The sequence below is a fragment of the Cannabis sativa genome, chromosome 7 (assembly GCF_029168945.1).
Source record: "Cannabis sativa cultivar Pink pepper isolate KNU-18-1 chromosome 7, ASM2916894v1, whole genome shotgun sequence".
In the NCBI taxonomy this organism is placed as follows: domain Eukaryota; kingdom Viridiplantae; phylum Streptophyta; class Magnoliopsida; order Rosales; family Cannabaceae; genus Cannabis; species Cannabis sativa.
Genome location: NC_083607.1, coordinates 38,363,173 through 38,435,261, shown reverse-complemented (window position 1 = coordinate 38,435,261; position 72,089 = coordinate 38,363,173). Strand labels below are relative to the sequence as shown.

Here is a 72,089-nt window from a genome sequence, read left to right as displayed (position 1 = left end):
TTCTTTGCATAAGGTATAATCTAGAGTTATCGTTTTAAGAATACAACGAAAAACTCATATCCACCCCTGAATGTACATCCATCTGCGAATGAGATGAACTACTTTCAGTGGATATAGGCATATTAACTCTTTGCAGAGATTGATCTTGTCAAATCCACTATGAACAAGATACAAATGCCATAGATTAAAAAATGTGGTAGTGTCTATGATGACATAGGTTTAGTTACATCAAAGAGTTCTTAGAATACTGCAAGTGGATCCTGGTCACAGAATACCTAACTCATATTCCATACAGTTTTAATCCAATAATAGAAGATGGATATTAAACACTTGAGAAAGTGTAACTGTATTGTATTCTGGAATTAGAAATATAAGAAAATTTCTATTTGGAATCTAAAATTAAAGTCAAAGACTTAAATTTATACCAAATATAATGAGTAATTCTTTCTTGGACCACCACTACTAATTTAAAGTCTAAGTCAGATTTGCCCATACAAGTAGGAGATTTCTAAGATTGAGGATTTATATCAATTAGGAATAGAATTTCGGGATTATAATCATATGCGTTATTTAATTTCTTAAGAGAAAATATGATGACATGAAATGATTTATAGACCATTCATCCAATGATATATTATTGAGCTAATTCGAAATGAATAAGCTAAGAGGAATTAGGATAATTTCGTTTATAAATAAGAATCCAACGATGCTTCGATTAGCGAAAGACAAAGTAATCTTATTTATGTAATCTTCTTGTTTCATATTGTAAAAATACTAGTCTAAGGTGTCATCAATTGATGAACAGCTAGATGTCGCATATACAATATTTATCTTTCGAGATCTAACACTATTATGTATGTCTAATGGTGAAAATCCATTAGGGATTTATCTCATTAGAAAAACAAACATGTTAGACCAACAATGAAGATTCGAAATTAAACTACAACTTAATAACAGAAAATAACATGGTTCAATATAAATTCATACACAATTCAGAAATTATAAGCATATAGCAAGTAGGAATGACAAGTGAAAATACTAAAGCATATAATCCTAAATAATTTCCAAGGTTTTTTAACAAACTGATACAGTGTCCCGTTTAGGCGAGAGTCAAAGCATCATCCATTGAATAGAGTTGTTAGCTCATCTAAAATGATAACCATTCTAGCAACCTTTTATTCGATCAAGATTTGAATTCAGCGTTGTCCCGTTTAGGCGAGAGTCAAGGCAATTCTATCTTATGAGCTTCCACCATTGTTTCATAATTTGCAAGTCAAGTATGGTCGCCACCATTAGGGTGATCCATACCATACAAAACACTTACAAACTACTTATCATGCGAGGTTAAACGGTGCGACATTGCTAATGAACGTTCCTCCATTAGGGAGGATTACTCACTAAAACAAACGCGGTGTAAAACCCACAATGGAGATCGAATATCTTAATAATAATCAAGCTCATTATTTAAAGTGTGTTGTATTTTCTTTGATTCTCTTTATTTATTCTATTTATTTTAAATATATATTTATTTAATTAAAATTTCCAATTTAGAATGAAAAATTCCAAATATAAATTTTAATTTAATATTTATAAATTTTACTTAGATGGATATGAAATAATATGAATTATTTCCATCTTAGTAATAATTTCCAATAAATATTTAGAAAAATATCAATTTAAGTTGTTACAAAATTAATTTAAATTAATTTACAACTCAAATTGATTTTCTATAAATATATATTGCATTTCGAAAAATTAAAGTATTTAAGAATACAATTTTCGAAATTGCATGTTAAAATAAATCCTGGAAAAATTATTCTAATTTAATGTTGGCCCAAAATTAATTAATAAAATTAATTTACAACAAAAAATATAATTTTCCTATTTAATTAAATATATATAAGAAAAATTTCAAATATTTAAGTATGATGATGAAAATCAACTTAAATATTAATTTTCTATTTAATTAAATACACTAGAAAAATACTTCAAGCAAAAATATGACCTATCTAGATTTTCCTTTGTCTAATTAATTCAATTTCTAATAATATACTTTAATTTAATTTATTTTAAATTAATCAATAAATGAAAAAATCATTAATTTAAGTTGATCCAAGAATTAATAAATAATTAAATTACAACTTAATCTATTTTTCAAATAAAATTTGAAATTCCAGCATTTAAGAAATGCAATTTTGAAATTTGATTAATAAAATAAAGAAAAAATATATTTTGAAAATTATTTAAATTTAGTTGAAAAAATAAATTTCAACTAAAAATAATTTTCTATTTAATTAAATGTCATGAAAAAGAAATATTTAAGTATGATGATAAAAATCAACTTAGATATTTAATTTTCAAATTAATTAAATGTATTAAATTCAAGAAATAAATAATTAAGTCTAGAGAAGGCTTAATTATTAATCTCTAGTTTAATACTAGGAAAAATATACTTAAAATAAATTGTACCAAAATCAATTATTTAAATAATTAATTTCACAATGTATAATATTTTCCTATTTAATATTAGAAATAATAAGTAGTCTAGAAATAACTATCTAGATAATATCTTATTTGACTAAGTATCTTTTCCACAAAATTTGAAAAAATATATAAATATTTTTCAAATTTAAATTTAATTAAATATCAAAAATTAAGTTGTAACCACTTAATTTGAAAATATTCCATTTTAAGTTAATATTCGAAAAGATATTAACTTAAAAAAAATATGTAAAGAATCTTAATAACCAATGCCTAAAATTCCTCAACTTAATTTTGAAATTTGAAATTCAAAAGATATTCAGATTTAAGTTGGTTAGTTGTAGATAACTAAATATCAACTTAAATAAGAATATTTAATGAAAAATTTAAATTAAGTTCCAGAAAGAATCTAGATGGTTATAATTCTATATTTAATTAAATACAAGAAAAATACATATAGTTTAACTTAGAATAAAAAAATTCTTTAAACTATAATTTTCTTAAATTAATTTCAAAATAAATGAAATTAATTATGTTGTTAATCAATTTTATTAGGTTAAACTAGTGTAATTAACCTAGTACAGTTGTTCAAATCAGGCAAATGGGCCTTCACAATTGGGGTGGTTTGTGTGAGGGGGTGCTGGGTTCAGTATGTCGTACCCACTTCTATGGCTCCCAACTCTCACACAAGGCGGCAAAACAGAATGCAAAAGTCAACACTGTTAGACCCATAACCCGCTTCGTCTGAAGCGGCATGAACATGTACATTCTTCGTCCTGCTCCTAAAACTCATGGCTGATCAGCTAATGCCTTACCCTTTCCTGCACAGTAGAGCACCCGTGAGATTCTTTACCATCCTGGGAAAGCCAATGTAGTGGTCGATGCCCTGAGCAGGAAGGGTCCCGAGTAGGTAACTAGTATGGTTTAGATTTCACCTCAGTTAGTAGAAGACATGGTTAGATCAAGCATCGAGTTTTTTGTAGGCAAACTTCATAACTTGACGCTGCAATCTGATCTATTAGAATGAATGCTCAATTAACTGATCCAGAGTTAGTGACAAATAGAGAAGAGGTTTCAGCTGGTCAAGCCAGAGATTTTATAGTGTCAGGTAGTGGGATGCTGTTATTCAAGACCATGGTTTGTGTTCCTAATAGTGAAGAACTTAGAAATGAAATTCTTGAAGAGGCTCATACAACTCCATATTCCCTGCATCCCAGCACCACCAAGATGTATCAAGATCTTAAACCCTACTTCTGGTAGAGCGGAATGAAAAAGAACGTGGTAGAATTCGTATCGTGATGCCTATCCTGTCAGTAGATCAAGGCTGAACATCAGAAACCGACAGGGTTATTGCAGCTTTTAACCCTACCTGAGTGGAACTGGGAAGATATCACAATGGATTTCGTGGTTGGGTTACCTAGAACCACGAGTTTGTTTGATTCAATTTGGGTTGTGGTAGACCGATTCACGAAGTCTGCACATTTTCTACCAGTTAAAACAACTTTTTCAGTGGATCAGTATGCGGATTTGTACGTTAAAGAGATAGTAAGGCTGCATGGTGTGCCAAAGTCCATAGTTTCAGATAGAGATCCAAAGTTTACTTCAAAATTTTGGTAGAGTTTTGTTAGGCTATTTTTAGCCTACATTTTCGGTCACTTTTTATAGTTGTTTTCCTTCTTTGTTATTCTTTTTGGAATAGAATTACGCTTGTTTTCTTTGATTTCAGGTTTCACACTTGGAATATATCAATTGATCGAATTTCAGAAAATAACAAGCTATAGAATAGAGAAAATTCTGCAAGAAAATAAAGCTGAAACTTCAAGCTTAAATTTGACTATGTTCTAATTCGATTTTGGAAAAAGTTAAAACATAAAAGTTTTAGGTTTCTTTTTCTTCTTTCCAACGCATCTTGAATCAACTCATTTGGAGTTCGTATGTGAAAGTTATGCACATTTTACTGAAAGATGCTGAAGCTGTCAAATTTTGCTCCAGTAGTCGCGACCACCACTTTCCATGGTCGCGACCCTTTTTCATGGTCGCGACCATGGTCGCGACTAGGAGCCAAACAGCGAGTTTTTTTTTCGTATTTTGCCCATGGTCGCGACTAGGCTTTATGTAGTCGCGACTAGGGGCGAAAAACGAGATTTTTGGGCAGTTTTTGACTTTTTCAAAGAGGTAGCAACCCTAATTTCTATTTAAGGGGCTCATGTTTTAGAAGGAAGGGAGGCTGAAATAAAACCCTAGAGATGAAGAAGGAGGCAAAGGAAGCAATTGTGGCGATCCGGAATGCAATCACCAACTAGTTCTTTCTTAAACTCTTAATTTCTATGTTAATTTCTGTTTTAGTTTTGATTATGGATGTTATTATGGATTTTATGAACTAAACTCCTATTTAGGGAGATGATGAATGTTGATTGAAATTACTTTTGGTTAATGGTAATTGCTATTTCTCCTTTCTTGATTGTGAATTTATCCATATTTGTGTTTAATTACATGTTTAAGATTGATCACCTTCTTCATGTTCTATGATCCTAATTCAAAATCTGAAAAGTGAGAATGGGGAATGCTAAAATTGGATAAACTAGGTTTTGATGTGAAACGAAAGTATTTGCATAGCCTTTGTGACATTTAGATTATTGCTTAATGCTGATTATATGTTAATCTATCCCAGAGATGATTAGATAACATGTGATTTAGGACCTAAAAGATCTGAAAAGAGTTAGGTTAATTTTTATAATCTGTCATTCACATTGAGAAAGAGAATAGTAATTAGCATTAACAATTGGGTAATTAAATCAATAGGATTCTTTTTCCTAAATATTCATCCATAATTAATTACATTTTTTATTATTATTATCCTGCTTTTTAATTTTTAGTTATTTAATTATTCAACCTTATTATTGATTCTGCCAAATAGAAATAAGAGTTCAATTGATTGGTACTTAGCTACAGTCCTCGTGGGAACGATCTCACTTACCTGAGTATTACTTGTTAAAACGATACGTATACTTGCGTGTTGGATTTATCACAATAAGTTTTTGGCGCCGTTGCCGGGGACTGTTTTAGTTAATATCAATATAGTTGAATTCTGTTCTAATTTGGTTTTTCTTTTTAGTTTTAGTATTAATTTTGTTGTTTCAATTTTTTATCTTTTTAGTACTAATTTAGTTTTATTTTTTTAATTTTACTAATGTTTTACTTATGAGTTTGAACTGCAAGATAAATCCAGATGCTATATCTTGAGGATTTTGTCCAACAACACAATGAACCATTCTATTCTGCTTGGAGGAGATTTAAAGAGCTTGGAGAGAGATGTTATCCCACTTTCTCAAGTGGATGTTTTACATGGCTCTTGTATAATGGACTTAACGATGAAACAAGAAGCTGGGTTGATTATGGAGCAGAGGCAACTGGAGCACCTTTATTAATGAGAGGCTATGATGTAATAAATCTGTTGAATGATATGGCAGATTTTGATTACGATTGGCATTGGAATCCATCACTTCAGGGTTGGAGGCACCAATACCCACCTTATTGCTCAAATTCATCCCAACAAACTGAAAAAGAGGAGCAACTACTATCACTTCTACAATCACTTCCAGGAGAAATTAATCGCTTAACTGACATGGTGAGATCTTTATGTGATAATTCAAAGACTCGTGATTCAGAATGTAATAACTCAAATGATGAAAGTTATGAGAGTTGTTGGTACAATGAAGAAGGGTCATTATTTGAATATAAGGAAGATAATGAGCCTATAGTTGAAGATCAAGATCCTTGTGAAAAGGAAATCATTGAATATGAAATCATAAGTGAGGGTATGGATAGCCAAGTGAAGAGTGAGCAACAAGAAGAAGGGTTGTTAGATGAAAGTTTTGAAACTGTGACATTGGAGGATGAGGAAGAACATGACATCATTGATTCAACTGCATCAATGATATTGACAAACAAACCACCAATGGATCCATATATTTCATCAACACCATATTATATCCTCTACGAGCTACGAAAGGCTTCTCCCCAAGCTCATCATCGAAAGTCTTGTGTTGTTGGTGTGGCTTTTGGTTCAAACTCATTACATGCCAAGCTTGAGGGCATTTTTAAAAACAACTTTCAAGTTGTCCAACATGATGCTTATTACGGGCGTCAACCGCTTGTTGATGTGGTGCTCAGGTAAGTTTCCTTTCCTTTTTCTTTAATGTCACATTGGGGACAATGTCATATTTTAGTTTGGGGGGAGAGACTTAAAAATTTTAAATTCTGCACTTTAATTTCTGCATTTTAATTTTCTGTTTTAGTTTTTTGTTTTAGTTAAGGAATGGCAATAAGCTTGACGATAGTTGTACACTGCTGATTAGTGTGATGTGATCTGAAACTGTAAAATAACTGTGTGCTTGATTTTGTTAACTCTTTGGATTAGTTTGGATGCTTAGAAACCTGTGTTTTTCTGCAAATACTCAATTTGTGAAAATTGTTATAACTGTTTTACTATGGTTTGTGGTAAGATTAACAGGATAGCTTAGAACTTGCATGTTTATTCTTTTGAGGCGAAATCCTTGATAGTGTTCAATTGGAATATGACTTAGGCATTTGTTGGATAGTTTGAGCCTTTCAAGCCTACCATAATAATGTGTATCCCTAGTTAACCTTTTGAGCCTAAACCTGTTTTGTTTTCATCCATTGATTTGAAAAATTTTGCAACCACACTATTAATTTTTTTTTTTCACCATGTTATCCATGATATCATAAGCTACATGATTAGTTTGGGGGAGGAGAAACATTTAGTGTGAGGAAATAGTGAGAGGGAGAAAAACTTGTAAGATTGAGAAGAGAAAAAATTGTGTAATTCAATGTCACTGAAAAAAAAATATGAAAAAAAAAACACTATGAAAAAGTAAAAATATGTGTTCAAAAAAAATAAATAAATAAAATATATGATTTCTGTGATGTTGGAAAATAATAAATATATCTTCTCTCAATCTTGGTAAATGTGGGAACACTATGGGGTATTGAAAAAGAAAAGTAAGAAGCTTGTGGGTTTTGTTTGTGTGCTTATGATATCTTGAGCCGAAACCGTCCTTTGTTGATTTCTGAATATTTGAGCCATAATGCCTAAACCTCGAAAAGACCTAATGATTCCAAAAGATATTGTCAACATTAGTGGAGAAAGGTAAGCATGCAAGCTTATGAGTTATCGGGCTGTGGAGCTGTTGGAAAGAGTAAAACTTTTATAAACAATGTTTCACATATGGATAAATTTTGTGGTTATACATAGTGTTATGAATTGAGCATCTGAGTTAATTGTTAGAGTTAGTAGGGTCAAAATTCTAATTTATGCAAGGAAGAAAGCAGAGCATGAGTCAGCAGTGTAGTGATTATCTGATAGCGTAGTTAGTTTTTTTTTTATCTTACTCGAGGGCGAGTAAGAATCTAGTTTGGGGGAATTTGTTAGGCTATTTTTAGCCTACATTTTCGGTCACTTTTTATAGTTGTTTTCCTTCTTTGTTATTCTTTTTGGAATAGAATTACGCTTGTTTTCTTTGATTTCAGGTTTCACACTTGGAATATATCAATTGATCGAATTTCAGAAAATAACAAGCTATAGAATAGAGAAAATTCTGCAAGAAAATAAAGCTGAAACTTCAAGCTTAAATTTGACTATGTTCTAATTCGATTTTGGAAAAAGTTAAAACATAAAAGTTTTAGGTTTCTTTTTCTTCTTTCCAACGCATCTTGAATCAACTCATTTGGAGTTTGTATGTGAAAGTTATGCACATTTTACTGAAAGATGCTGAAGCTGTCAAATTTTGCTCCAGTAGTCGCGACCACCACTTTCCATGGTCGCGACCATGGTCGCGACTAGGAGCCAAACAGCGAGTTTTTTTTTCGTATTTTGCCCATGGTCGCGACTAGGCTTTATGTAGTCGCGACTAGGGGCGAAAAACGAGATTTTTGGGCAGTTTTTGACTTTTTCAAAGAGGTAGCAACCCTAATTTCTATTCAAGGGGCTCATGTTTTAGAAGGAAGGGAGGCTGAAATAAAACCCTAGAGATGAAGAAGGAGGCAAAGGAAGCAATTGTGGCGATCCGGAATGCAATCACCAACTAGTTCTTTCTTAAACTCTTAATTTCTATGTTAATTTCTGTTTTAGTTTTGATTATGGATGTTATTATGGATTTTATGAACTAAACTCCTATTTAGGGAGATGATGAATGTTGATTGAAATTACTTTTGGTTAATGATAATTGCTATTTCTCCTTTCTTGATTGTGAATTTATCCATATTTGTGTTTAATTACATGTTTAAGATTGATCACCTTCTTCATGTTCTATGATCCTAATTCAAAATCTTAAAAGTGAGAATGGGGAATGCTAAAATTGGATAAACTAGGTTTTGATGTGAAACGAAAGTATTTGCATAGCCTTTGTGACATTTAGATTATTGCTTAATGTTGATTATATGTTAATCTATCCCAGAGATGATTAGATAACATGTGATTTAGGACCTAAAAGATCTGAAAAGAGTTAGGTTAATTTTTATAATCTGTCATTCACATTGAGAAAGAGAATAGTAATTAGCATTAACAATTGGGTAATTAAATCAACAGGATTCTTTTCCCTAAATATTCACCATAATTAATTACATTTTTTATTATTATTATCCTGCTTTTTAATTTTTAGTTATTTAATTATTCAACCTTATTATTGATTCTGCCAAATAGAAATAAGAGTTCAATTGATTGGTACTTAGCTACAGTCCTCGTGGGAACGATCTCACTTACCTGAGTATTACTTGTTAAAACGATACGTATACTTGCGTGTTGGATTTATCACAATAAGTTTGCAACGGGCTATGGGTACCAAACTGAAGTTCAGTACTGCTTTCCATCCTCAGATTGATAGACAGTCTGAAAGGACGATTCAGATACTGGAAGATATGTTACGAGCCTGTGTTATGGATTTTAAGGGCTTCTGGAGTAAGTACCTACCGTTGGTAGAATTCTCTTATAATAACAGTTATCAAAGTACAATATGGATGGCTCCCTCTGAACTGTTATATGGCAAAAAGTGTAGATCTCCCATTCACTGGGATGAAACATGGGAGAAGAAATACTTAGGTCCAGAATCTGTTCAACAGACTAATGAAGCAATTGAAAAGATTAAAGCCATAATGCTTGCCTCTCAGAGAAGGCAAAAGAGTTATGCAGATCCGAAATGCATGAATGTAGATTTTCAAGTAGGGGATCATGTATTCCTATGGGTGTCTCCGATGAAAGGGATCAATCGTTTCGGGAAAAGAGGAAAGTTATGCCCTAGATTTACAGGACCTTTCGAGATTCTCGAGAAGGTTGGATAAGTGGCATATCGATTAGCTTTGCCTCTAGCTCTTTCAGCAGTTCACAACGTATTCCATGTCTCTATGCTAAGGAAGTACGTTTCAGACCCTGCTCATGTACTTAGCTATGAAAATCTTGAGCTACAACCGGATATGTCATATGAGGAACAACCAGTTCAAATCCTTGACAGAAAGGATAAGGTTCTTCGGAACAAGACCAAAGCTTTGGTCAAAGTCCTCTTGATAAATAACAAGGTGGAGGAATCCACTTGGGAGTTAGAATCAGACATGAGAGCTCATTATCGAGAGTTGTTCAGGTTAGATTTCGAGGATGAAATCCTTTTAAGGGGGATAATTGTAAAGACCGCTTAGTTTTAATTTGGAAATTAGCAGATAATTAGGATTTAATTATGGAAATTATTTATTAATTTTGCATTATTAATTTATGATGATTTATTTGAATTCAGAATGCATTTTATAGGTCATAAATAGAAATTTAATAATTTTGCATGTTTTATGCCCGGCAACATTGGAACGCGGTGTTTGTTGGGCTTTGTGCCCTAAATAAAACTCTATTTCAATGTAATCTTTATCATTCAATTATCAATAAAGAGACAAAAGTATTTTCATCACTTATTTAGTGTGTCATTTGGTTCATGTTATCATTTATATGTTTATTTAATTTATAAATTCATCCAAATCCTTATCACATTGATATTCTTGTTTATTGTGTCGTCTGCACAGTGGAAAGTAATCAAGATTATGTGATTAAATCTATTCTTAGATTTATCAGTACACAGGGTTTAACTGATAAGATAATCTACAACATAGTTTACTTGCACCTTGGATAAGTGCTATGTCCTTTCCAGGGCATTAGTTAAAGTAAAGCTTGGGTTGGATGCATGGAGTATGCATTGGAAGGGACCGATATTGAACTTGGATTAGATATGATATATTCACCGTAATATCTATTCAATTCAATATCACCTAGTTGATCCTAGATCAAATGATCTTAATCCTGACATGGTTAGGTTCAATCTCAAGAGTGTTATTCATGTTCTTTGATTTGTTAATTAAGCCTACTTTTTGGTCAGGGTGATACGTACATTTTGGGAACATGGTAGTACAATTGAGTGGGAGCGCTAATCATAGATATGGAATCTATAGCTTCTATCAGGACATAGAAGTGAAATGATGATTTCCTTCGAGCTTGGCTAAACAGAGATAAATGGATGAGTACTCATTTCAGTGATTATGTTAGTTCACTGAAATATCATTTATAGGTGGCTAAGAGTTTTAATGATAAAATACATTGAAGGGTGTAACGGTAAATTAATCCCTATGCAATGTAAATCATCTATAGAGGATCATTGATTATAACAATAGATAATTAATAGCGTATCTATATCGTGGAACATATAGAGCGCTCTATATAACAGAGAGTGCAATTCCAAGTTCTATGGTGGATGCAATGAGGAATTAATAAGTTAGTGGATTTACTTGGTAAATTCTAGATCTGCTTATTCGAAGCTCGGATATATAGGCCCATGGTCCCCATACTAGTTGAGACAATACTGCTTGTAAGACTCAGTTAATTGATTTTAATTAATCAATTATAATTCTAAAATTAGACTATGTCTAGTTTATGAATTTTCACTAAGTTAGGGCTTAATTGTGAAGAAAAGAGATTCTAGGGTTTATTTGTTAATTAAGAGACTTTATTAAGTCTAATTAATAAATATGTTAAATGGCAATTTTATTTAATAATTAAATTTTATTATTAAATAATTAGTTTTGGCATTTAAGTGGTTAAATGGAAAAATGGCATTTTTGAGAAAATAAGATGAATAATTGGAAAAATGGCAAAATTGTAAAGTGGGGCCCAATATCCATGGCCGGCCACTTAATGGGCAATTTACCATTTATTTTTTTATTGTTATTTTCATGCCAAATGAATCTAACCTAACCCTAGGTGGTTTCCTATAAATAGGTAGTGATAGCCTCAAAGGAAAAGATAATTCAAACACTTTCCTTCAGTAAAATTTTGAGCCATCTTCTCTCTACCAATTTTCGAAATCCTCTCTCTCTCTCTCTCTTTCTCTCTTCAATTTGAAACCTAGAGTGATTAGAGTAAGTGCTCACATACATCAAGTGGTACTCAATCATAGTGTGTAAGGCTGTGAAGAATCCAAATTAAAGAGAAGGAGAATCGGGCTTAGATCTTGGTGATACTCTGCTATAGAATGGATACAAGGGTTAGAGATCTGAGCGGAAGGAGCCATTTAAATCCTCTGCAACCACTATAAGGTTTCTCATACCTTTTATGTGTTTATTTCATATCGTTTTAGAAGTTCATGTTTAGGATGTTAAAAACATACTTGTTAGTAAATCTAGATCCTGGTAAAATATATTCCAACAATGTTTGGCTATTAAAATCACATCCTCGTATTTTTAGTATAGCGGGACAATATAGCTAGACATTGGGAATGTCGGGAATAGTTGGGATTTTAGAATTTACCAAAAATACCCCTAAGTGATTTATGATGGTTTAGTGTGGGCAAGGGCAATTTGGTCTTTTGTCCATTTGTGTTTTGTCCTTCAGTGGACTTAGTTTTAATTAATAATCTAAATTTTTATGAGTTCTAAGGTGATATTATTTTGTTAATAAAGCAACGTTTTATCCATTTTACAAAAATAGAAAATTTGAAAATGAAAGCATTTTCTCTCTCAACTCTCTCTCTCTCTCTTTCAAATCCACCTAGAAGCAGCTAGGGTTTGCTGTATCTTTCCTCCATTCAAGCTAGTTTCAGCAGGATTTGAGTGTTATTAAGCTCTAGGTAAACTCTTGTCTTCACTTTCTTAAGTTTCTTGAATTTTTTGAAATGGATTATGCATGTTTTTGAGTTTATAGCTGCTGTAGTTGCTGTTAGTGTTTGTTATTGATTTCTGAAGTTAAATTATGTTTAGAAATGTTGATTTAAGCTTGGTTTAATTGTTGTTAGTAAGTTTCATCAAGTTTTAAGTTTTACAACTCAAACTTGGAGCTTTAATGGTGAAATTCGATTCTGAGCTTGGGTACTAGTTTTATTGCTTGGTTTATGTCAATTGGGGTATATTATGCAGGTCTGGAAGGTTTGATAAGGTTTGGTAACGATTTGGTTAGGGTTTGAATTTATTTGGTTTTTTTGGAGAAAACCGGCTAACCGATTTTACAGGTACCTGTAAAACCAAGTAATCGATTTTTGCAACAGGGTTTCCGAAAAAATTTAGGTTGTCGTTTCGTGTTAGTTTCTGGTTTCTGGTTGGTTAGTTCCCTGCTAGTTTAGGGTACTGCCATATTAAGTTGCAGTAAATAGGGTTTTTGTTTAAAACCTAAGTCCCAGTTGTGATTTAGCGTGTCACTTATACATGTTGTTATCGATGTGATTTAGGAGCCTATAATTCGCTGAGAAGTTGTTCCACTCAGGTTGACCGGCACACCTGAATTTGGAATTGAGGTAAGATTAGTATAATGTCTAGAGTATGTTGGCTAAAATACTGATCGATGTTGTCACATCAATATGGCTAGAGTATGACTAGCATATTGAGTATAGGCTGACATTATGGTCGATAGTATTGTCGTATGAACGTTCTAGACTCAATACCGTGTGGGACACAGAGATAGGGTTATGATCGGGTGTATGGGCGCCAAGTTATAACCTGGGATATTAGTATGTTTTATAGTATGCTTTTTTTACTGAGTTTGTCGACTCACAGTGCTATTTCCATGTGTAGGTAAGGGCAAGGCTAAAGCTGAGGAGCCGTGAGAGTGAGCATGTGAAGATTGTACATGTCAGGGTGGTTAGGCCTAGAGCGTACGATCTTTGGGACATCAGGGCCTTTTGCTGTATAGTTGCTCGGTGACAAAACTTTTGTATATGTGTATAGCAAACTTTTATAAATGTATTTTGTAAATGGGATCCCGGGATTTTATATATGTAATACTTTAAGTTTCTTTTTAATTAATCACATTTTTTGTTAATCTCGTTGATTAGCAACGAGCTGCACAATACGTTTGAAATCACGCTAGCACGCCTATATTAGTTAGGGTGTTACATACCAAATCCAATATTAGATGAGATTATCAAAGTAGGAGATGCAATGGTGCTTTACTCTCATGGCCAAAACATTTAGTCTTGAAAGGATTTGAGGTAACATATATATCTTAATTTTACTATATGTTAGTCAATTGTATCACTTTCTAATATAATTGGTCATTTGTAGACACCATCACGACTAAGGATTAAAATAACAAGACGAAAGAAGAGCCATAGTTCACCAATAGCACCTACAACCAAACCGCAAGGTAAAAAGACATACCATCATCATCATCTAGTGTCAAAACATCAAGTCTAAGGCCCAATGATATCAACATTGTAAGTCACTTTCCAAAAAGTTTGCTTAGTTGGGCAAAATAATTTTGAAGCAAAAAGGTTCTTTGACGTGCACAATTACAGCGCCTGATGATGTCTTTGGAAAATCACTGTCACCCATTTATCTTGATAGGGATGATATTACACAGTTTATGCATCTTCAAGAAATCAGTGCATATGTCATCTCACTATGTATGAGGTAAATATATAGTGTTCTAATTAATTTGTTCGTTACTTAAAATAATTATAATTAATATGTTATTTTGATTATGTAGAGGCCTATATAACGAGCTTGTCAAGTTGAAAATCGCTCAACACTTTGTTCATGGACCCTTCAAAGTTTGCTACAAAAATATATAATACTGAGAATCGAGCCAGATTTTTGTCTGAAAGCTTAGGAATAGCAGACAAAAGGATGTTCTTATGTGTACCGTATAACTTCGGGTGAGTGATAGTGTTATCCTTTGATTTTTAATTTTTTATTTTCAAATAGTAAATAATGACATCATATGTATTTATACAGATTACATTGGATGTGGATAATCATTTTCCATTCAGCAAAGAATGTTATTTCTACGATCCGGCCGGTAGCGATCCAAGAGAGGATGCTTTGATTATGGCTAGAACGTAAGTTTTACATTAACTTTACCTAAGATGCAAATCTTAAAATGTTAATAAATTATTATATTGTCTAATCGAAAATTTATTTTATTGTTAATGGCATTTGGCATAAATGATGCTTTCAATCCAAGAGGAAAGAGTAGAAAATAATTTGGTTCCCAGTGAAGGTATGATTCTAAAATTGAAAAGTATTTTATTTGATCATTTATTTTATGTATAAATCAAATATTGATACATATTATATTATATGTAGGAACCTAGGTAACTTAATGACACTGTGTGCGATTTTTACATCATGCGGCTAATGAGAGATTTAACTATGGCAAAAATCCAAAAGAATATCTTTCGAAACACATAAGTAATTAATATATTCTTTTAAATTTGATCAATTTTATTTATCAATAAACTAACATATTGATTTACTCTTATATTGCAGTGTGATGGTAAGACCGAGTATACAATAGATGATATTAACACTGTGCGTGAAGAATAGATACAAGGGAAAATTTAATTAGATTTATAAATTTAGAACATGTAGTTGTCATACATATAACCCTTAACAAAATTTTTATATGTAAAATTGATATCTTATGAATTTGATTAGATACAGGGGAAAATTTAATTAGAACATATTGTATATATTTTCACTACTAATGCAGGGGAAAATGTTAAAAAAATATATATTTTTAGTCCTAAAATCAATTACGGAGGTTCTTAACAAACCGTCGTCATTAACTTATCTCGTGGGTTCTTAACTGCTGATATAGAATAACAATCTCGGCGGTTCAGAAGAAACTGCCGAGATTGCTATCCTATCTCGGCGGTTCTAGCGTCGACATTGTAGAAATATGAAAGCATGTGGCACACTTATCTCGGCAGTTATATTTTGTACCCTATCTCGGCGGTTCTCTAACTCTGAAATAGGTCAACATCTCTATGTCGATGGTCAGATCCTCGACGATCGATAACTGCCTAGATAGGTCTATCTCGCGGGTTCTTAACCATCGAGATAAGGTAATTTTCTTGTATTGATTATCTTTAATATATATACAACCAAAAGGGGAGTAGATCACTACCCACTAACTTAGGGGGCTGAACCTCTATAAAAATATTGTGTCCCTTTTATTTACTTGTTCTTATTGTGTACACATATTGATATCAGTCATAAATACGACTCCACTATCGGTTGGCCAAATTTGAGGTCAAGAACTGACACGTAACACTGTCACAACCCTATTGAGAAGCTCTACTTCTAACTCATTCTTAGCTCACGATTCTCGGTCATCATTGTTGGAGTCAGAATCATCACCTCTTTGTCTCCAGAACACTTTTAATAAATCCTTCTTAACGAAGGCCAGTTCAGCTAATATAACCTTGTTTAGGACGTCCTACTACGGCGTTTATTCGCTTCTTTGGATGTTTATTTGATTTTTGAGATCTCCCTGATTGGAATAAATTCTTTCCCTTAAATAAATCAGAGGGGCTCATCTTCCTTACCTTTTAGCATTATGTCGTTCATTACTTCTTTGGAGCAAAAATACACTTTGGCATTCCCTACAATCCTGGGGTCTAGGCTTCCTTTGGGAGAGCCTATTTCCTTGCCAACTTTTCCCTTGCGGGAGGAAAAAACGCACCTTTCAATGGTCACAATTTATTTGGTCCCCCTAGGTACTATAGTAGGATTGACCTTTGAGAGGGGAGGTTCTTCAGAAGGATACTATATTGGATTTGGTATCCGCTCTTTTTGTTTCAGGTTTTCTTGTGATTGAGAACGACATTCTCCCTCATTGTCAAGTGGCGTGGTATGGCAGCAGAGTCCACATTGAGGCCTGCTGTAGCCATTGCTTTCTTCATAGCAACCATGACTTCTTACATTCTTTTATTGGCCTCCCTCTATTCAGCCAAATGTATGTCGTGTTCCGCGGCTTGTAGTCGTAAAGAGATGAGTTTAGTGTATTCATCCTCCTCATAGTCTTCTACATTGCTCTCTCTCCTATAATCCAGGTCGTTGGTGTTATCTTCTTTCCTTTCGACCAAGGAGGCTACATCTTCCTTAGAGCGTGCTTGAAGATCGGGTGATGAAGGAGGTCTTTGGTTATTTCTGGTCAATACCATTGTGGAAAAGAAATCAACGGATGAAAGCCTCCTGCACCTCTCAATGAAAGCACCAAAATATTTACTGAGTTTTTTGACAACTACATAAATTTCACTAAATATTTGTTAATTAAGGTATTGAGAGAAGGATTTTTTACGTGGTTAGGGCATTAATGAGCCTTACTCTACGAGTCACTTATATTGATGTTTAAAGTTTGGTTGTTACAATGGGATTTTTTAGGGATTAGTTTGAAGTGTTACAACCCCTTAGTAGTTCCCATTCTTTTTACACTAACTTTTCTCCTTATTTATAGGTAGAGATGGAGGAATGCCACATTGAATCTCAGTACATCCCTCTTGGCTAGCTAGAGTCTAAATGGCTGTGTTCCTAAAGTATAAAATGATCATTTACGATGGGCGTCAAGCAGGACGCGTTCAGAGAGACATGACTAAATGTGGCGGCTGATTGGACTGTAGAAGACTAAGCTGACACTAAGTGTTCTTGGGAGGAAGCATGTTAGTAAAATAAAGAAAAGATTCCCAAATATATCTCCTTTTTTATATATAAGCGCGTTTTGTTTCTTGTATAGCTGTATTTTTACAAAATATATTTAAGTGTCAATTTAAAGATCGGTTAATTCAAAAAACTGACACTATAAAGTATTCCCTGTTTCAAGTGTCGGTTTACAACTGACATTTATAAAATTTAATAGTGTCAGTAGTCAACCGACACTAAAACATAAAAAAAGATTTAAAAAAACTAAAAATAAAAGACCTCTTTAGTTTTAGTCTCAGTTTAGAACCGACACTAAAAATAAAAAGTTTAATAGCCTCTTAGTGTCGGTTCTCAACCAAGACCGAAGATTACATAAAATCCAACAGCGTGAAGCACTCACATAAACCCTAAGCCCGACCCTAATCTTTAATCCTCTTCGCACATCTCGACCAAAACCAAAAATATTCGCCTCCATGTTCCCAAACGCTCAACCCAGTCCTAGCGTTCGTCCTCCTCCCTCTCTTCCCTCTTCTCTCTCGGCTCAGTCACAGGAAAGCACCCTTTCTTGGCTCTCGCTCTGCCATCTCTCAGCTCCACCTCCACAAACCAAACTCTAGCCAGTCGCAGATGGTCTCTCCCTTTCTCTTTCTCATTCGCTCCCACCTCATCTCTAGTAATTTTTATCTCTCTAAATCTATCTTTATATCTCTCTAATATGATTTTGTCCCGTGATGTACTTTTACGGAATGTATTCCGTGGTACATTAGATGGGTCTCAGGGTACATTAAACGAGTGTCAGGGTACGTTTCTACTTTTTAACCCTAATTAACCCTAGATCAATCTCAGCCGTCAGATCAAATAACTCCCTCATCGACTGCTGTCGTACATCACGGATTACAATCCGCGAAAGTACAATAACGGGACAAAATAATATCCCAACATATATAATATGTTTGTTTATATTTTTTCTATTTTTCAATTTCACTTGCAATATCTCACTCTTAGGCTAATAACCTTGTGATAATTGAAATCCTTCCTCTCTTTGCCTCGTTAATATTCCAGCACAGATATTTGTTGGGTTTTATGCCCTAAATAAAACTCTTTACAATCTGATTAGTTATCAATATAAGAAATTTGAAGTGATTGATGTTTGCATGAATTCTACATGCTAATGGTTTTAAATATGTTTATTACATATACACACAAAATCAGCTAAATCCAGATCATATGTTTATTCACAATTACAGTATTGTCAACACAGTGGAATGTGATTGTGATCATATGTATCAAAAGTTTTGGTCCCTGTTTCATCAGTGTTATTAGGTTTACACTAATGTGATAATCAGCGATGATGTGTACTTACACTTGGAGTAAGTGTTATGTTCTTTCCAGGACATTAGTAAAGTATACTAGTTTCGAATGTATGGAGTATACATTGGACTGGACCAATATTGCAACTAAGTTAAGATATTACAAACTTACCGTTATACATATCTTTCCAAGTCAATATCAGTAGTTGATCTTAAGATTAAAAGAATCTAAATCCTGATATGCTTGGGCTCAACTTAGGAGTGCTATTCATGTTCTTTGATTTATTAGTTAAGCCTACTTTTGGGTCAGGGTGATACGTATATTTTGGGAACATGGTAGTATGATTGAGTGGGAGTGCTGAACATAAATATGGAATCTATAGCTTCTACTGGTGTATAGAAGTCAAGTGATGATTTTCTTCGAGCTTAGCAAATAGAAGTAAATGGATGAGCTCTTGTTTAACTGACTAATCATTAGATCACTAAACACCATTTACAGGTAGCTAAGTGTTTCAAGGGGCAAAATACATTGAGGGGTGAGAACGGTAAAGAAATCCCATCTCGATGTAGATCATTTATATAGAGGATCTTTAAATCACAATAAGATTATAACAATGGTTAAATGAGAAAGTATATTTATTTATTTATTAATGGACTTTATATGTCTAATTAATAATGAAATTAAATGACAATATTATTTAATAATGTATTTTAGTTATTAAATAATTATTTTTGGCATTTAAAAGGTTAGAATTGGAAAATTTGCGTTTTTGAGAAAATAGAGATAAAATTTGATAAAACTGCAAAATTAAGTGAGGCCCAATACTACACCATGGCCGGCCACTTAAGTTAGTTTTTCAAATTAATATTAAAATTATTTTAATGCCAAATAAATCCTAACCTAAACCTAGTAGTTGCCTATAAATAGAAAGTGATGGCTCAGTCAAATCACAAGTTTTCAGATCATCTTTCTGACAGAAATTTCTCTCTTCAGAAAAACTGAGTCTTCCCCACTTTCTATACCTGGCCCAAATCCCTCTCTCTTTTCCCTTCATCTTTTTCGTGACCCTAGTGAAAGAGTAAGTGCCCACACACAGCAAGCAGTAACTCAATCATAGATTGGAAGACTGTGAAGGATCAAACTTGAAGAAGAAGGACATTCGGGCTCAGATCTTGATTATACTCTGCTACAGAAAGGATTCAAGGGTTAGAGATCTGAGTGGAAGGAGACATTAATTCCGCTGCATCAATGTAAGATTTTCTTAACATTATATGTGTTTAATTTATCGTTTTAGAAAGTTCATATTTAGGATGTTTAAACAACATACTTGTGAGTAGATCTAAGATCTTGGTAAAATAATTTCCAACAACTGGCCTCCACTGGCCTCAGAGCCATGGTAATTGATTTACTTACATGAAATTTGGACTTTAAAACGATTGTTTGTTTGTTTTTGGATGGTATCATGTTGTATTGAGTGTTATTTGATGATTGATTGATGTTTGTAAATTTTTGTGAAAAATAATTCGATTCTATTTCTGTAATTATTTTTATTGGATAGTATGGAAAAAATTAAGCAAGTTAGCCTTTTACAGAACTCAATTTCGATTTTATTTGAATTAGTTATGAATTTTTGAAGATTTGAAAAAATCGGGGTTGTGCTGAAATTTTCCTGCGATCGCGAAACTGTCCGTACAGTTCACAATTTTTTCGTTTTTCTTCGATTTTTCATGCTTTTTCATGGAATTAACTTCCGATTTTTTGTATAGTTTTGTATATATACTATTACTATTCCTAATTCAATTCTAATTATCATTTTGAATTAGTTTAATATTTTTTAAATTTAATTCAAGATATTAGTTTAATTTGAATTTGAATAGAATTAGTATGTATCTTCTTGCTTAAAAATCTATCTTATTTTTAAATTTGATTATATCTTATCTTATTTTTAAATTTAAGGTCAGATTTTATATATATATTTTTTAAAATTAAATCTTTTTAGATATTTTGACCTTATTTAAATTTGAAATAAGATATTTATAATCATGTAATTTTAAATAGATGTAAGATATTTTGCTAACTTTTAAATTTTGTTATTTTATTTATTTAAATTAAATTTAAAAATTTGATAAGATATTTCATTTATCTTTTCTAATTTTTATTTAATTTTTATTTTTAAAATAACATTTAATTTTTAAAAGTAGTTAGCAAATTTTGAAATGATATTTAGGTTGGTTGAAACCTAATTTTTCAAAAAGTAGGTTTAATTTTAAATATTTTTTTTAAATTTTGAAATTTAAATTTTTTTTCGAAATTAAAATGTTTTTTTATTTTTATTTTTTTTAAAATTAAAATATTTTTTATTTAATTATTTATTTTTCGAAATTATTTATTTAAAATTAAATAAATCCTACTTCCAACTATCCAGCTAACCTTGTTGCAGGAGTATGTGGTTTTAGCTTGTGTGTAAGTTTTTAAAACCTATTATTACTTGATTGCAAATAGCCATGGTTACTTTTGCCAGATCTAATGATCTGATGGCTCCCTTGGTCAAGTTAATAATTTGTAACAGGTAAATTTTACAATCTTCTTTCATCTGTGTATGACCTAGCAACATGATAGGATCCATCCAAGTGTGTACCTGTGTGAGCCTATATGTTTATTTTGTTTTAATATAGATACATATAGGTTGTTGCTAAATAAAATGTCACACCATGATAGATTTTATTTAGGTCCATCTAGTTATTGGACCTATTCAATTAATAACAGTTATTTATTTTAAGGTTAAATTCCTCTCTTTTGGGCCTTGTGTGAGAGTTGGGAGCCATAGAAGTGGGTACGACACACTGAACCCAGCACCCCCTCACATGAACTACCCCAATTGTGAAGGCCCATTTGCCATATTTAAATAACTGTACTAGGTTAATTATATTAGTTAGACCTAATAAAATTGAATTAGCAACATAATTAACTTTTAAAATATATGAAAATTTATTTTCATTTTAATATTTTAAAGTTAATTTTAAGAAAAATACTTTTAGTTTAGATATTATTTCTAGACAAACTATTTGTATTTTTCTTGTATTTAATTAAATATAGAATTTTAACTAACTAAGATTCTTTCTGGAGCTTATTTAATTAAATATTCCTATTTAAGTTATAAATTAGTTGTATCAACTGATTTTTCTTATCTAACTTAAATTTGAATATTTGATTTAAATTTTAAATCAAGTTGAGGAATCCTAGGCATTAGTTATTAAAGATTCTTAAGATATTTTTTAAGTTAATATCTTTTCAAATATTAACTTAAAATGGAATATTTTAGATATTTTTTGGTTAATATCTTTTCAAATATTAACTTTAAAAAGATATCTTCAAATTAAGTGGTTACAACTTAATTTTTGATATTTAATTAAATCTAAATTTGAAATTATTTAAGTTTTAGATTTTTTCTATCTAACTTAAATTAGATATTTTTCAAATTTTTGTTGAAAAGATACTTAGTCAAATAAGATATTTTCTAGATAGTAATTTCTAGACTACTTATTATTTCTAATATTTAAATAGGAAAATCTTATACTTTGTGAAATTAATTATTTAAATAATTAATTTTGGTACAATTTTATTAAGTATATTTTTCCTAGTATTAAACTAGAAATAAATAATTAAGCCTTCTCAACACTTAATTATCATTTCTTGGATTTAATACATTTAATTAACTTGAAAAATCTAAATATCTAAGTTGATTTTCATCATGATACTTAAATATTTATTGATTGTTCATGACACTTAATTAAATAGAAAATTATTTTTAGGTTGAAATTTAATTTTTCAACTTAAATTTAAATAATTTTCAAAATATATATTTTTCTTTATTTTATTAATCAATTTCGAAATTTATATTTTAATTATGCAATATTTTCGAATTTTTTTTTGAAAAAATAGATTGAGTTGTAAATTAATTATTTATTTTAATTAAATTCTTGGGCCAACTTCAATCAATGATTTTTCTCATTTAATTGATTAATTTAAAATAAATGAATTTAAAATATATATATATATATATATTATTAGAAATTGAATTAACTAGTCAAAAGAAAATCTAGATAGGTGATATTTTTGCTTGAAGTATTTCTTTCCTATTTTATTATTTTCGAAAATAGTATATTTCTTTTATATACTTTAAATTTTCGAACTCAATAAATATATTCTCAAAGGAAATTTTTAAGTTGCTAATTTTTTAATTTAATTCAACTTAAATTAATTTCCTTAATATTTATATTTAAGATTATTACTAAGATGGAAATAATTAATTTTATTTCAATCACCATCTAAGTATAATTTTATAAATATTATATTAAATTCTTATTTTTGAATTTTAATTCTTAATTTAGAATTTAATGAGATTTATTTATTAGAATAATAAAGAAAATACATTTTAAAGAATGAGCTTTATTATTATTAAGATATTCGATCTCCATTGAGGGTTTTACACCGCGTTTGTTTTAGTGAGTAATCCTCCCTAATGGAGGAACGTTCATTAGCAATTTCGCACCGTTTAATCTCGCATGATAAGTGGTTTGTAAGTGTTTTATATGGTATAGATCACCCTAATGGTGGCGACCATATTTGACTTGCAAATTGTGAAACAATGGTAGAAGCTCATAAGATAGAATAGCCTTGACTCTCGCCTAAACGGGACAACGCTGGATTCAAATCTTGATCGAATAAAAGGTTGCTAGAATGTTTAACATTTTAGATGAGCTGACAACTCTATTCAATGGATGGTAGCTTTGACTCTCGCCTAAACGGGACACTGATATCAGTTTGTTGAAAACCTTGGAAATTATTTAGGATTGAATTTTTTAAGTATTTTCTCATATCATTCCTACTTGCTATGTGCTTATAATTTCTGAATTGATTTTGTGTGTTAAACCATTATTAAATTTCTATTTGTTGATTTCTATTATTTTGTAGTATCCTGTATTATCAAAATGAATCCCATGTTATCACTGTTGACTGAAAACAAGCTGAATGGATCTAACTTTAATAAGTGGAATGAGAACATTAATATTGCTCTCATAGGAGAAAGTGCCTTGTTTGTTTTAACTGAGCCGTCACCTGAAGTGCCTGGGGACAATGCTTCCAAAGCTGTGAAAGAAAAGTATGAGCGTTGGCAGAAAGAAAATGACAAAGCTCTATACTTTATGCTTTCTAGCATGGTTGACACCCTCAAAACTCGGTTTTCTAAAACTGAGAAGGCTGCTGAAGTTATGACGAAGTTGAATGAGCTATTCGGTAAGGCGTCACTTGAGTCACGCTTTGACGCGACTAAGAAGTACATTAACGCACGGATGGAACCTCATCAAAACGTGCGTGACCATGTTCTCCTCATGTCAAGTTATTTCCAAGAAGCCCAGGATCATGGTGCTGAAATGGACAGTGCTACTCAAGTAAGTCTTATCTTGAATAGCCTGACTCCAGCATTTCTACCATACGCATCAAATTATGTCATGAATAAGAAGGAAATTGACTTTCATGAATTAGTCAATGACCTTCAAACTTATGAAAATTTGATTGGAGGACCCAAGAAGAAAGGGAGTAAACCTCACAATCCTGAGAATGGTAATGGGACGATAAAACCTGAAGCAAATGTTGCCTTTGCTTCAAAGCCCAAATCGAAGAAGAAGTGGAAGAACACCAAGAAGCGAACAAAAGCCATGAAGAATAAAAAGGTTGTTCCTGCTGGTGATGCTACACTTAAAGGAAAGTGTTTCTACTGCAATGAGAAAGGTCATTGGAAACCCCAGTGTCCTAAACTTCTTGCAAAGAAACAAGGTATTTCCATTTATAAACTTTAAGAGTTTTAGTGAATTATTATCCAATTGGATTTATGATTCTGGACTAAACTTTGTTTATTTGTTTTCTTCTTCTTATAGGCCAAGCTACTTGAACTCAATTGAGTTGGATCAGAAAGCTGGACCAAGGGTGAAATCGTCTAGATGAAGATGAAGCTCTTCAATTTTTTTGAATTAATTGTTTTAGTTTAAAGACAATTTGGATTTCAAATTTTAGTCAGGGATATTTATCCCTGTTTCTCTCATATTGTTGCAATACATTTTTTTATTAATAAATTAAGCTTCTAATTTTCGAAATTTACTATTGCAATTTATGAAATTGAGCTTCATTTAATTTATCTTCATCAATTATTACCACATTATATTTGTATGTTTGTATGTGTAAGTGTTTTTATTATTGATGCAAATTCTATAATATTTACAACTCTTCATAGAGTTATATTAAATAAACACTAGAAACTATTTCTATGTTTATTAATAATTGTTAATTCTCATACAATTATTAAGAATTTGTTTAATAAAAGGATCTTATGATCTGATAGGGGTGGAGAAAAGTTAAGAAAACTATGCAGTTCAACGATCTTTTATATCTAATGAACTCTAAATAGTATTCGACTCCACATAAACTCTATCACACTAAGAGAATCATGATCTTTACAACCTTTAGGGGTGGATCATAATCTCTATATACTTAGGGGTGGAGGTTATCCATAGTACCCTATATGTATATTCTTAGGGGTGGAGTTTATTCCACAATTCCCTATGTAACACATATTTTCTTTAAACATGGAAGTAATATAATGAGTTAGCTATTATCAATATAAATTCTTGATCTTGATTGTATGTTCCATTCCGATTTTACTGTTGTAAGTAAAAGTTTGATACCTTTGAAAGTTCTTTGTTAAAGTTTCACACTACCTTAATTGAGTGGGAGAATTTTAAAATTCTATACCCATCTTCATTAGGTTGATACTTGTGATAGGTACTTAAGAACAATACTGAAAAGCAAATCTAACCATTCACATGGATAGGAATAGCTTATCAGAATTATGAGAATAAGATAAAGAACTCTAGTTCAGTCCATTCAAATGACTTGAACCAAGAATTCTTAATCCTTATAAAATTTGATGGTATCTTAATTTTGATTACTTTATCTCTGGCATGTATTTTTCACTTCAAATACTAGTCTGCTATGTTGATGACTTAGTCTTGACTTAAAGTTTCAGACTAATACAAAAGTCACAACTAGGTAACTCTCTAAACAATCAGAGGTTAAAAGTATTATTTAACCAGACATCTGTTATTGAGTGGGAGCTATCTGAGATGTAATCAAATAGGGAACATTAGAAGATATTCAAGAAAGATTTATGAAAGTGATCTATATGTCAGATATTAAGGAACTGTATATCAGTTATCCTTGTATCTCACCATATAATTTCGAAATTCTTAAGATGGTGCTTACTTTGGGGGTAGAGGAATTATTGTATAATAATTCAAGCTCTACCAGAGAAGAACTATAACTTGGTCTATTCGAAAATACCAGAAAGTTATATCACTGAAGAAAAGTCTACACTGTATTATCTCAATTACATATTTTAAAATATGAGAGATATGTCTTCTGTTTATTCAGATGTACTTTTAAAACAGTAAAGATTTCAGTATCCCTTGATAAGTAAAGCATATAGTAAAGGATGTTTCATAAGAGTTTTTATGAACTAGTTTCCAGATGTTTGGGTGGATTCAAATATACTACACTTGATCTCAAGATCAAGACATCAGATTGACCTATTTGCACAGTTTGTTTTATATTAGTGCAAGTGGGAGTTTGTTGGGTTTTATGCCCTAAATAAAACTCTTTACAATCTGATTAGTTATCAATATAAGAAATTTGAAGTGATTGATGTTTGCATGAATTCTACATGCTAATGGTTTTAAATATGTTTATTACATATACACACAAAATCAACTAAATCCAGATCATATGTTTATTCACAATTACAGTATCGTCAACACAGTGGAATGTGATTGTGATCATATGTATCAAAAGTTTTGGTCCCTGTTTCATCAGTGTTATTGGGTTTACACTAATGTGATAATCAGCGATGATGTGTACTTACACTTGGAGTAAGTGTTATGTTCTTTCCAGGACATTAGTAAAGTATACTAGTTTCGAATGTATGGAGTATACATTGGACTGGACCGATATTGCAACTAAGTTAAGATATTACAAACTTACCGTTATACATATCTTTCCAAGTCAATATCAGTAGTTGATCTTAAGATTAAAAGAATCTAAATCCTGATATGCTTGGGCTCAACTCAGGAGTGTTATTCATGCTCTTTGATTTATTAGTTAAGCCTACTTTTTGGTCAGGGTGATACGTATATTTTGGGAACATGATAGTATGATTGAGTGGGAGTGCTGAACATAAATATGGAATCTATAGCTTCTACTGGTGTATAGAAGTCAAGTGATGATTCCCTTCGAGCTTAGCAAATTGAAGTAAATGGATGAGCTCTTGTTTAACTGACTAATTATTAGATCACTAAACACCATTTACAGGTAGCTAAGTGTTTTAAGGGGCAAAATACATTGACGGGTGAGAACGGTAAAGAAATCCCATCTCGATGTAGATCATCTATATAGAGGATCTTTAAATCACAATAAGATTATAACAATGGTTAAATGAGAAAGTATATTGATATCGTGGAACATACAATATACTCTATATAAGTCTGAGAGTGCAATTCTAAATTCTAAGAGTGGATTCAACGAAGAATTAATAAGTAGAAATTTACTTGGTAAATTTGGTTCACTTATTGGAAGCTCAGCATATAGATCCATGGTCCCCATTCTAGTTGAGAACATTCTGCTTGTAAGACTCATTAATTGATTCGTGATTGATCAATTATAATTCTAAAGTTAGACTATGTCTAATTTTATGAATTTTCACTAAGCAGGGGTGAAATTGTAAAGAAAGAGTTTCTAGGTTTATTTATTTATTAATGGACTTTATATGTCTAATTAATAATTAAATTAAATGACAATATTATTTAATAATGTATTTTAGTTATTAAATAATTAGTTTTGGAATTTAAAAGGTTAGAATTGGAAAATTGGCGTTTTTGAGAAAATAGAGATAAAATTTGATAAAACTGCAAAATTAAGTGAGGCCCAATACTACACCATGGCTGGCCACTTAAGTTAGTTTTTCAAATTAATATTTTCATTATTTTAATGCCAAATAAATCCTAACCTAAACCTAGTAGTTGCCTATAAATAGAAAGTGATGGCTCAGTCAAATCACAAGTTTTCAGATCATCTTTCTGACAGAAATTTCTCTCTTCAGAAAAACTGAGCCTTCCCCACTTTCTATACCTGGCCCAAATCCCTCTCTCTTTTCCCTTCATCTTTTTTGTGACCCTAGTGAAAGAGTAAGTGCCCACACACAGCAAGCAGTAACTCAATCATAGATTGGAAGACTGTGAAGGATCAAACTTGAAGAAGAAGGACATTCAGGCTCAGATCTTGATTATACTCTGCTACAGAAAGGATTCAAGGGTTAGAGATCCGAGTGGAAGGAGACATTAATTCCGCTGCATCAATGTAAGGTTTTCTTAACTTTATATGTGTTTAATTTATCGTTTTAGAAAGTTCATATTTAGGATGTTTAAACAACATACTTGTGAGTAGATCTAAGATCCTGGTAAAATAATTTCCAACAATATTTTGGTATGTTGTAATAAACTTTTTTTTTGACATTCTGGTAGTTGACTATCTTTATAGACATTGTTGAAGCCGTAGGCACCAGGGACGCCGGAGCCAGTGGTGAGTTTCTCAGATATTAAAATAAAAATACTCTTCTCACCCTTAAAGTTGTTATGTGTAATATTTGGATTTGATGCATTTTTAGTTATTACATATTTGCATATATGATATTCATTTTCATCTATTATATGCATTTATATAGTTTCATGTTCTTCTTGCTAGCCTAATTTTTCAATAATGGCTCTCGATTCACTCTCCATTTGGTAATTAATTACTCTCTTCAACTTTTTTTTGCTGGTGTCCAAATGAGTTTTTTTATTCGTTTGATGGTGTGCGAGCTTTAGTTTATTAAGTAACCCCAATTGGTTTGAGGTGGATTGTGTACTGTTTATTGTTTGAAATTTTTGTAGTGAAACTTTCATATTAAGTTATCACATGTGTTTTAAATATCTCTTTAGTGGCAGATGGGTTTTTGTTTTCCTCAATTTGATTTTAATCTCTAATTTTGTTTAGTGCAATTTCAGAATCAATTATGTAGAGTTGGGTTTTTTTTAATTATCTGTTTATCTGGTGTACTTAGTATTTATTATTTTTCATTATCTTATTATAGATTTAATTGAAATTAAATAGAAAAAAGAACATGTAGTATGAAAAATCAAGGGGGGTGAGGTGAGTTTTTTGTTTGGGGTAAAGATTATTCTCGGAGATAGCAATTAAATGGTGGTTGTGGAGGTTGTTGTTGGTGGTAATTGTTAGAGGGATGTGTATATTTAAAGTTTCAAAATAGGATAAGCAAATTGTGCATCAAAATAGGGTTTCTGTAATATCTTGGTAATTAATTTTTCTTTTTTCTTTTTTTTTTTAATCTTAGTTTATTTTATTTGTCAATGAGGATAATTTACTATTTTGAATATTTATGAATTTAGTGGAGTATGAATTTTTTTTAGTGACAATAAAATTTATTATTTTTATTTTATTATTATTTTATTTTAAGGGTACTTATAATGCTAGATAAATAATTAAATTATTAGAGATAATTTAATATTTTATTATTTGTGAATATTATTGTAGGTATGTTAATAATAAAAATATGGGTAAATATATTATAGCATATTGTTTAATTTATTATTACTAATAATAATATTATTATTATTACTATTACTATTATTATTAATACTATTATTATTATTACTATTACTATCATTATTATTTATTATTATTATTATTATTATTATTATTATTATTATTATTTTTATTATTATTTTTATTATTATTATTATTATTATTATTATTATTATTATTATTATTATTATTGTTATAGTTATTATTGTTATAGTTACGTAAGAATATATATATTTTAAAATTTAAAGATGTTGATTTAGGGTTATATTAGGGTTAGGACTATATATAGGATGTTTATATGATTGTTTAGGGTGGAGAGAGTTTAGAAACGGTGGTGAGAGGCAGAGACGGAGAAGGAGGCTCGTCGAATGAAACCGAGCCGTGAGAAAAGTGAGATTTTGAGTTTGAGAGTTTTTGGGTTGCCTTAAATTATTTCATTGAGTTTTATTTCATCCAAGAGGAGTTTTAGATGCGATTAGAAGGTCTGTAATCGCACCATTCGACAAACACCATTATTACGTTCAAAATACCGTTCTTGAAACGAATCCGAATTTGAACGTGTTTAAGTTGTTTCGAAGATCAAAGGAGGTCGTGTTTAAGTTTATGGGACCCCAAAGATTAGTTTTAACGTGAAGAATCGAAGCTTTAAGGTCTGAAACGGAATTCACCATTTTTGGACTCCATTCTTAACGGTTAACCGCCAAGGAAGAAGATACCGGGTTTAGGCCATTTCAGCTCTTTTTCTTGGCTGTTCTTGGTTGTTTTGGGATCCTGGATTCATTGGAAGGTTCTTCCAATCAAAAATACACGTCGAAAGCTCCCGAAGAAGAGTTTTGCATTCGCCAACACCGAAACCGACAAGAACTCCAGCGACACCCCGTTCAGGGGTTTCTGGAGGTTATTTTTCGATTTTCTTTCAGTTCTTGACTTGTGCTAGGTGTTCTTAGGCCTACTATGAAGTTTGATAATTTTCTTGCAATTATTTGATTTATTATGAATTATTTGGTTTATTTGTTAAATTAATTAGGAAAAATACTTAGATTACTCAGAAAAATCTAAATTTATTTTATATGATAAGTATGAGATATAAACTATTGCAAAATTGGTAGATTCGAATTTCGGTTAATTTTGTATTTTTCATGAATTATTTGTGTTATTTATTAAATTAATTATGAAAAATACTTAGGTTGTTCAGAAAAATCTAAGTTTATTTTCTATGATTGGTTATGAATTATAAACTGTTATAAAATTGATAGATTAAGTTTTCGGTCAATTTTGTATTTTTCATGAATTATTTGTGTTATTTCTAAATTTAGTTATGAAAAATACGTAGATTATTCAGAAAATTAAAAGTTAATTATTTAGGGCTTAGTACAGAGTATAAACTGTGTTAGAATGGTTAGATTGGATTTTCAATCATTTTTGTATTTTTCATGAATTTATTTAGTTAATACTTTAAATAATTATGAAAAGTAGTTAAGTGATGCTAAAACAGTAAAATATATTTTTGTAATGCCATTTACTACCTATGGTACGAAGTAAAAGGGTTTTTATAATTTATTAGTTGCTGTAGGTATTTATTATAATTATTTGTGACTAAATAATGATTTAATTGAGTTTTAAATAGAGTAAATATTAAAAATTGTGTTCACTGCTTGGGAACTGTCAATATGATGTTACAATATAATTTGAGTCTATGAAATAAATTTAAGACTAGGTTGAGATGTTTTGTTATTTTATATATATATATATATATATATATTTAAGTAATTGGTATTTATATACAGTTTGAAGTGTAAATTAGTACATGAATATGAATAATAAATTGTACGTGTTTCTAGATGAATTTAATTACTTTTATAATCTGTATAAATGGTTAAGAAATATGTTAGCTTCTGATTTTGATAAATAATTACATAATTGTATATTTTGTTGATAAATAGTATTGTAGTAAAATTTCACGTAAAAAGTGTTTGTATGAGCTCATGTTTTACGTTAAAAATATTCATATGGGTACATGCAATGTGTTGGTGTGAATTATATTGATAAATGGTTATGTATGGTGTGGCATGCAAGTAAAATTAGCTTATGTGTTACGTATTTTTACGTAGGTTTCTGTATGAGTACAGAGATTCATACTTGAATGTATTTTGAATGTATTGTTGTGTTAATGAATGTTTAGGATCTTGTTCTCAACAAGGAAATTCGTTGAGGTGCTTGAGGTAGCAAAAAGGTGTTCTCAACAACTAAGGTAAAGAAGAGTGGACATCTGTGCACAGGGTGTATGTTGAAACATACAACTGTATTATGGGTTTGTACTTACATGTTTTCTCGTAGATTGTTGTTTTATGCTAATGTTATTAGTGTGTGATAGTGATAAGGCTTTTGACTGTTTGTGTGAGGATAACACTTATAGGATAGATTTTCTGCTGTTGGTGTGAGCATAGCACTGCAGGATACATTTTTGGCTGCTTGTATGGGTTTACTTGCAGGTTATCCTATCAAGGGTGAGTACAACTTGTGATAAGGGATTGCCCTATTGGAGGCCGAGTGTGAGAACAGCATGAGGCAGGGCAGGTTACACTTCATGTCTGATCAACATGAGTGGGAGTATGTTATCGTATGTGAGGACAATGTGCGATAAGATACTGTGTGTTATGTGTGTGAGTATAGCATGCATTAAGATTACACTATGATATGATATATATTGTATTTGAGAATAGTATGTGATATGATATGTTGGTATATGTATGCTAGCATGGTATGAATTGATTTGATGTTACGATGTTATTATGTTTATGACTATGTTATCTAGTTGTGGGGGGAGGTTATGTCCTACATAGCTCTTCTTACTGGGCATTAGCTTACGGGTACTCTGTGTGCAGGTAAGGCAAAATTATACAGTGAGGGTGGCGAGCTCGAGGCATGGATTACATGTTAGGAGATTGTCACGATGTTTTGGTTTGAGAATATTTCTTTAAAGATTATGGCTCGATTACTTTTGTAAAAGTTAATGTTTAAAAATTTATAAATGAATCAAGTGTTTTTGTTTTAAAATAATGAGATCTCATGATTTAGTTATTTTAAATAAATTAGTTTATTGTTTTATTATAAATGATTTTAAACGGACTAGTAAGTGTGACGTCTCAAGAAATCGAGGCGTTACAGTTTCAAATGTTGTGTTGGCTTTAATGAGAAGCCTAATTATTTGGCTATTTTTGTCACCTTCTTTCTAGTGTTTTGTTTTTACTAATTTTTAATCAGGGTTTACTTCTACCAGTTGAAGTTACCTGTGATGCTGAATCCCTTGTAAACTTTATGAATTTTTTTGGCGTATTCAATTCGTTGGGAGATGATTCAGTTTTTGGCTTTTGGATAAAAATTTTCTGTTAATTCGTTATTACTCTTTGCATTGTTGTTAAAGAGTATATGATGTGATTTTCTCCAAAAAAATTATTATCCCAAATTATAATTGCTTGTTAATATCTCCTTCCCACCATAATAAGCTATTGCATGGCTTTCCTGACCATGAGCTTTTCTTGTAGACGCCTAATCCATAAACATTATCTACAATCGAAAGCTGAGTAAGTGTTCTTGTAAATTATAATATAAAGACTTAAGATTCTCTAAAGCTTATTACCGTTAAGATGATTGAGTGACAATACTATCATCATCCAATCAAATTTGACATGTACTGTGTATATTGGCATGTTGTTATTCATCTCTGGCAGCTACATTTTGTTAAGTCATAAGAAGTTCTCATGGGATATAATATCTGTCAACAATATTCTCATAATAAACGTTTCTTGGGAAAATGGAGCAAGTGAGCAGTATAACTTGGTGATATCTTTGATCCTTTGATAGCTAATCATTTATTTTCTCCTTGATTTCAATTTTATTGTTTTGCTTATTGATGGTTTTTGTAGTTTTTGTTATATGAGTGCAACCATTAAACAAGTTTTCTTAGATGGTTCAATGTCTTGTCAAACAATGGTGAAAGCTCATTGTTGAAAAAAATAAACAATAGTAAAAGCGTTTGTTTGATTAATCTTTTGTTATCTAATATACTAATGCCAAATAAATAATCTCCCTTTTTATTTTTTTTAAATTTATTTTTTAAACTTTCTCATTTATGCAAAAGTTCTTCTTAATATCTATAAATGAAAAGTGAAAAAGTACACTACTTTCTTGGAAGATCTCCAAATGTCTTCTGTCACGATCCGAGCCCTAGGTTGTGGCAGATGTGTAATATCCATAACTTGGGTGGTCAAAGGTCACACTTTGACCCTTGTAGGAAGATAAAACTTATAAATGATCCTTTTATTTATATTACAAAATACTAATTTAAAAGTAATGGATACTCCTATATTAATAAGAAAATATTAGTAACAAAATTAGGACCATCATCAGTATAAAAAAACAATAATATCCCCACAGTTATGTAATCACCAAATAAATGGATTAAATAAGTCAATAAAATACCAAAATAATACCTAGCATCCATCATTTCTCATTTCTAACTAGCACATAGCTAATTTAAGTCATCCAGACCATCCATTTCAGCTTAAATACAAAATCAGTTTCATTAGATGGTTAAAGAGTAAAATAAGACTAAACTAATAACGACTTCCTTTCCCAACGGTACCATCCTCATCCACTCGCATCAAACTGAGTTCCTGGAGTGGGAGAAAATAGGGGGTGAGCTTATAAAGCCCCGTAGGAAAACAACTAATATCAAAGGACCCTTGGTTTAATAAAATTCCTGCATGGTTAGTTTTGTAAAAATGAAATATCCCATCAACAGTATCAATATGTATAAATAAAGTAGAGAGACCACAAATAATCACAAATCAAACATCAAATGCATATCACACCGTCCACTAGACCCCTAGCTCTCAATACCAATCATAGAAAACAACATCCAAAATTGGGTAGTCGCATCTGATATCCACCATAATACCGGGGCTCAGATTTAATTCACTCCCTGTACAGATTCTAGGTCTTTCACCTACAGGTGAGTGCACACCTGATCTACCTATGATGACACAGATACTAGGTCCTGAAACAACAATATGAACTTAACATGATCAACGTGGCTCTCATCTGTATAACCAAAGCAGGCAAATAATAAGCATAACAAAAGAACATATTCCTTTTTATTTTCTAGAAAATTCGGCAGCATAACAGCTGTATTTTGAATAAACTCAAAAATCATAACCTGCATAAATATTTGCACATAAAAATGTATTTGGCACTCAGTGCCCCTGAACAGTCCAGAAAAATATGCAGATTAAGTTTTTAATTTTTTAAACAATTTTGTAAAGCATAAAAACTGGAATATGTCTAATGTTATACAACACATATAAAAATCAAGTCCAATAATCAAGTTGAGTCCCTACCTCTTCTGAGTCGTTAAACTTTTTCCAAAAGACAATCTTAAGCTCTTAAGTCTCGAGCTCCAATTGTTTTAGTCAAATCTTACATATTACTCTCACCTATACCATTAAATGGTTAAATAATTATCATTATCGCATTCTACATTCAAAACCGAGTCCAACGACATATAATATGACTATTTAAAATTTGGAGTTCCGAAGCCTCACCTAAGCGGTGCACATTAATAATCGGTGGCGGTAAAAATCGGTGTACCGGAAACGTCGCCGAAAATAGGGGTAATGTACATCAAAACGACCACCTCGACGAGTAGATCACACCCATGCCAACCGTTTGTCAAAACGGTACACGATGTCACCGAAAAGTCGCCGGAAAGGGGCGGAGCTACAAAAATGTCACCGGAAAAAGTAGCGAACCGAGAAAAATAGTTTAGTGTAGGTTGTTCTCCTCGACGAGCTGAGTTTAGTGGTGAAGACGATTCGTCAAACGGCCGCCGGAGATGACCGGAAAATTTGTTCAAAGTTTGAAACCCCAAACTTTGACTTGTGATCCTAAGCTAACGGCGACGAGAGCAGCGGCGCCGCTTAGGGGGTGAGTGTTGGGTTTTATGCCCTAAATAAAACTCATTTCAATATAATCAGATTTACTTATTAATATAGATCAGAAATAACATTTAATGTTGCATGGTTCACATGATTTATTTCATGATTATATGTACATAATGTATAAATTCATCTGAAACCCTTTTCACATACTTGATCCTGTTTATTGTGCCGTCAACACATTGGAAAGTAAACATGACTATGTGAATAAAGTTTCCTAGATTTATCAGACACAGGGTTTTACTGATATGATAATCTACAACAAGAGTTTACTTGTATTTGGAGAAATACTATGTTCTTTCCAGAACATTGGTTAAAGTAAAGCTCAGGTTGGATGCATGGAGTATGCATCGGAAGGGACCGATATTGAACTTTGACTTAGATTTATTAAACTTACCGTAATATCTATTCAAGTCAATATCGCCTAGTTGATCCTAGATCAAATGTTCTTAATCCTGTTATGATTAGGCTCAATCTTGAAAGGCTATTCGTGTTCTTTGATTTGTTAGTTAAGCCTACTTTTAGGTCAGGGTGATACGTACATTTTGGGAACACGGTAGTGCAATTGAGTGGGAGCGCTAACATAAACATGGAATCTATAGCTTCTATCTGGCGAATAGTAAGCAAAGGATGATCTCCTTCGAGCTTGACCAAACGAAAAATAAATGGTGGAGTACTCATTTCACATAAGCTGAAATATCATTTATACGGGGTCAAGTGTTTTAAGGAATAAATACATTGTAGGGTGTAACGGTAATTTAATCCCTTTACAGTGTAGATCATTCATATAGAGGATCATTGATCACATTAGGATTATAACAATGGATAACTAATGATGTGTCTATATGGTGGAACATATAGAGCATTCTATATACTGAGAGTGCAATTCTAAGTTCTATGCGTGGATTCAACGAAGAATTAATAAGTTAGTGAATTTTAGTGCTAAATTCTTGATCTACTTATTGGAAGCTCGGTTATATATAGACCCATGGTCCCCCCACTAGTTGAGATAATATTGCTTGTAAGACTCATGTAATTGGTTTTGATTAATCAATTATAATTCTCAAATTAGACTATGTCTATTTGTGAATTTTTCACTAAGTAAGGGCGAAATTGTAAAGAAAGAGTTTATAGGGGCATATTTGTTAATTATGATACTTTGTATGGTTCAATTAATAAATATGATAAATGACAATATTATTTAATAATTATTTATAGTTGTTAAATAGTTAGAATTGACATTTAAATGGTTGAATTAGAAAATTGGCGTTTTTGAGAAAATCAGATGCAGAAAAGGTAAAACTGCAAAATTGCAAAAAGTGAGGCCCAAATCCACTAGTATAGGGCCAGCCACTTTTGTAGGAAATTTAAACTGATTTTTTCATTATTTTAATGCCATATAATTCAAATCTAACCCTAGTGGAATGCTATAAATAGATAGTGAAGGCTTCAGGAAAATTCACTTTTCTTCTGACTTCTTCTGATTCAGAAAAACTGAGCTCTCTCTCTCCCTATCTTTAGCTGACCACTCTCTCTCTCTTCTTCTTCAATATTTCGAAATCCTTAGTGATTAGAGTAGTGCCCACACACATCAAGTGATACCTCAATCATAGTGAGGAAGATCGTGAAGAAAGATCATCAGCAAAGGAGTTTCAGCATCAAAGATTCAGAGAAAGAGATCCAGGTTCAGATATTGATAATGCTCTGCTACAGAAAGGAATCAAGGGCTAGATATCTGAACGGAAGGAGTCATATTATTCCGCTGCACCCAATGTAAGGTTTCTTTAACTTTATATGTGTTTATTTCATCGTTTTAGAAAGTTCATATTTAGGGTGTTAATAAACATACTTGTGAGTAGATCTAAGATCCTGGTAAAATAAATTCCAACAACTGGCCTCAGAGCCATGGTAATTGATTTACTTACAAGAAATTTGGACTTTAAAACGATTGTTTGTATGTTCTTTGGATGGTATCATGTTGTATTGAGTGTTATTTGATGATTGATTGATGTTTGTGAAATTTTCGTGAAAAATAATTGCGATTTTATCTCTACAATTATTTTTATTGGATAGTATGGAAAAAATTAAGCAAGTTAGCCTTTTACAGAACTCAATTTGGATTTTATTTGAATTAGTTATGATTTTTTGAAGATTTGAAAAAATCGTTTGTCTTGATATTTTCCTGCGATCGCAAATCTGTCCGTACAGTTTCGAATTTTTTCGTTTTTCTTCGATTTTTCATGCTTTTTCATGTAATTAACTTCCAATTTTTTGTATGGTTTTGTATATATACTATTACTATTCCTAATTCAATTCTAATTATCATTTTGAATTAATTTAATATTTTTTTTATTTAATTCAAGATATTAGTGTAATTTGAATTTGAATAGAATTAGTATCTATCTTCTTGCTTAAAAATCTATCTTATTTTTAAATTTGATTATATCTTATTTTTTTTAAATTTAAGGTCAGATTTTATAAGATATTTATAAAATCTTTTAAGATATTTTAAAATATCTTATCTTTTAAGATATTTTTTTAATAATATCTTATCTTTTAAGATTTTTTTTTAAAATCAAATCTTTTTAGATATTTTGACCTTATTTAAATTTAAATAAGATATTTATAATCATGTAATTTTAAATAGATATAAGATATTTTACTAACTTTTAAATTTTGTTATTTTATTTATTCAAATTAAATTTAAAATCTGAAAAGATATTTCTTTTATCTTTTCTAATTTTTTATTTAATTTTTATTTTTAAAATAACATTTAATATTTAAAAGTAGTTAGTAAATTTTTGAAATGATATTTAGGTTAGTTGAAACCTAATTTTTCAAAATTGTAGGTTTAATTTTGAATATTTTTTTTAAAAATAGTTTCGAAATTTAAAATATTTTTTTATTTATTTTTCAAAAATAAATAATTTTTTTTATTTTCGAAATCTAAATTATTTTTTTTAATTAAATATTTTTTATTTAATTATTAATTTCGAAAATTATTTATTTAAAATTAAATAAATCCTACTTCCAACTATCTAGCTAACCTTGTTGCAGGATATGTATTTTTAGCTTGTGTGTAAGTTTTAAAAACCTATTATTACTTGATTGCAAATAGCCATGGTTACTTTTTGCCAGATCTAATGATCTGATGGCTCCCTTGGTCAAGTTAATAATTTGTAACAGGTAAATTTTACAATCTTCTTTCATCTGTGTATGACCTAGCAATATGATAGGACCCATCCAAAGTGTGCCTGTGTGAGCCTATATGTTTATTTTATTATATAGATGCATATAGGTTGTTGCTAAATAAAATGTCACACCATGATAGATTTTATTTAGGTCCATTTAGTTATTGGACCTATTCAATTAATAACAGTTGTTCTTATTAAGGTTAAATTCCTCTCTTTTGGGCCTTGTGTGAGAGTTGGGAGCCATAGAAGTGGGTACGACATACTGAACCCAGCACCCCCTCACACAAATCACCCCAATTGTGAAGGCCCATTTGCCTGATTTGAATAACTGTACTAAGTTAATTAAACTAGTTTAACCTAATAAAATTGATTAGCAACATAATTAATTTCATTTATTTTGAAATTAATTTAAGAAAAATATAGTTTAAGGAATTTTATATTCTAAGCTAAACTATATGTATTTTCTTGTATTTAATTAAATATAGAATTATAACCATCTAGATTCTTTCTGGAACTTAATTTAAATTTTTCATTAAATATTCTTATTTAAGTTGATTTTTAGTTATCTACAACTAACCAACTTAAATCTGAATATCTTTTGAATTTCAAATTTCAAAATTAAGTTGAGGAATTTTAGGCATTGGTTATTAAGATTCTTTAGATATTTTGTAAGTTAATATCTTTTCGAATATTAACTTAAAATGGAATATTTTTGAATTAAGTGGTTACAACTTAATTTTTGATATTTAATTAAATTTAAATTTGAAAATATTTAAGTTCTAGATTTTTTCTAGTACAACTTAAATTAGATTTTTTTTTTCAAATTTTGTGGAAAAGATACTTAGTCAAATAAGATATTTTCTAGATAGTTATTTCTAGACTACTTATTATTTCTAATATTAAATGGGAAAATACTATACATTGTGAAATTAATTATTTTAAATAATTAATTTTGGTACAATTTATTTTTTCCTAGTATTAAACTAGAGATTAATAATTAAGCCTTCTCTACACTTAATTATTTATTTCTTGAATTTAATACATTTAATTAATTTGAAAATTAAATATCTAAGTTGATTTTTATCATCATACTTAAATATTTCTTTTTCATGACATTTAATTAAATAGAAAATTATTTTTAGTTGAAATTTAATTTTTCAACTAAATTTAAATAATTTTCAAAATATATTTTTTCTTTATTTTATTAATCAATTTTTTTCGAAATTGCATTTCTTAAATGCTAGAATTTCGAATTTTATCTTGAAAAATAGATTAAGTTGTAAATTAATTATTTATTTTAATTAATTTTGGACCAACTTAAATCAATGATTTTTTTCATTTATTGATTAATTTAAAATAAATTGAATTAAAGTATATTATTAGAAATTGAATTAATTAGTCAAAGGAAAATCTAGATAGATGATATTTTTGCTTGAAGTATTTTTCTAGTGTATTTAATTAAATAGAAAATTAATATTTAAGTTGATTTTCATCATCATACTTAAATATTTAAATTTTTCTTATATATTTAATTAAATAGGAAAATTATATTTTTTGTTGTAAATTAATTTTATTAATTAATTTTGGGCCAACATTAAATTAGAATAATTTTTCCAGGATTTATTTTTTATTTTAATATGCATTTTTCGAAAATTGTATTCTTATATACTTTAATTTTTCGAAATGCAATATATATTTATAGAAAATTAAATTTGAGTTGTAAATTAATTTAAATTAATTTTGTAACAACTTAAATTGAATATTTTTCTAAATATTTATTGGAAATTATTACTAAGATGGAAATAATTCATGTTATTTTCATATCCATCTAAGTAAAATTTATAAATATTAAATTAAAATTTATATTTAGAATTTTTCATTCTAAATTGGAAATTTTAATTAAATAAATATATATTTAAAATAAATAGAATAAATAAGGAGAATCAAAGAAAATACAACTCACTTTAAATAATGAGCTTGATTATTATTAAGATATTCGATCTCCATTGTTGGTCTTACAAAAGTTAAATGTTTTCAATATAACCTCGAGACGCTAGACTTCGTCCCCCTGTGGATGGTTATTCGTTGAACGCATTTAACACCGTAAGATTTCATTTGATAAGTGTTTTGTAAGTTTTCGTCTCTATTAGACTCTCCCCTACGGTGACTACTTAGAGATAAACTTATGAAACATGAAACAATGGTAGAGGCTCATGAAATGAGAATAACCTTGACTCTCGCCTACCGGGACAACGTTGGATTCTTATTTTGATCGAATAAAAGGTTGCTAGAATGGTTTCTATTTTAGATGAGCTGACAACTCTTTTCAATAAATGATGCTTTGACTCTCGCCTCTTAGGGACCGTATCGGTTTGTTGAAAACCTTGGAAATTATTTAGGATTGTATGTTTTAGTATTTTCACTAGTCATTCCTACTTGCTATATGTTTATAATTTCTGAATTGTGTATGAATTTATATTGAACCATGTTATTTTCTGTTATTAAGTTGTAGTTTAATTTCGAATCTTCATTGTTGGTCTAACTTGGCTTGTTTATCTAATGAGATAAATCCCTAGTGGATTTTCACCATTAGACATACATAATAGTGTTAGATTTCGAAAGATAAATATTGTACATGCGACATCTAAATTTGTTCATCAATTGATGACACCTTAGACTAGTATTTTTACGATATGAAACAAGAAGATTATATAAATAAGATTACTTTGACTTTCGCTAATCGAAGCATCGTTGGATTCTTATTTTAAACGAAATTATCCTAATTCCTCTTAGCTTATTCATTTCGAATTAGCTCAATAACATATCATTGGATGAATGGTCTATGAATCATTTCATGTCATTATATTTTCTCTTAAGAAATTAAATGACGCATATGATTATAACCCCGAAATTCTATTCCCAATTGATATAAATCCTCAATCTTAGAAATCTCCTACTTGTATGGGCAAATCTGACTTAGAGTTTGTATTAGTAGTGGTGGTCCAAGAAAGAATTACTCATTAAATTTGGTTGAATTTAAGTCTTTGACTTTAATTTTAGATTCCAAATAGAAATTTTCTTAAATTTCTAATTCCAGAATACAATACAGTTACACTTTCTCAAGTGTTTAATATCCATCTTTTATTAATGGATTAAAACTGTATGGAATGTGAGTTAGGTATTCTGTGACCAGGATCCACTTGAAGTATTCTAAGAACTCTTTGATGTAACTAAACCTATGTCATCATAGACACTACCACATTTTCTTAATCTATGGCATTTGTATCTTGTTCATAGTGGATTTGACAAGATCAATCTCTGCAAAGAGTTAATATGCCTATATCCACTGAAAGTAGTTCATCTCATTCGCAGATGAATGTACATTCAGGGGTGGATATGAGTTTTTCGTTGTATTCTTAAAACGATAACTCTAGATTATACCTTATGCAAAGAAATTTGAAATGTTTGAAAAATTTCATTAATTTCTAGCAATGGTTAAACACCATTAAGGTAAGTGGTTAAAGATCTTGCGAACTGATAGGGGTGGAGAAATAGTTAGTAGATATGCAGTTCAAAGATCATTAAATTGATTTTTGAATTATATCCAAACTTACCTCCCCAGAAATTTCGAGTTGCATGTTGATGATTAGTTACTAGTCGTTGCCTAAATCCTTCTATGGTAATACAATTTCAGAATGATGTAATGGTTGTATACTTAATGTAAATCATTACTAGATTCATGGATGACCTAATCAAAATCTTAAGAAAAGCTAGAACTGTTAACCATGGTTTCTTAGCTATTCTAAGTGATTAGGGGTGGACCATCCCATTGTCAATAGATAAGAAAGTGTTTGTTCAAACAAATACTACTTTTCTAAGAAAATGACTAAGTCTGAAAAACAAGTAGCAAATAAAGGAGATATTTAATTCTTGATTCCAAAAGTATTCTATCATCTTATATGACATATGATGATCCCACTGCCTCTGTTGTCTTGTCACAACCAAAGAGGTTAATACCATTTAGTTTTCTTCGACATAATTCGCGGTACCTTGTCGTAGTGGGAGAGTTTCTAGGAACTCACCTTCTTATGACTTGGGAGACACTAGTGATTTAAATCCATTGTGAGTTTAAACAAGTAATGGATTGTCAAGATAAGAAACTAAGAAGAAAGCCAATAGAACTATGGTTTAATCCATTCACATGGAATAACCTAAAGTTTTCTATTACAAAGACATAAAAGGAAATTTTAGTTAATAAGTCTATTCTATGGACTTAACAAAACTTCCTGTTCCTAGTATTATAGGTTTGAGTTTATCTAAACCTATGGCTTGTGGTATACCTGGTAATTACTTACTCTAATGCAAGCAACTTACTTTAGTAAGATGCTGAAGCATTTTCTTTCTAATGGAAATCTATAGAAGCTTCACAACTTCTAAGGCATAGATTTTATTTATCTAAGGAAAAGTTTCAACTATTCCAGAAAAGATAAAGCCATGAAAGAATTTCTTAAATCAACAGTGAGAGGTCTTAGATATGCTTTTGTATGCCTTAGACCAGACACCTGCTGTTGAGTGGGAGTAATGAGTAGGTATCAGATTAATCCAGGAGAAGAACATTGGAAGACAATCAAGTAAATTTTAAGATTAAGAAGAGGAACTATATGTTAGTCTATAAGGGTGTGTTTAAAACTCTTAGACTACACCATATTAGATTTCGAAATTTGCCTATGTGCTAGTAAATATTTCTGATAAGATGGTGGTTACTCTGGGGGTGGAATAGTGATTTTGGAGAAGTGTAAAAACCTATCTGAAGTCTCTAGGTCTACCAGAGAGGGACTGAATGTTAAGGTTGCAGGAAAGGTACTTATTCAGTCTAAGGAAAGTTCTATACATTTTTAGCACCATTCCAAATTGCCTTAAACTACTAGTGTTAATTTCCTGATTAACCAAAAGTAGTTGCCAAAGATATAGAATCCAGTATCCCAAGAGAGTAGACATATAGAGAGGAATTTCACATTATCAATGATTTTGTGATTAAGGAAGAGTAATGGTGGAGAAAAGGTTGTGGTTAATTCAACCTTTCAGATCCTATTACGAGGAGTTTACTACTACTACACTTGATTTGTATATCAAGGTGTTGAGATTATTTGAAACGCACTTTTTGTTTTATATTAGTGCAAGTGGGAGTTTGTTGGGTTTTATGCCCTAAATAAAACTCATTTCAATATAATCAGATTTACTTATTAATATAGATCAGAAATAACATTTAATGTTGCATGGTTCACATGATTTATTTCATGATTATATGTACATAATGTATAAATTCATCTGAAACCCTTTTCACATACTTGATCCTGTTTATTGTGCCGTCAACACATTGGAAAGTAAACATGACTATGTGAATAAAGTTTCCTAGATTTATCAGACACAGGGTTTTACTGATATGATAATCTACAACAAGAGTTTACTTGTATTTGGAGAAATACTATGTTCTTTCCAGAACATTGGTTAAAGTAAAGCTCAGGTTGGATGCATGGAGTATGCATCGGAAGGGACCGATATTGAACTTTGACTTAGATTTATTAAACTTACCGTAATATCTATTCAAGTCAATATCGCCTAGTTGATCCTAGATCAAATGTTCTTAATCCTGTTATGATTAGGCTCAATCTTGAAAGGCTATTCGTGTTCTTTGATTTGTTAGTTAAGCCTACTTTTAGGTCAGGGTGATACGTACATTTTGGGAACACGGTAGTGCAATTGAGTGGGAGCGCTAACATAAACATGGAATCTATAGCTTCTATCTGGCGAATAGTAAGCAAAGGATGATCTCCTTCGAGCTTGACCAAACGAAAAATAAATGGTGGAGTACTCATTTCACATAAGCTGAAATATCATTTATACGGGGTCAAGTGTTTTAAGGAATAAATACATTGTAGGGTGTAACGGTAATTTAATCCCTTTACAGTGTAGATCATTCATATAGAGGATCATTGATCACATTAGGATTATAACAATGGATAACTAATGATGTGTCTATATGGTGGAACATATAGAGCATTCTATATACTGAGAGTGCAATTCTAAGTTCTATGCGTGGATTCAACGAAGAATTAATAAGTTAGTGAATTTTAGTGCTAAATTCTTGATCTACTTATTGGAAGCTCGGTTATATATAGACCCATGGTCCCCCCACTAGTTGAGATAATATTGCTTGTAAGACTCATGTAATTGGTTTTGATTAATCAATTATAATTCTCAAATTAGACTATGTCTATTTGTGAATTTTTCACTAAGTAAGGGCGAAATTGTAAAGAAAGAGTTTATAGGGGCATATTTGTTAATTATGATACTTTGTATGGTTCAATTAATAAATATGATAAATGACAATATTATTTAATAATTATTTATAGTTGTTAAATAGTTAGAATTGACATTTAAATGGTTGAATTAGAAAATTGGCGTTTTTGAGAAAATCAGATGCAGAAAAGGTAAAACTGCAAAATTGCAAAAAGTGAGGCCCAAATCCACTAGTATAGGGCCAGCCACTTTTGTAGGAAATTTAAACTGATTTTTTCATTATTTTAATGCCATATAATTCAAATCTAACCCTAGTGGAATGCTATAAATAGATAGTGAAGGCTTCAGGAAAATTCACTTTTCTTCTGACTTCTTCTGATTCAGAAAAACTGAGCTCTCTCTCTCCCTATCTTTAGCTGACCACTCTCTCTCTCTTCTTCTTCAATATTTCGAAATCCTTAGTGATTAGAGTAGTGCCCACACACATCAAGTGATACCTCAATCATAGTGAGGAAGATCGTGAAGAAAGATCATCAGCAAAGGAGTTTCAGCATCAAAGATTCAGAGAAAGAGATCCAGGTTCAGATATTGATAATGCTCTGCTACAGAAAGGAATCAAGGGCTAGATATCTGAACGGAAGGAGTCATATTATTCTGCTGCACCCAATGTAAGGTTTCTTTAACTTTATATGTGTTTATTTCATCGTTTTAGAAAGTTCATATTTAGGGTGTTAATAAACATACTTGTGAGTAGATCTAAGATCCTGGTAAAATAATTTCCAACAGTGAGGTCGCCGGCACTTGGGCTTCCGATTTGTCCGGTGCGTGGGGCTGGTCGGAGGCCGGAGGTGGGTCGCCGGAGAGTGGTGGTTATGGAGCTTTGTGGGTTTTCTTTTGGGTTTGTGTTTGAAGAGAGAGAAAATGATAGATATATAGATAGAGAGAGAGGGGACGACAGGGTTCAGTTATTGTATATATTCGATTTAATTTTTTTTTTGACATACATATATATTATATTATTTATTATATATATATAATACTTTTTGACCCGGTCAAACCGAGGTCTTACATTCTCCCCTCCTTAAAAAAATTTCGTCCAGAAATTTCAAAGTACAACCTCAAGTTGAAAATTAAACAAGTGAGGATACTTCATATACATCTCGGACTCTAACTCCCAAGTAGTCTTGTCTTCTCTGTGGTTCCTCCATAAGACCTTGACTATTGGAATCTCTCTGTTCCTTAACACTTTTGGCTCTCTTGCCAAGATTTTGACAGGTTGTTCTTCATAAGTCACATCTTCCTGAAGAGGGAGAGCCTCATACTCAATAACATGTGACGGATCTGGAGTATACTTCCTCAACATAGACACATGAAACACATTATGAACATGTCCCAACTGTCTTGGTAAGTTTAATCGATAAGCGACCTCCCCAATCCTCTCGATAACCTCAAAAGGTCCAATATACCTTGGGGCTAGCTTACCCTTCACTCAAAATCTCGTTACACCACGCATAGGAGTAACTTTCAAGAAGACATAATCACTAACATCAAACTTAACTTCCCGTTGATGGAGATCAGCATAGCTTTTCTGACAACTCTGAACAACCTTAAGTCTTTCTTGGATTCCCTTAATCTTTTCAGTGGTACTAGTGATAATCTAAGGTCCAATAGTGACATGCTCATCTGGTTCTGCCCAACACAATGGCGATCTGCATGGTCTCCCATATAAGGCCTCATAAGGAGCCATACCTATACTGGCTTGGTAGCGATTGTTGTATGTGAATTCCACTAGTGACAAATGTTCTCCCCAACTACCTCCGAAATCCAAAACACAAGAGCGAAGCATGTCTTCCAAAGTCTGTATGGTCCTCTTAGACTGTCCATCTGTCTGTGGATGATGGGCAGTACTCAAGTGAAGTTCAGTCCCTAAGGCTTGTTGCAAGGCCTTCCAAAACCTTGATGTAAATTGAGGATCTCTATCTGAAACAATGCTTGAAGGCACTCCATGTAGTCGAACTATATTGTCTACATAAAGTCGAGCTAGCTTGGTAAGCTTGTAATCCTTCCTGATTGGAATAAAATGAGCAGACTTAGTTAACGGTCAACAATCACCCAAACAGCGTCATGCTTCAAAGATGTCAATGGCAACCCAGTAACAAAGTCCATGGTAATCTTGTCCCACTTCCATTCTGGTATAGGCAAAGGTTGAAGTAAACTTGAGGGTCTCTGATACTCAGCCTTAACTTGCTGACATACTATACACTTAGCTACAAAGCTGGCTACATCTCTTTTCATACCTTCCCACTAATATTGTCTCTTTAAATCTTGGTACATCTTCGTACTTCCAGGATGTACAAAAAATTTGGATCTATGAGCCTCAATCAAAATGGTCTCCCTAAGATCAGGGATATCTGCAACAACTAGTCTTGGCATATGGTATAGATACCCTTCACTATTAACTGTCCACCCATCTAGTTGCTCACCATCCTGGATTCGGTTCCAAATAAGTCTTAGTTTTTCATCTTGCCACTGACGTTGCTTAACTTGTTGAAGTAGTATTGGTGTAGCCACTAAGTTAGAGATACAAGCTACTTCTTCCCCTTCATAGTATTGTAAGTTATAATCACCCATTGTGATTGTCCTTTTCCAGTCCTCAAGAGCCAAACATGCCAAAGTACCATGAGGCTTTCTACTTAGTGCATTCGCTACTACATTATCTTTCCCGGGGTGATACTGCAAAGTGAAATCATAGTCTTCCATATACTCAACACATCTTCTTTGCCTCAAGTTCAAGTCCCTTTTAGTAAAAAGATACTTCAATCTCTTATGATCTGAGTATAACTCAAACTTTACGCCATACAAATAACATCTCCAAATTTTCAAGACAAAGATTACCGCAGCAAGTTCTAAGTCATGCGTAGGGTAATTCTTTTCATGTGGTTTCAACTGTCGAGAAGCATAGGCAACTACCTTGCCATTTTGCATGAATACACCTCCTAACTATACTTGAAGCATCAGTGAATACCACATATGGTTCCTCGCTATTAGGAACAGTGAGAACAGGCCCCGAAGTTAATCTTTCCTTCAATTCTCTAAAAGCTTCTTCGCAACTATCATCCCACATAAACTTTACTTCTTTTCTTGTTAACTTTGTCAAAGGCATAGCAATTCGTGAGAAATTCTCTACAAAGCGACGGTAGTAGCCTGCCAACTCAAGAAAACTTCAAACTTCAGTGATATTCTTTGGTCTTTCCCACTGTAGAATAGAGTCTATCTTTGCAGGATCAACGGTGATACCATCTTGAGAAATTACATGGCCTAAGAATTTGACTTCAGTCATCCAAAATTCACACTTCTCTTTCTTAGCATATAATTGATGATCTCCCAATGCCTGTAATACTATTGTCAAGTGTTCAACATGATCCTCACGTGTCTTAGAATACACCACGATATCATCGATGAATACCACCACAAACTTATCTAAGAAAGGTCTAAAGACTCTATTCATTAGATCCATAAATGCAGCAGGTGCATTCGTTAACCCAAATGACATTACCAAAAACTCAAAGTGTCCATAACGTGTCCTGAAAGCAGTTTTAGGGATACCTTCTTCCCTAATCCTCAATTGATGGTAGCCTGACCTCAAAGCAATATTTGAAAAGAACTTTGAACCACCAAGTTGATCAAATAATTCATCAATCGTCGGTACAGGATATTTGTTTTTAATTGTCATCTGATTCAGCTTTCTATAGTCGACACAAAGTCGCAAAGTCCCATCAGCTTTCTTGGCGAACAAGACTGGAGCTCCCCATGGAGAAGTACTATGTCTGATGTAACCCTTATCCATTAACTCTCCTAATTGTTTTTACAATTAAGCCAACTCTGCAGGTGCATGTGATAAGGCGCAATAAAAACTGGTTGAGCTCTGGGAATCAAATCAATGCAAAACTCGATCTCCCTATCAAACCACTGATATCCAAGGGAATTGGTCTAAATTCCTAGACTCATCATCGATCGCAAACAGAGTCCCATATCACTCTAAGTTTCTCTTCCACCTAAACATGCCCTTAGGATAGGATTTTGTCTACTGCACTCATGTTGGCTCGATAAACAATGAATTCACCACTAGGGATTAAAAGAGTCACTCTTTTACGTGAACAATCCACAATAACTTGGTATTTAGACAACCAATCCATACCAAGAATTACATCAAATTGCCCCATAGGCAACACTTATAAGTTTCTAGATAACTCGTGTCCCTCGAACACAATACAAACTGACCTACATATGGTGGATACCTCACCGTGTCCCCCCATAGGTACACTCAAATGCAATACAGGACTAAAAGTTTCCCAACTCAAACCCAACATACTAGCGAACATCAAAGATATAAAGGAACGCGATTCACCAATATCAAATTACACATGAGCCCAAGAGTGTGAGATAAGAATCATACCATCAACAACTCCTTGGTCAGCACCGCCCTGTACATCATCAACCCCAAGAGCGTAGGCTTGAGCTGATGACTTTGCTTTTGCCTTTCCCTTTCCTTGACTAGGATAGCTTGTACTTGCACCAGACCCTCCACCTTGATTGTACCCTCTTTGACTCCCACTAGGAGCAAGAGTTTGAAAACCTTGTGAGTACCCCATGTTGAACCCTGAACCTTGTGGCCTAAACTGATGTTGATACTGAGACTGCTGGCCCGATTGGGGTGTGAAACCATAGGATGAAGACTTCGGCTGGTTTGTCTTGGGCTGTCCATGAAAAGGAGTAGACTCTACATAGCTCCCTATGGGTCTTCCATGAGATGCTTGGAATCTTTGTTGTCGTTGTGGGCAATCTTTCTTCTTATGACCTTGTTGACCACAACGGAAACACCCATATGGTCCACTACGAGTCTTTCCAGATGAACCACTACTATTGCTACCCCCACTAAATTGTTGTCCTTGGGACCACTGTCCTTGATTCTTCTTAGTCATCTTTCGGTCATTGCCGCTTCCTCTGCTTGTGTTCTTCTTCTCATTCCCTTCTACATGAGCCTCAGTTCGCAAGGCGGCTGTCACACACTCAGTCAAGTTATGAAAGGTCAAAGGGGCTAATTAGAGCTCAAATTTATACATTTTAAGCCTTTAATTATATATATAAAATTAATTTAATTAAATATTTTTGTAGTTTTCTATTGTAAAATTTTTTGGATTGAAAATATTTAATTTAATTTAATTTTATATTATTATTCATATTTGAGTAAATTGGGATAAATATAAATGGAGTCTAATATCATATGTATACATGTAAACCTGTATAGTTAAATATACATGTTCATATATATACTAATTGATCTCTTTAAGTGTGGACATATACAGGATTTATGGGTTTGACTTGAAATAAGAGACATATGAATATCCATTATTCCTTCATACATTAATAAGCCCAAAGAACATCATTCCAGCCCAATTACTCCAAGTCTAAGTTTCATATTATATCTAGTAACAATTGGCCACGATCAAGACTATATCCACTCAAGCTATGTATATGGGAGTCCCACCTTTGATGCACGGAGTCACCGCAAGCGAGACCCAGTTGCCCATCTCTCCCCAGTTTTCTCTCCTGCATGGTCCCATGTTCTCCAATGTGTTCAGCTTTTTGAGCAAACATTTCTCACTAGCTGATGCACGAAAAATATCAGTTATTGACATTATTTTGGCTCTATAAATAGGATCATTATGGAAAGAAAAATAATCAGATTTTTACCTAGTGTTATTATATCAAAATTTTATCTTTTTCTTTCCTTCTTTTTTATTTTGCTTTATTAATTTTGGTGCAAAAGACAATGCCTTTTCCAGGCTAATTTCTTTGGAAAGACTCAAGTGTAAGTTCATGCAATTTTTATTCTTCTAATATATTGATTCTCTTTGTTCTTCATTTTCACATTTGTTATATTAAATTTATCTTCTTCTAAGTTGCACTTTAAATTTAATAGTACATTTTATATAAGTTCAGTCATGCTTTTCTTATGTAAGTTAGCCTATTAATTATTAGAGTGTTTATTATATTATATAATTTTTACTGTATTCTGCCGGTGGTATTTTGTCGATTTAAATTCTATAATATGATATTATTTTTAGAAGTAGTATTAATTTAATTAGAGCACATATTTTTCTAGTGAGCTTAATCATACACATTTTCCAACTATAATTAATGGTGTAGAATTATAGTTGAGGTTAAAGAATCAATTTTATTAGGAAAATATAATTGCATTTACAAAGCTTGTGTCTTCCATAATCATTTTCTGATCACTTCTCATTTTAATTGCTTGTTTAATTTTTAAAAATCATTTTCTCAATATTCTCATCACATTCAAGGTTCATATTTTATTCTCGTAAAATTACTAACTGTCCTTTTGAGTGTATTTTTCCTCCCTGTAGATATGACATATAGCCCGTTTACTACCGCGACCGCAGTGTAACTAATTGGGCGACATCAATTTTTGGCGCCGTTGCCGGGGAGGTTTCTGCGCTACAAGAAGTTAGTATAGTAGTTTTTTTTTATTACTTTTTTTTTTGTCTCTTCCTTATTTGTTTATATCCAAAAAAAAAACTTTTTAATTAATATAGTATAATTTAGTTTTTTTCTTTTAGTTTATATATAGATTAAAAAAAAATCACTATATATTATTATTTTTTTTTCTCTTCTTCACTCTTTTAGTAAAAAAAAAAAAAAAAAGCAAGTAGTTTTTTTTTCTAGTTCATTAGTTGTATTTATTATTTTGCCACTATATTAGGGTGTTAGTTTTTTTTTTTACATTATTTTATTTTGTGTACTTTTTTTTTTAGGATTAGCCATTTTTTTTTATTTATTTATTTTAAGTTTTTAAGTTAGTTGTAGACTTTTATCCTTTAGGCTAAAAAAAAAAAAGTTGTGCATAAAATATTTTCATAAACTTTTTAGTGTAAACCCAATTGTGTAATGGTAAAAGTGGTACAAACTGAGATTATTCTGTCTAAGAAAGATTGGCTTTAAAGGTTTGTGGTAGAGTACCCTCTACACTTTCTAGCAACCCCGGGGAGTTCTAGTAAAAGTGTGAGACGAAGCGGTACCTTGGCAACCTTCCCAATCGGCCTGGGAATATCTTGTGTGAATGCCCTTGCATTATTACATAGTTGTAATTTACATTATTTAGCAAGTGAAAATACACACACAAAAAAAGAAAGTGAATGTCATGAAATAGAGATAGATTATGGAGATTTATAAAACAACAAATTGAAATTTTAGAAAACTCTCCTAAATCGTCTTCTTCCACTCGTTCTCATTCACCACCATCACCCATACTTCCTACACTGCCAATGATGGCTCAACAACAGGAAGTCCAACCAAGAACGCTACAGAATTATCTACATCCTACGCGTACGGCCACACCTTCATGCATAATGTATCCCATGAATATGCCCAACTTCGATTTCAAACCTGGCATGATTCAACTTTTACCAACCTTTCATGGTATGGAAAATGAGAGTCCATATGTGCATATTCAGGCCTTCGAAGAGGTGGTGGCCACATTTAACAACCAAGCTGACATCATTAACTTGGTGAGATTGAAGTTCTTTCCTTTCTCACTCAAGGAAAAAGCCAAAAGCTGGTTGTATTCTTTAAGGCCAAGGTCTATTGGGACATGGGAAGAAATGACAAAAGTATTTTTCTCTAAATTTTTCCCACCCCATAAGACCAGCAACCTTAAGAGGCAAATCTCTACCTTCACCCAAAAGGACCACGAAACATTTCATCAGGTCTGGGAGAGGTTTAAAGATTTGATGGGCCAGTGCCCACATCATGGATACGAAAGCTGGCGTCTTGTCAGCTATTTTGACAACGGTCTCACAGCCGACAAAAGACAATTCGTACAAATGATATGCAATGGCGACTTCCTTCAGAAAGATCCCGAAGAAGCTTTGGAATATCTTGAAGAAATCTCTGAAAAATCCTACACATGGAGTGCACCAAGTCCTACAGACAAGCCACGAACAGTCGGAGTCTACCAATTGAAGGAGGCGGATAGTGTGAAAGCTCAACTTGAAGCTTTGAAAAAATAATTTGAGGCTTTCAAAACTCAAGAAGGTAAAGCATTCCAAATGGTTGCAAAAGTGGAAAAGCAAGAACCATGCTTTATTTGTGGAGGGACAGATCATCAACCACAAGAGTGCCTTAATCTTAGTATGTTGAGGGGAGGAGATGAGGAACAATGTAATTCCTTAGGGGATTACAAGAAACCTTATAATGCCTACTCCAACACATACAATCCTGGTTGGCGTAACCATCCCAATTTCAGTTGGAAGGATACAAGTCAAAATCAAGCATTTGGGAGCCAATGGAAACCTGATCAACAAAATAATTCTCTTGAGAATTCCATGAAAATTCTCGCAGATTCTCAACTAGAGTTTAGGACTTATTTTGCTCAGATGATAGAGGAAATGAAGGACATAAAGATTCAATTAACAAAGTTAAATGACTCTTCAGCCATTCAAGAGCGTGGTAAGCTTCCCACTCAGCCTCTAATCACTCCCAAAGGGCAACATATGGCACAAACCTCAACTTCTTCAGAGTCTAATCTAAAAAGGGTTAATGCCATAACTACTTGAAGTGGTCAAAGTACAGTATCACCATTACCTAAGACCACTAGTGTACCAATGCCTGCTCCAGATGCTAATATGCCACAAAACCCTCCAGTGAAGGTGCCCTTCCCTCAGGCTTTGAAATCTTTTAGGAAGGTACTGGAAAATCATGGTGAAATCCTAGAAAATTTAAAACAAGTGAAGATCAACATGCCTCTCTTGCATGTGATCAAACAAGTACCAGCATATGCCAAAGTCATCAAGGATTTATGCACCATGAAAAGAAAACACCATGTCAAGGAAACTGCATTCTTGACAGAACAAGTAAGTGCGGTGATTGAACAAAAGATACCGATCAAATACAAATATCCAGGTTGTCCTACAATTGCTTGCCAAATTGGGACACAAGGATTTGGTCCCGCTCTCCTAGACTTAGGCCCAAGTGTTAATCTCATGCCTTGATTAAAAGCCACGAGGAATAGTTGAAGATGTCTTGATTAAAGTTGGAAAATTCTATTACCACGCTGAATTTTTGATTTTGGACACTCAGTCTGAGGTTAATACTGAGTCAAAAATTCCCATCATTCTCGTTAGGCCTTTCCTTCCAACAGCCAATGCTCTCATTAATTGTAGGAATGGTCTCATGAAATTATCTTTCGGGAATATGACTATGGAGGTCAACATTTTTCATGTTGCGAACAACCACCAGACGAGGAGGAAGATTGCTATCATACTGATGTGATAGACACAATTTTTGAGGAGGAAGTTCTTTTGCATGATGATTCTGATTCTTTAAATGATCTGCTCCATGACTTTGATACTGAAAATATGCTTTGTCCACCTGAGGAAGCTAATGTTTCTTCCATTCTTGAGATGTCGCAAGATGAAGCATCACCGTCGCAATATGAGAATTTGCCATTCCAGACCCGATTTATGAAACGCTTCTTTGGGTCCATGTGCGATATTGACAAATTTTGGTAAGAGGGTAGGCTTACCTGAGGAGATCACCTTTGTGACTCTGGCCTACCCGGCATGATCAGGTTGTTTCTATTTCTGTTTATGTTTTTTTTTATTTGCTATTTATTTCCTTTGTTTTTGTTTTGTTTTTTTAGAGGATCAATATTGCTGCTATCCATGGTTGCTTGCTCTCCAGGTGTTCTCTTTCCCTATTCTTTTAATTTCTATATCTTTAGACATTGAGGACACTGTCTGATTTTAGTTGGGGCTGGTGAGCATATTCAAGCATGCTTAGTGATTTTTTTGTCATATTAATATTTTTATGGTCAAATTTTTCAAAAATTACTCATTTACTCTTGTAAAATATTATTTTCAAGCCAATTTTTTCTATCTTTGTTACTTAGAATTTTTCTGGAGTTACAAAATGCACATGCCAAACTTTGTGGTAAGAAGGTTTTTCGCACATATTTGCTTAGAAAAGGTGCCAAGTTTAAGTGTTTATATACATATATATATTTTTTTTGTGAGTGGTGAGATTTTAGAAAACAACTTTTGAATTTTCATTGATTCCTAGAAATAGTTATAATTATTTTTGACATGGTACTAGGGTTTGATTGGATGTTGCTTTAAGGGATAAGTTTTCTATATAGACAAATCTTATTAGGGAGCCTTTGTGTAATTATTTTCTTTATCTTCAAAAAAAAAATAAGGAATACAAGAGCAACATTTCCATTATTACATGTTGCCTCTTGTTAAAAAAAAAAAAAGAAAGAAAAAAAAAGGAAAAAAGAAAAGAAAAGAAAAAAGTTTGTAGCATTTCATTTTTTTTATTTATTCTGGCTCCTAGAATAAATGTAAAAGATTGTCTATTTTCGTTTAAAAGTCCCGAAAAGCTGGTTTGTGGTATTCTTATGGTGGTTTGTCCAAATAATTCATAACCTATATTCGTTTCAATATTTATTCAAATGTTTGTCCTAAATTGATCTATCCATTTCGAGTGCTCACTTTTCAATTTCCAACTCCATGAGTACAATCCTTAGCCATGAATAAATATTTTTAAGAACCTGTGAGGCTAATGGAGTTGAGAGTTTTGCTTGGTATATGATTCAAAAGCATCTATGTGTTATAGTTTGCGGTAAGAAAGTTCAAGTTTGGTGCACACACTCACAACTCTAGATTTATTTAAGGTAACTCTGTATAGTTCTTATTGGCTTGTTAATAATATTTTGCTTGAATAATTGCGCTATTTAAAAAAAAAAAAAATTACCTGAAAATATCATGTTGATATTCTTTTGGTTTGCTTGAATTGCTAGAGACTAGCTATAAGCTAGTTGGGGGTTGTGATTAGAGCTCAAATTTATACATTTTAAGCCTTTAATTATATATAAAATTAATTTAATTAAATATTTGTGTAGTTTTCTATTGTAAAATTTTTTGGATTGAAAATATTTAATTTAATATTATTATTCATATTTGAGTAAATTGGGATAAATATAAATGGAGTCTAATATCATATATATACATGTAAACCTGTATAGTTAAATATACATGTTCATATATATACTAATTGATCTCTTTGAGTGTGGACTTATACAGGATTTATGGGTTTGACTTGAAATAAGAGACATATGAATATCCATTATTCCTTCATACATTAATATTATATCTAGTAACAATTGGCCACGATCAAGACTATATCCACTCAAGCTGTGTATATGCGAGTCCCACCTTTGATGCATGGAGTGACCGCAAGCGAGACCCAGTTGCCCCTCTCTCTCCAGGTTTCTCTCCTGCATGGTCCCATGTTCTCCAATGTGTTCAGCTTTTTGAGCAAAAATTTCCCACTACCTGATGCACGAAAAATATCAGTTATTGAGATTATTTTGGCTCTATAAATAGGATCATTATGGAGAGCAAAATAATCAGATTTTTACCTAGTGTTATTATACCAAAATTTTATCTTTTTCTTTTCTTCTTTTTTATTTTGCTTTATTAATTTTGGTGTAAAGACAATGCCTTTTTTAGGCTAATTTCTTTGGCAAGACTCAAGTGTAAGTTCATGCAATTTTTATTCTTCTAATATATTGATTCTCTTTGTTCTTCATTTTCACATTTGTTATATTAAATTTATCTTCTTCTAAGTTGCACTTTAAATTTAATAGTATCTTTTATATAAGTTCAGTCATGCTTTTCTTATGTAAGTTAGGCTATTAATTATTAGAGTGTTTATTATATTATATGATTTTTACTGCATTCTGCCGGCGATATTTTGTCGATTTAAATTATATAATATGATAGTATTTTTAGAAGTAGTATTAATTTAATTAGAGAACATATTTTTCTAGTGAGCTTAATCATACATATTTTCCAACTATTATTAATGGTGTAGAATTATAGTTGAGGTTAAAGAATCAATTTTATTAGGAAAATATAATTGCATGTACAAAGCTTGTGTCTTCCATAATCATTTTATGATCAATTCGCATTTTAATTACTTGTTTAATTTTTTAAAATTATTTTCTCAATATTCTCATCACATTCAAGGTTCATATTTTATTCTCGTAAAATAACTAACTGTCTTTTTCAGTGTATTTTTCCTCCCTGTGGATACGACATATAGCCCGTTTACTACCGCGACCGCAGTGTAACTAATTGGGCGACATCAGGGGCTATAGGACCACGCATCGCAGGCCTCAAACGACGCATGAACTGTTCAATCACCAAGGGTTGATCAACAACACCAGGATATGCATAAGAGGATAGCTCTACAAACTTCATGTAAAATTCATTCACAGTCATATCCCTTTGTCTTAGACCATAAAATACTCCAATCAGAGCCCTCCTGTGAGATGGACTAAAATATTGTTCCCTGAAAACTTCCTCAAATTCTCGCCAAGTCATCCCATCAGTTTCAATTGTCCTGGACAAGGTCTCCCACCAATCTGCTGCACCACCCTCTAACTTAGACACAACCAAAGTAACTTGGTATTCCTTAGGTGTTCCTATTGTGTTGAAATTTTTCTTTATTTTCCTCAACAACCTTTCGGTAACCTTGGGATCTTGTCCACCCTCAAACTCGAGCACTTGGATCCGATGAAAGACTTGAAAATGATGACTCTATCGAGAGGCAGGATCCATCTATTGAGCGGGAAATACTCTTAAGGCTTCGAGAAGGGCGTTCATAGGGAATTTAGCTTGTGGAGGTTGGACATTAGCTTGAGGGGCATCTTCTCCAACCGTTCTCCTTGTATTCATTCCTTTTGGAAGCATTTTCTTAGGTTTGAGAACCAAAAGCTAATCAGTTAGTGAGGATTCGATGCTAATAATATAAATATGTCTTATACATATAAATACCAAGATACTTATTACTATTATTATTTAAAATTAATCTAAACTATTTGGTGACACACTCTGAGGTAATTAAACCCGGTGCTCTGATACTATTTTTCTGTCGCGACCCGAGCCCTAGGTTGTGGCAGATATGTAATATCCATAACTTGGGTGGTCAAAGGTCACACTTTGACCCTTGTAGGAAGATAAATCTTATAAATGATCCTTTTATTCATATTACAAAATACTAATTTAAAAGTAATGGATAAACTCCTATATTAATAAGAAAATATTAGTAACAAAATCAGGACCATTCATCAGTATAAAAGAACAATAATATCCCCACAGTTATGTAATCACCAAATAGATAGATTAAATAAGTCATTAAAATACCAAAATAATACCTAGCATCCATCATTCCTCATTTCTAACTAGTACATAGCTAATTTAAGTCATCCAGACCATCCATGTCAGCTTAAATAAAAAATCAGTTTCATTAGATGGTTAAAGAGCAAAATAAGACTAAACTAGTAACGACTTCCTTTCCCAACGGTACAATCCTCATCCACTCGCATCAAACTGAGTTCCTAGAATGGGAGAAAATAAGGAGTGAGCTTAGAAAGCCCCGTAGGAAAACAACTAATATCAAAGGACCCTTGGTTTAATAAAATTCCTGCATGGTTAGTTTTGTAAAAATGAAATATCCCATCAACAGTATCAATATGTATAAATAAAGTAGAGAGACCACAAATAATCACAAATCAAACATCAAATGCATATCACACCGTCCACTAGACCCCTAGCTCTCAATACCAATCATAGAAAACAACATCAAAAACCAGGTAGTCGCACCTGATATCCACCATAATACCGGGGCTCGGATTTAATTCACTTCCTATACAGATTCTAGGTCTTTCACCTACAGGTGAGTGCACACCTGATCTACCTATGATGACACAGAGACTAGGTCGTGGAACAACAATATGCACTGAACATGATCAACATGGCTCTCATCACTATAACCAAAGCAGTCAAATAATAAGCATAACAAAAGAGCATATTCCTTTTTATTTTCTAGAAAATTCGGCAGCATAACAGCTGTATTTTGAATAAACTCAAAAATCATAACCTGCATAAATATTTGCACATAAAAATATATTTGGCACTCAGTGTTGGGTTTTATGCCCTAAATAAAACTCTGTTTCAATGTAATCCAGATTATTCTATATCAATAAAGTAACAGAAGTAATTTTTCATTCACTTGTGTATGTTTTGGTTCACTTAATCAATTGCTTGTCTATTTGATTTATAAATTCATCCAAACCCCTTTCACATACTTGAACATGTTTATTGTGTTGTCAACACAGTGGAAAATAAACATGACTATGTGAATAAAGTATTCCTAGATTTATCAGAACACTGGGTTTCACTGATATGACAATCTACAACAGAGTTTACTTACATTTGGAGAAATGTTATGTTCTTTCCAGAACATAGGTTAAAGTAAAGCTCAGGTTGGATGCATGGAGTATGCATTGGAATGGACCGATATTGAACTTTGAATTAGATTTTGAAACTTACCGTAAACATCTATTCAATTCAATATCATAAGTTGATCCTAGATCACATGATCTAAATCCTGATATGGTTAGGCTTAATTTCAAGAGTGTTATTCGTGTTCTTTGATTTGTTAGTTAAGCCTAAAACTTTAGTCTGGACAATACATACATTTTGGGAACACGGTAGTGCGATTGAGTGGGAGCGCTAACATAAATATGGAATCTATAGCTTCTATCTGGCGAATAGTAAGCAAAGGGTGATTTCCTTCGAGCTTAACCAAACGAGATAAATGATTGAGTACTCATTTCACTTAGTTGAAATATCATTTATACAGGGTTAAGTGTTTTAAGGATAAAATACATTGTAGGGTGTTACGGTAATTTAAGTCCCTTTACAGTGTAGATCATCCATATAGAGGATCATTGATCACATTAGGATTATAACAATGGATAACTAATAATGTGTCTATATGGTGGAACATATAGAGCATTCTATATACTGAGAGTGCAATTCTGAGTTCTATGTGTGGATTCAACGAAGAATTAATAAGTGAGTGAATTTAAGTGGTAAATTCTAGATCTGCTTATTGGAAGCTCGGATATATAGACCCATGGTCCCCTCACTAGTTGAGATGATATTACTTGTAGGACTCATTTAATTGATTTTAATTTATCAATTAAAAATTCTCAAGATAGACTTATCAGTTTGAGGATTCAGCACTTATTAAGGGCAAAACAGTAAATAGAGATTTTGAAGGGCATATTTATTAATTAGGAAACTTTAATTAGTTTCATTATTAATAAAATAAATGATAATATATTATTTGATAATTATTTTTAATTATTAAATAATTAGATTTATCATTAATATGGTTGAACAATGGAATTGGCAATTTTTCACAAAAAGGGAAACTATCAAGTGTAGGAAAAGGAAAGTTGGAAAAGAGGCAAGCCTTGTTTCCACATTGCCTAGGCCGGCCCTTTACGTTCCTTTTCCCTTTGATTTTCTCAGTTCAAAATGTCAATCATAGCCCTTGGTGGTCTTCTATAAATAGAAGGCAAAGGCTTCAGAGTTGCACACAACTGTACAACTGAAAAGGCTTTTCACAGCATTATTCTGAAAGAATTTTCTCTCAGAAAATTCTCTCTGAGCCGCCACCCTCTCTCTCTCTCTTCCTTCACTGTTTCGAAATGTATGAGTGCTAGAGTAGTGCCCACACACATCAAGTAATACCTCAATCATAGTGAGGAAGGCTGTGTAGTTTTCAGAGACAACAAAGAAGGACTTTCGGGCTCAGATCTTGATTATACTCTGCTACAGAAAGGAATCAAGGGTTAGAGATCTGAGTGGGAGGAGACATATATTCCGCTGCAATCACTGTAAGATTTCTGATACTCTTATGTGTTTAATTTCATATCGTTTTAGAAGTTCATATTTAGGTTGTTAAATCAACATACTTGTGAGTAGATCTAAGATCCTGGTAAAATAACTTCCAACAACTGGCACCAGAGCCATGGTAATTGATTTGCTTGCAAGAAATTTGGACTTAAAACGATTTGCTTGTTTTTTGGATGGTATCATGTTGCTTTGAGTGTCATATTGATGTTTGAATGTTGTTTGTGAATTCTGGGAAAAATGGTTACTGTTTTTATTCTGTAATTATTTTTTTTTGGATAGCTTGGAAAATTCTAAGCAATTTACTTTTTTACAGAACTCGATTTCGATTTAATTTGAATTAGTTATGATTTTTTCAAAATTGGAAAAAATCGGGGTGACGAGCAACAGGTCACGCGCGCGGAATGGCTGCTTGCAGCCTCCCTACGCCGTGATCTCTCGGTCATGCACCCTGGATCCGCGCGCGGATGGCCATGCACAGCATGCCATCCGTACAGTTCATCCAATTTTCCAATTTTTCGATTTTTCATGCTATTTCATGGAATTAAATTCCGATTTTTTGTGTAGTTTTGTATGTTGATTTTTGTTTTTCAAATTTCAAATCTAATTATCAGAAATAAATTAATTTTAATTTTTAAAATTAATTTTAGATATTAGTGTAATTTGATTTTGAAAATAGGAAAAAATCAAGTTTTGCTTACCTTTTTCTTATTTCCTTTAAAATTTGATTATTTTATTTTTTTTAAGGTCAGATATTAATTTTTTTTGGTAACTTGACCTTAATTAAAATAAGATCACAATAATCATGATAATTTTAAAAGAGGAAATAAGGTATTTTTGTTAACTTTTAAATTTTGTTATTTTTTAATTAAATTAAATTGTAAAACAAGAAAAGGGTATGTATTTACCATTTTCTATTTTATTATTTAATTTATTAAATAACATGAAATTTAAAAGGAAAGTTAGCAATTTATTTTGAAATGACATTTAGGTTACCCAAAACCTAATTTTTCAAAATGGTAGGTTTAATTTTATTTTTATTTTTCGAAATAAATGATTAAAATTAAATAAATCCTACATCCAACTATCCAAATCTAACCTTGTTGCAGGAGTATGTGTTTTAGATTGTTTGTAAGTTTTCTAAAACCTATTATTGCTTGATCTAAATTGCCTTGGTTAACTTGATGATAGATCAGTTGATCTAATTTTAACCAAAGGTTCAATTGACGATAGATCAAGTAAATAATTTGTAACAGGTAATTTTTACAAACTTCTTTCATCTGTGTATGACCTAGCAACATGACAGGATCCATCCAAATGTGTATGCCTGTGTGAGCCTATATGTTTAATTTCTATTATAGATACATATAGGTGGTTGTTGCTAAATAAAATATCATAACTGATAGATTTTATTTAGGCTCATTTAGTTGTGAGCCTATTCAATTAATAACAGTTATTCATTGTAAGGTTAAATTCCTCTCTTTTGGGCCTTGTGTGAGAGTTGGGAGCCTTAGAAGTGGGTGCGACATACTCGACCCAGCTCCCCCTCACATGAACAACCCCAATTGTGAAGGCCCATTTGCCTGATTTGGATAACTGTGCTAGGTTAATTATATTAGTTTGACCTAATAAAAGATTCATTAGCAACATAATTAATTTCATTCTTCCTTGAAATTAATTTAAGAAAAACATAGTTTGAATAGTCATATTCTGGAAAGCTATATGTATTTTTCTTGTTTTAATTAAATATGGAATTATAACCATATAAATTCTTTCTGAATCTTAATTTTATAATTTCATTAAATATTCCTATTTAAGTTGAGATTTAGTTAAATCTATCAAATCAACTTGGATTTGAATATTTTTTGAATTTCCTATTATAAATTAAGTTGAGGAATTTTGGAAATTGGTTATTAAGATTCTTTAGATATTTTTTAAGTTGATATTTTTTAAATATGGGAACTTAAAATGGAATATCTTCTAAATTAAGTGGTTACTACTTAATTTGTAATATTTAATTAAGTCATTGTTTGAAGAATATCTTAAGTTGGGTATTTAGATTTTCTAAACAACTTAAATAAGATATTTTTCAAAATTATTCCATTTTTGAAATTTAATTAAAGTTTTTACTTTAATTTGTAATATTTCATTATTGAGATATGGAATATAAATGATTAAACAAAATACATGTTTAAATAATGAGCTTTAATCAAAGAGAAATTCGATCTCCATTGTTGGTTTTACATAGCTATTGTTTTAGTGAGTAATCCTCCCTAATGGAGGAACGTTCATTAGCAAGTTAGCGTCGTTTAATCTCGAAAGATAAGTATTCTTATAGGTTTATTTATATGGTTCATGACCACCCTAATGGTGGCGACTATGTAAGACTTATAAGAATGCGAAACAATGGTAGAAGCTCATAAGATAGAATTGCCTTGACTCTCGCCTAAACGGGACAACGCTGAATTCCAATCTTGATCGAATAAAAGGTTGCTAGAATGTTTGAAATTTTAGATTAATTGACAACTCTATTCAATGGATGATGCTTTGACTCTCGCCTAAACGGGACACTGTATCAGTTCGTTGGAAACCTTGGAAAATAAACTATGTTAGATTTAGTATTTTTATAACATAAGTGATTGTTTGTTTTCTGAACCTGTGTATGAATTTATAGAACCAAAACCTTACTTTTGTTTATTGATATGTTGTAGCGCCAAAATGAATAACCCTCATCCCGATCCATTCCTAGTTAGTATCTTTGCAAAAGAACTCAATAGTGTGAAAATGCATCCTGGTAGTTGCATTAACTCGCACCTATTGTTGATGAATCTGAAATTCCAAAAGGCAAATCTACTAGGAATTGATTTATCAAAGGAACAATGGGTAAAACTCATACTTTATAGTCTTCCTCAGGAGTATAACAGTTTTGTTCTATATTATTTATTGAACAATCCTAACTCCTCCGACATGGACAAACTCGAATCTGAGTTGAGGGCCCATGAGCGGGATCTGATTGCAATGAGACCTCCTAGCATTGCAAGCTTTAATCAGAGGAAGAAGATTAAGCATGAGGACTCTAACAAAGCTGCTTCTTCAAGTACAAATATCAGACATCATGTTCTATGTGCGAATTGTAATGGAAAGGGACATAAAAAAGAACAATGTCCCACGCTCCTAGAGAATTCAAACGAAGGTGATGCTTTTGAATTTGAATCATGTGTTTTAGAGAACGACAAATCCTCCTGGATTGTTGATTCTGGATCTACTAACCATGTATGTTCTTCATTGCAGCTGCTTGAAACTTGGGAGAATCTTCACCCAGATGAGTTAAAGCTTAAAGTTGGAAATGGCGAGTTGGTATCAGTTAAAGCAAGAGGAACAGCCCGAATCAAGTTTAATTCTAAGAAGTTTTTACTTTTAGAGAATGTTTTATATATTCCTAATTTCAGTAGAAACTTGATTAGTGTTTCATGTTTACAGACACAATTTTATATATTGAATTTTTCGAGTTCAAATTGTTCAATTTCTCGTAATGGATTTCATATATGTGTTGCAAACATGGAACGAGGGCTTTATGTTTTAAGACCTGATACTCAAATCTCACTAAATACTGAACTTTTCAATGTAGCTAAACCTAGAAGCCTTAAGAGAAAAGAGATTGATAATGATGATCAAACTTATCTATGGCATTTACGTTTAGGTCATATAGGCTTTGATAGACTCAATAGGTTAACCAAAGACGGTCCATTGAAAAATGTCATCTTAGGAGAACTGCCAGTCTGCGAGTCTTGCCTAGAAGGAAAAATGACCAAACGTTCTTTCTCTGCAAAGGGAGAGCGTGCCAAAGAACCCCTAGGGTTAGTACATTCAGATGTTTGCGGACCGCTGAATGTAAAAGCCAGAGGAGGTTATGAGTATTTCGTCACTTTCATTGATGATTTCTCTAGATATAGTTTTCTTTACCTAATGCAAAAGAAATCTGAAACGTTTGAAAAGTTTCAGGAATTTCATGCTTTGGCTCAAAACCAATTAGCTAAAACATTAAAGATCTTGCGAACTGATAGGGGTGGAGAATATATGGATATGCAGTTCAAAGATCATTTAATTGAACTTGGAATTGAATCCCAATATACTGCCCCTAGCACACCACAGCAGAATGGAGTTGCAGAAAGAAGAAATCGCACTCTCTTAGAAATGGTTAGGTCCGTCCTTCAGGGGATATGCTATTCAAATGGCAAACGATATTTTAAATGTTGTTCCGTCTAAAGCAGTCCCTAAGACACCCGTCGAACTATGGAATGGTCGCACACCTAGTTTGCCCCATTATAGGATTTGGGGGTGCCCTGCTCACGTCTTAAGAAAGAAAGAAGGCAAACTGGAATCGCGAACTAAGGTTTGCATATTTGTCAGAAATTCTAAAGAGACTAGGGGTGGACTATTCTATAGTCACAAGGATAACAAAGTGTTTGTCTCTACAAATGCTACTTTCCTTAAAGATAACTATATGAAAGACAACAAACCGAAAAGTGAAATTGTATTAGAGGAAATGCTCACAGATCATCGTTCTGCCAAATGTACCATCTTCTTCTACTCAAGAAGAGGAACATCCCACTCCCTCGGTTAGCAACAGCGAGAAAACTACTACTAAAGCTCCTGTTCAGAAAGTCACCGCTCCTCGTCGTAGTGGGAGGGTTTCTACGAAACCGTCTCGTTATGGCTTGAATGGTGAAATCAATATGGTCGTTGGTGACGGTATTGATAACGACCCATTGACCTATAAACAGGCAATGGCAAGTCCGCAACGGAAGCAATGGTCAGCCGGTATGGATTCAGAAATGGATTCCATGAAAAAGAAAAAAGTCTGGGAATATGTAGAACCACCTGAAGATTTTCGTCCAATTGGATGTAAATGGGTCTACAAGAAGAAAAGAGGTGTGGACTATGAGGAAACTTTTAGTCCTGTTGCCATGCTCAAATCCATCCGAACTCTTCTCTCCATAGCTGCCGCTTTAGATTATGAAATCTGGAAAATGGATGTCAAGACAGCTTTTCTTAATGGGCTTCTTGAAGAAACCATCTATATGGAGCAACCAGAAGGTTATGTTCTTCCTGGGCAGGAGAATAAAGTTTGCAAATTAAATAGGTCCATATATGGGTTTAAGCAAGCTTCTCGCTCATGGAACAAAAGGTTTGATGAGATCATCAAGACCTATGGCTTTCATCAGAATGAAGATGAACCTTGTGTTTACCAACTCAAGGAAAACCAAGTAGTAGTATTCCTGGTCCTTTATGTTGATGACATTTTGATCATTGGAAACAATGTCAAGAAAATGACTCACATCAAGGAATGGCTTGACACTCAATTCGACATGAAAGACTTGGGTGAGGCAGCCTATGTTCTTGGTATTCAGATTGTCAGAAACCGAAAGAACAGATCCCTTGCTCTCTCTCAAACAGCTTACATTGACAAAGTTCTTGAGAGATTTTCCATGACCAATACCAAAGGGGCAAACATGCCCTCTAGACATGGTATCCGTCTATCTAAGGAACAGTGTCCTACTGATCCTCAAGAGATAGAAGACATGGCAAAAATTCCTTATGCTTCTGCAGTTGGAAGTCTAATGTATGCTATGCTATGCACTAGACCTGACATCTGCTATGCAGTTGGAATCGTGAGCAGGTATCAGTCAAATCCAGGAAGGGTACATTGGAATGCTGTTAAGTATATTTTGAAATACTTAAAGATTACAAGAGATTATGTATTAGTCTACAAGGGTGGTGCTTTGAATCCTTTAGGCTATACAGACTCAGATTTCCAGGGATGTCTTGAAGACAGGAAATCTGCATCTGGGATGGTGTTTACTCTTGGGGGTGGAGCAGTGGTTTGGAGAAGTGCTAAACAAACTGCGATTTCGGATTCTACCATGGAGGCGGGAATACATAGGCTGCGGTGAAGCGGCTAAAGAGGTTGTACCGGCTTAGGAAGTTCTTCACCGGTCTTGGTGTAGTTCCTGGAATGGAAAGGCCTCTAGTCCTGCTCTGTGATAACACTGGAGCTATAGCCAACAGTAAGGAACCTCGGAGCCACAAGAGAAGTAAGCACATAGAAAGAAAGTATCATATTATCAGAGAATATGTGGCAAGAGGGGATGTACTGGTGGAGAAAGTGGATACGCAGGATAACTTGGCTGATCCATTCACCAAAGTCTTGGCAGTAACTTCATTCGAAAAGCACCGTCAGAATTTAGGATTAATTGAAATGTACTGATTTGTTTTATATTAGTGCAAGTGGGAGTTTGTTGGGTTTTATGCCCTAAATAAAACTCTGTTTCATTGTAATCAGTTATTCTATATCAATAAAGTAACAGAAGTAATTTTTCATTCACTTGTGTATGTTTTGGTTCACTTAATCAATTGCTTGTCTATTTGATTTATAAATTCATCCAAACCCCTTTCACATACTTGAACATGTTTATTGTGTTGTCAACACAGTGGAAAATAAACATGACTATGTGAATAAAGTATTCCTAGATTTATCAGAACACTGGGTTTCACTGATATGACAATCTACAACAGAGTTTACTTACATTTGGAGAAATGTTATGTTCTTTCCAGAACATAGGTTAAAGTAAAGCTCAGGTTGGATGCATGGAGTATGCATTGGAATGGACCGATATTGAACTTTGAATTAGATTTTGAAACTTACCGTAAACATCTATTCAATTCAATATCATAAGTTGATCCTAGATCACATGATCTAAATCCTGATATGGTTAGGCTTAATTTCAAGAGTGTTATTCGTGTTCTTTGATTTGTTAGCTAAGCCTAAAACTTTAGTCTGGGCAATACATACATTTTGGGAACACGGTAATGCGATTGCGTGGGAGCGCTAACATAAATATGGAATCTATAGCTTCTATCTGGCGAATAGTAAGCAAAGGGTGATTTCCTTCGAGCTTAACCAAACGAGATAAATGATTGAGTACTCATTTCACTTAGTTGAAATATCATTTATACAGGGTTAAGTGTTTTAAGGATAAAATACATTGTAGGGTGTTACGGTAATTTAAGTCCCTTTACAGTGTAGATCATCCATATAGAGGATCATTGATCACATTAGGATTATAACAATGGATAACTAATAATGTGTCTATATGGTGGAACATATAGAGCATTCTATATACTGAGAGTGCAATTCTGAGTTCTATGTGTGGATTCAACGAAGAATTAATAAGTCAGTGAATTTAAGTGGTAAATTCTAGATCTGCTTATTGGAAGCTCGGATATATAGACCCATGGTCCCCTCACTAGTTGAGATGATATTACTTGTAGGACTCATTTAATTGATTTTAATTAGTCAATTAAAAATTCTCAAGATAGACTTATCAGTTTGAGGATTTAGCACTTATTAAGGGCAAAACAGTAAATAGAGATTTTGAAGGGCATATTTATTAATTAGGAAACTTTAATTAGTTTCATTATTAATAAAATAAATGATAATATATTATTTGATAATTATTAAGTAATTAGATTTATCATTAATATGGTTGAACAATGGAATTGGCAATATTTCACAAAAAGGGAAACTATCAAGTGTAGGAAAAGGAAAGTTGGAAAAGAGGCAAGCCTTGTTTCCACATTGCCTAGGCCGGCCCTTTACCTTCCTTTTCCCTTTTATTTTCTCAGTTCAAAATGTCAATCATAGCCCTTGGTGGTCTTCTATAAATAGAAGGCAAAGGCTTCAGAGTTGCACACAACTGTACAACTGAAAAGGCTTTTCACAACATTATTCTGAAAGAATTTTCTCTCAGAAAATTCTCTCTGAGCCGCCACCCTCTCTCTCTCTCTTCCTTCACTGTTTCGAAATGTATGAGGGCTAGAGTAGTGCCCACACACATCAAGTAATACCTCAATCATAGTGAGGAAGGCTGTGTAGTTTTCAGAGACAACAAAGAAGGACTTTCGGGCTCAGATCTTGATTATACTCTACTATAGAAAGGAATCAAGGGTTAGAGATCTGAGTGGGAGGAGACATATATTCCGCTACAATCACTATAAGATTTCTGATACTCTTATGTGTTTAATTTCATATCGTTTTAGAAGTTCATATTTAGGTTGTTAAATCAACATACTTGTGAGTAGATCTAAGATCCTGGTAAAATAACTTCCAACACTCAGTGCCCCAGAACAGTCCAGAAAAATATGCAGATTAAATTTTTAATTTTTCAAACAATTTTGTAAAGCATAAAAATTGGAATATGTCTAATGTTATACAACACATATAAAAATCAAGTCCAATAATCAAGTTGAGTCCTTAACTCTTCGGAGTAGTTAAACTTTTTCCAAAAGACAATCTTAAGCTCTTAAGTCTCGAGCTCCAATTGTTTTAGTCCAATCTTACATATTACTCTCACCTATACCATTAAATGGTTAAATAATTATCATTATCACATTCTACATTCAAAACTGAGTCCAACAACATATAATATGACTATAGTTAAAATTTGGAGTTCCGAAGCCTCACCTAAGCGGTGCACATTAATAATCAGTGGCAGTAAAAATCGGTGTACCGGAAATGTCACCAAAAATAGGGGTAGTGTATATCAAAACCACCACCTCGACGAGTGGATCACACCCATGCCAACCGTTTGTCAAAACGGTACACGATGTCACCGAAGCGTCGCCGGAAAGGGGCGGAGCTACAAAAATGTCACTGGAAAAAGTAGCGAACCGGGAAAAATTGTTTAGTGTAGGTTGTTCTCCTCGACGAGCTAAGTTTAGTGGTGAAGACAATTCGTCAAACAGACACCGGAGATGACCGGAAAATCCGTTCAAAGTTTGAAACCCCAAACTTTGACTTGCGATCCTAAACTTACGGCGGCGAGAGAAGCAGCGCCGCTTGGGGGGTGAGGTCGCCGGCAGTTGGGCTTCCAATTTGCCCGGCGTGTGGGGGTGGTCGGAGGCCGGAGGTGGGTCGCCGGAGAGTGGTGGTTGTGGAGCTTTGTGGGTTTTCTTTTGGGTTTGTGTTTGAAGAGAGACAAAATGATAGAGATATAGATAGAGACAGAGAGGGGACGACAGGGTTCAGTTATTGTATATATTCGATTTAATTTTTTTTTTTTTTGACATACAATATAATACTTTTTGACCCTCACAAACTGAGCTCTTACATCTTCAATTGCTTGGAATGTTTGTAACCATTCTTGATATCAATAAGAGGCTTTACAACTTGAGGTTTTTGCTTTTAAAGTTACACACTAAGACAGTTAATAATATATAGTATTGGTACCTTTTCTTATAATGTCTTTAAGCCTGAAGATCTGACAATTATAAAAAAGTGATGGTGAGCTTCTGTCAATCAAGCTATTCGCAGATTGATAATACTTTGCTTCTAATGTCTTTAATGCAGATTCTAGCAAGAAAGCCAGAAAGGTCAGTGTCGTTCGCTTCTAAAGATCAGACAACGATGATACTTCAAGGGATACCAAAGAGGTGACTCAGTTGGTCCCCAAAATTGTGAAAAGGAATTGGAGTGGTGGAATACTCAGATGGTCCACTGTTTTTCCTAAAGTTTCAGAGTTAGCCTGGTAATAGCATGCAAATTTTTTCTTTAGTAAAGTACGGGAGCATAACTTGTTCTCTCTCATTGTCAAATAGTAAATCTTCTAAATAATCTAATGTGAATTGAATGATGACAAAATTTGTCCAATAAGAAATCTTAAATGTAATGAATAAATTTATTTTGATTTATTGTAAATAATATTTTTATCATATTTTTAAGTTCTTTTGGTTTTGTTGATTTTTAGTAATTTTTTAATTTGTTAGCTCCCTTTTAAGTGTCAATTTATAACTGGCATTATAAAACTTTAGGTCTCGGTTATAAAACGATATCAAAACTTAAAGGTGTCGGTTTTAAACTAACACTAACAAAAAAATATATATGGATACTCGGTTATAAAATGACACTAAAACTCAATAGTATCGGTTTAGAACTGACATTAAAAATTTGACTTGTTATGATTGGAATAGGTGTCAGTTTTATAAACCGACACTAAAAGTATAAGTGTCAGGTTAAAATCGATATCGAAAGTACAGTTTGTAGTAGTGTTCCTTCAAACTACGTGACGAGGAATGAGAATGAGCATAAGTGATGTAGGTTCTGGGAGGTCTTGATCTTGGTTCTGGGAGGTCTTGATCCTCTCAAATGCTTGACTTACAACCATTTCTTAAAGTCCTCTCAGATCATTGTATAGGTACGTTCCAATACCAATTTAATTTTTATTCAATGGGCACGTGGGTACATCTTAAAAGCCACATAAATTGTTATAAATTAGTGGCAACCTTACTTACTTTAATTTATTCATTATGTTTATTAATGAAACTAGGAAACAGGCCGCGCTTTGCGTACGACGGTTAAATAATTATATAAATATTAATTGATCAATAAAATTAGTATCAAATAATTTTAAATTTATTTTTGTGTATTTTTTTAAGGAAAAATATGCTTATTAAAAAATAATAAATCTATATAGAAAACTCTAAAGAATAAAAAAATTATCATACAATTTCTTATATAAATAAAGAATTAGAAATTTTTTTAAAAAATATACATTATAGTGAAGAAAATTAGAAACTAAATATTTTTTACACAATAGAGATGTAAAACAGAAAGAAAATAATAAATCTATAGAAAATTCATCATATAATTTTAAAACAACTATCATCACCGTATCTCATTTGTAGTCACCACTGTATTTAAAATTGATATTATCACCATATCTCATCTGTAAGCATCATTAATATTCTTTCTAATTAATTTTCTTTGTACATAAAATAAATTAAATAAATGATCCGTAAGTATTTACTTTTATTATACGCGGGAAGAGAGGGTGATAAACATAATAAGTTTAGAATTTTGATATTTTTGGCATATTAGTTAATGTTGCTCCTGATTTTGTCCAAAATACGTGGACCAACCGGATTAAGACACGTAGACTGAAGGGGTTTAACGTTTAGATAATTCAGCTAAGTCTCTTTAGTCAAAGGGATCGGCATCTAACTGTTGGGTTTTATGCCCTAAAAAAAACTCATTTCAATATAATCAGATTTACTTATTAATATAGATCACAAATAACATTTAATGTTGCATGGTTCACATGATTTATTTCATGATTATATGTACATAATGTATGAATTCGTCTGAAACACTTTTTACATACTTGATCCTGTTTATTGTGTTGTCAACACATTGG

General features: G+C 32.3%; 1 protein-coding gene and 1 non-coding gene across 2 annotated transcripts; both read right to left on the bottom strand.

Moving 5' to 3' along the window:
• Positions 1–16,742: 16,742 nt before the first annotated feature.
• On the bottom strand, positions 16,743–47,281 carry LOC133039707 (uncharacterized). The gene is made up of 4 exons (XM_061118628.1): positions 47,136–47,281; positions 46,662–47,052; positions 46,144–46,469; positions 16,743–16,995 (listed from the first exon to the last, which is right to left on the bottom strand). The coding sequence occupies exons 1-4, from the start codon at positions 47,279–47,281 to the stop codon at positions 16,743–16,745; spliced, it is 1,116 nt and encodes a 371-aa protein (XP_060974611.1).
• A 5,435-nt stretch (positions 47,282–52,716) lies between these two features.
• LOC115696028 (small nucleolar RNA R71) lies at positions 52,717–52,823 on the bottom strand. The gene has a single exon (XR_004007629.2). It is a non-coding gene; the product is annotated as a small nucleolar RNA R71 (small nucleolar RNA).
• Positions 52,824–72,089: the final 19,266 nt, after the last annotated feature.

Bases quoted from the DNA above. Each gene is read 5' to 3' on its own strand.
- LOC133039707 (XM_061118628.1), bottom strand. From the start codon at position 47,281: ATGAAAAGAGATGTAGCCAGCTTTGTAGCTAAGTGTATAGTATGTCAG. The intron at 46,470-46,661 runs GTCACTATTGGA...TTTTGAGTGAAG, and splicing joins GGGCAGAACCAGATGAGCAT to GGTAAGCTAGCCCCAAGGTA. The intron at 16,996-46,143 runs GTATATGAAGTA...TGAGAGGTGCAG, and splicing joins TGGGAGTTAGAGTCCGAGAT to GAGGCTTTCATCCGTTGATT.